The sequence below is a fragment of the Marmota marmota genome, unplaced genomic scaffold, assembly GCF_001458135.2.
Source record: "Marmota marmota marmota unplaced genomic scaffold, marMar, whole genome shotgun sequence".
NCBI lineage: Eukaryota > Metazoa > Chordata > Mammalia > Rodentia > Sciuridae > Marmota > Marmota marmota.
In genome coordinates this window covers 25,244,765-25,316,853 of record NW_025999900.1, presented here as the reverse complement: position 1 = coordinate 25,316,853, position 72,089 = coordinate 25,244,765, and positions in this window count along the sequence as shown.

Sequence of the window (72,089 nt, the reverse complement as noted above, 5' to 3'; positions counted from 1 at the left end):
TGAGTTATCCCATTTTGAGTGCAAGTTTTAAGGTAGAATGATTTGGTCTCCTTTTTTGTGCAAGTATTTAATCACAAGATGCTGGACACACAGAACTTATCAAAAGGAACTACCATCAGGCTGGGGTTGTGGCTCAGAGGTAGAGTGCTCGCCTAGCATATATGAGGCACTGGGTTCGATCCTCAGCACCACATAAAAATAAAGATATTGTGTACACCTATAATTAAAAAATAAATAATAAAAAAGGAACCACCATCAAGTTCATGGCACAATTATAAAGCACAGAGTGACAAATAATTTATTTATGCTAATAAAAAAATTACCACTTGTGATTTTTTTTTCTTTTGGCATAGGGAATTGAATCCAGGGGTACTTAACCACTGAGACTCATCCCCAGCCCCCCCCCTTTTTTTAAAAATAGGGTCTCACTAAGTTGCTTAGGGTCTCGCTAAGTTGCAGATGCTCGCTTTGAACTTGCAATCCTCCTGCCTCAGCCTCCCAATCTGCTGGGACTACAGGCACACGCCATCATGCCTGGCTACCTCTTGTGAACTTTTCAAATTAAATCAGGGGCACATAAACTTAGGAATTTATTAGACAAACCTGGCAAATGAGCTTATCAGAAACATAAGACCAATACATGGTGGAATCATCTGACCCATAAAAGGAGGGACACATGAGACTATGGCATGGCAAAAAATGACCCTTCACTTTATCACAGACCACCTGGTATAGGCATCGTGGCTCTGAACAGGAGATTGTCACAGTGATGAACTTCCAATTGTCCCCCAAATTTAGATTAACATGATTTTTTCCTGCCACTTTGCCCACTGCTATCTGAACACTTTCACCTTAACAGCTCAGTGTTTCGATTTGTTAACCCCTTTTCTGATCACCAGCAATGATTCTTTGCATTTGTATGGACTCTTTGCCCTTGTTTTTCATACTGCCTCTTTAAATTCTGTGACTGATATAACCCATGAGATACATATGGATATCCCCGAGTTAGGCATCTCTTCCTTTCCTACATAAAAAGTCAAAGCCTGTGAGGAAACAGCTTTTGCTCCTTATTCTCCCCCACCCCTCTTCCTGCCTTGTGGTACACTACAATGTTATGACCATGATAATAAAAAATGCATGCTAAGAATAACAGAGCAATAGATAGAGGGAATTCAGCTCTTGATATCATCCTTTATCACATCTGATGCTTATCAATGGGCAGTCTGCCTACAGATTTATGATTAAAAAAGGAGAAATATCTACTTGTCACAGTTGAATATGCAGTTGGTCCTCCATATCTTGGGTTCCACATTGGCAGATACAATCAACTACAGGTGGAAAATAGGGGGAAAAATACATCTAGACTGAATATGTTGATTTTTTCTCACCATTATTCCCAAAACAATACAGTAAAATTATTTACATGGAATTTACATTGTATTTAGTATCATAAGTAATCAGAGATGATTTAAAGTGTATAGAATGTGCTAAGGTTATGTGCAAACACAACATCATTTTATTTAAGGGAAAGAAATAAGTACATTATTTGATTGCCCTAAACTTTTCTAAGCCTTTCTGTAACCTAATACCACTATTTAAAGTGTTATGTTTGATTTGAGTGTTACAGATATTAATAGTTAAGGTTGGACTGGAATAAAGAACTTGGCAATTTCCATGGTCATGACTTCCAAGTTAAATTCTGAATGCTCAGTGAATTAAAGCTGATGAAACTGACATAGCTTGTGAATTTGTTTACGTTCAATAAATTCCACCATTGTGGAAAGACACATGTCAGACACTGTAAATGGCATAGTTCATTCATGACGGAATAATTTTTATTTATTGGAAAGAACATCTTGTGTGGTCAAATGATAAGGAAAAAGGATAGGACAAAATTGAAGGTTTGGGCAAGTCGTAGAAGATCTGAGCAAGTAAGTGTACAAGGTTTGTGGAAGGTGAATCTCACAGAAGCGATTTTATGTGATCCAATTGGCTAAAAAGGGATTTATAGATTAAGTTTTTATATTAAAGATACACTAATGCAAAACAAAAATACAGTCCTCTGTATTAAAATAAGGTTCTTAGAGTACTGATATTTTTGCAGGGGAGGGGTTATTGGGGACTGAACCCAGGGGCACTGAACTATATCTCTAGTTTCTTTTTTGCTTTTTGTTTTAAGAGTGGGTCTTGTTGCTGAGGTTGACCTCAAACTTGCAATTCTCCTATCTCAGACTCCTGGAGTCACTGGGATTAAAGACATGTACCACCACTCCCAGCCTGATTTGCTATTAATAGGAAATAGTAAAAGGTTTTGGTTTCTTTTTAGATAACTAGCCTAGGAAACAAAGAGTCTGTGTTTTACGCTTGTGTGTTGTGCTGTTTTTATGAGATCCTGATTACTTACGAAAAGTGAGTCTTCTCAATCTTAAAAGAGATAAGTTTTTGTTAAAACTGAATAACTTTCTGTATTCGCCTCTATGTTCTTATTGTCACTTTGATTAAATAAAGAATCAAGATCATGCTAGGAACAGTGGTACATACCTGTAATACCAACAACTTGGGAGGCTGAGGCAGGAGGACTGAAAATTCTAAACCAACCTTAGCAACTTAGTGAGGCCACAAGGATTTAGTGGGACCCTATTTCAAAATAAAACATAAAAAAGGCTTAGGATGCATCTCAATGGTTAAGTGACCCTGGGTTCAATTCCCAGCACACACACACACACAAATCAAGATTACGCTGGATTTACTGTCTTTTGACATTTTTAATAAACTTCTCAAAATCAAATTCTGAAGTTTTCTTGTTTTGGTTTTTCTTGGTACTGGGGATTGAACCCAGGGCCTCACGCATACTAACCAAGCACTCTTATAACTGAGCTACACCTCCAACCCTGAAATTCTTTTTGATCTAGAATTAACTTTGGGATTTTCAGAGGGCCTGTGGAAGTTCCAAAGACATATATTTGACTTGTACTACTTATACTTGCACTCTATCCCTGAGCTATATCCCCAGATCCTGAAATATAATATTTAATATGACATCTTCAGGAGTAGGGACATTCTTGAAATCAGTATTTCCAATTGTTCACTTGATGATTATCATTGGCTGCTTTTGTCCAGGTTAAATTACTTATCTTTTGTGTATCCCAGTGTTTCAAAACTGTAGGAAAAACTAAAACTATAATGGCCCAATAACTGGACATGACTTAGCAACTTATAGAGGTGCCATGCACTCATGAGACCCTGTAATTTATGATTTGCCCTAGCCTCATAATTATAACCTTTTTTTTCCATTCTGCTTGGACATGACTATGTAAGAATGAGCCTTCTTAGCAACCTGGGACCTTCTGTTCTTAACTCTTGAGAACCATCAGTCAATCACAATGTTTTCCATGGAAAGATTTTGATAAAAAGAGAGAAATGAGAAAATATTTTAAATGTTACAAGAATGAAGTCACAAAATTCTTTAGCCTAGGAAAAACATAAGGCATGAGAATTCAGTCATCTACATTATTCTTGTTGTATGATTGTGACAAAGTGAGAAGGGACACTTAAGGCTTTCAGCCAGGGGGCAGTGTTTATAAAGTGACGGCAATGACCCAGTGGATTTGCATCCAAAGGCTGAGCTCGGAGCACAGCCGGGCATTGCCTTACATATCCTCTGTTAGTTTTCACTTTACAATTAGCCCTTTTGTTCCCCCCGTACGATGACATACATTCTGATTGGCTATTCTATTTTATAGAGTTGAGACAGAGTTGCTCATATACACATAGGTACTGAGTATGCCACTTCACCTTCACTTTGTTCTGGAAAATCTATAACCACATTCTCCCCTTTGATGCGTGGATCCTTTCAGGGTCAACAAGCATCATCCTGATTCAATGATTCATATTTCCATAACATCATAGCATGTGTTGCCATTTTCCTTTCAACCATAGTCTCCACGAGACTAAAGACAGACCTTATAATCGGGAGTAGCAGGTAGGGTAGAAGTAGGCAGGCCCCCAGAATTAAAACCACAACTATTATGAGATTTTTGAATCCCCCAAAAGTTGAAAACCATCTTCCCAATAATTCTCTGGGGTCCAACTTTTTCAGGTCTGAACCAGGATGTGGTCGATTTTTCTCATATTATCTGTGATTTTTTCTATGACCTTGCTTTCATCATTAATTTGTAAGCAACAGTTGCTCAGGTTAAATTTCCCATATACCCCACTTTCAGAAGCAAGCAAGTAGTCTAAGACTAAATGGTTTTGATAGATAGCACTGTGCATTTTAGTGCTTTGGCCAGTAAATTGAGGTCTCTTGCAGTTTCACTAGTTATAGTTTGAACAACAGCCTATAGCCTGATAATACAGTTTAACAAGTAGATGGGAGTATAGTACTCATAGGACTTGTTCTGCCCAGGTGGCAGGGACATAAAGTGGGTTATCTGTTCAGTAGGTCATTCATCATCTTTCCAGTTACCAATTGCCAGGGCTCACAGTTCCCTTTGGACCCCTCAGTCTTCATTTATGAGGACTTCCAATTGTTCCTCTCTGGCTAATGGAAGGAGGGAAAAGGAGGGGTGAATTGTCCCCAGTACATAAGATCTGAACCAGAATCGGGGTAGTTTAGCATATGTGGCCCTTCCACATATCCACTATAGTCCACCTGGGGCTGGCCATTCGATTTCTGTGACTGCATTGTCCCAGGCCTGTTTGAGATTAGAGAAATTTGACAGGGACTGGGGATTTGGTTCTGTGTGATTTGGTGATCCCTACCACTGGTTTTCCTGGGTAGTTATATTATAGAATTTTGGCCCATACATATTAAAGTACTGACTGAGATGTTAAAAGTTTTTTTTTCTCTTGAACAAGACAATGTTTTCCAATAATTGAGATTTTGAGAAACTAAACACCAGTAGTTGAATGGGGAGATGTTGTTTGACTATAGGGCTCATGAGGGTCTAGCTCTTTAGCCTGCCATGGCCATGATCTCCCATTTTAGTTTCTCCACACACATAGCAAGAAGGGGCATTCAGAGATTGAACTATAGTTTCTGCCAAGGTTAGGAATAGGTTTCTGGTTGTGGTAGAGAGGGGGAATTCGGTCTTCTTCTCTTTTTGAAAGGAGTGAAAAACTTGGTGGGAGGAAAACTCAAGGGGAGTTGTGACCCTTTTGATGTGTATTGGAGTCCAGGAGTCTGCCCATTCATATATGCCAATTTTGTGACCATTTTTCAATCTAGAATCTTCTGGGTTAAAGATAGTAAAATTAATGGGAGTACAGGCCCCTAACCTACAGCTGGATGCGGCAACACCCTTTTGGAGGAGTGCCCTTTTATCTTTCCCTTGCCAGGTGGCCCATGGTACACAGCTCCAGGAGGGGTAGTAACCATTGTGATTGGTGAATCTGGGTTGAGTTGAGGGTTGCTCACATGTATTTATCATTACGTCTGTATTCCCATTCTGGGGATAGCTCTCCACAAGTGTCTGTAAACCACTAGGACCATTACTTATCTACAGCTTCACACATGTCCACATGTCAAAGAGGACTGACATTGGCTGCTTGGGGTCAATCGTTTGGATTTGGGTAATTATTTGACCCATATTTTTGCCTCTGTGGGCCTCTAACCATTCCTCAGTTGGGGAGTACTATGGGTCGAAATGTGTATTTGTTCTCTTGCTGGCAGATAGAATAGGTAGTCTGTTTATAGACCCCTAAAATTGTTTCTTGACAAGATAAATGGGTATGATAAAGTAGGGTAATGGCAATGCCTTTGCCTGATTGGGTCACTGAAGGCATGGGTCACAGGATAAGAGACTTAAGTCGATAAAAAGAGAGCCAAATCAGACACATCCTATCAAAAGGAGGTAAAAGACTGCTAATAGAAGCTTTTAAACCCAGTGCCAGTTGGCCAGAGCAGTCTTAGCTAATCCTACTGCAAAACTTAAACCTAAGACCACGCAGCAGAGATAGGTAAGCGGTAGCAGTGCCAACGCATTACAGGAAAGAGGCCAATATTGGAAATAAGAACAGTCCATTTATCCCAGCAGATGCCCAATTCCTCAAGCTTCCCCTATGCGTAGATTAGCTGCCAGGGTGACTATAGCAGGGCTATTGTCCTTGGGAATATCTTAGGGTACAGCTTGTTTCAGATGGTCAGGGAATGCACTTCCAATCATGAGAAGCTGGTTTTTCTCTGTTGTGATGAATCCAGGGTACCACCTCAGCCACCTTCACTGCAGTAGGGCTGGATAAAATGACAGTGAACAGAACCCTCCAAAGAGGCTTTAGGGGTTGGATATTTCATTCTTTTACCCATAAAGCATCTCTTGGCTTAAAAGGGTGGACATCTGTGGTCAGACTCACAGGTTCCCTAACCCAGTGGTATATAGTGGTCAGAGTTGATCCAAGAGCTGCATCTGCTGCCTCAGAATGATGTTGCCCAATTCTTTTAGATCTCCTTGTTAACCCCTTATAATGGGAGGAGGATGTCCATAAAGAATAGCATAAGGGGAGAACTTTGTCTGTCTAGTAGGACCAGACCTAATTCTCAACAAAGCAATTGGCAACTCCTGGCTCCGGTGTAGATAGGTTTCCTGTCCCAGTTTGCTTAGTTGTCATTTTAGAGTTCAGTTCATTTGTTCCACCTTTCTGGAGGTCTGGGGAGGGTATGTGGTGTGTAATTTCCAGGTGATCTTCAATTCCTTTGCCATAAATTGCACCACCTTAGCCACAAACTCTGGCCCATCATTTGATCCTATGGTGACTGGAATTCCAAACCGAGGAATGATTTCCTTTGGGAGAAATCAGGCCACTTCGTGGTGTCTTGTCTGTGCCAGTAGGAAAGGCCTCTACCTAGCCTGAGAAAGTACACACAAAGACTAGCAAATATTTATAGCCCTGGACCCGGGAGGAGCTCAATGAAGTTCATAACTATATTTTCAAATGGGGCCCCACCAACACTTTGCACCTCAGGGGAGACCTTAGGTCCCTGACACAGGTTATTTCAAGCACTTGTTTTACACTGTTTGCACACCACTCAGGCTATACTGGAGAGCCAAGGAATATAGAAATGTCTGCTCGATATGACCTCAAGAGCCATCTGGTCAATGTGGGTTTCGTGGTAGAACTGCTTGACAAAGGCTTGGAACCTCAGGAATTGCTATTCGATTGTCTTCAATTCTCCATCATTCACCTGGAAGGCGGCTTCTATTTTCAGTTTGAAACCAGGTATTCTCATGTTGTGAGTAATTAGGGTTCCATTGTTTCTACCTGTGGACTAGGGGAAAGGGCAGCAGTCAGAGCCATTGGTTCTGTTGTCCCCTTTGAGGCTGAGAGTTTTGTCTATCTGCTTTATCGAGGCTGAGAGTTTTGTCTCTCTGTCTGCTTTATGGTTTCCCTGAGTGACAGTGGCATTCCCCCTTTGATGTCCCTGACAATGCATAACTTCCACCTTTTTTAGTAGATCATACAGCATCTAAAAGTTCAAGGATTTCTTTGCCATACTTTGTGTCTTTTCCTCCTGAGTTGATTAGGCCCTTTTCTTTAAACAAATCTCCATGTACATTGAGGATGGTGAAGGCATATTTAGAGTCTGTGTATATATTGGCCTGTATCTCTGCTGCCATCTGAAGGGCTTGGGTCAGTACAATAAATTCTGATTTTTGTGCTGAGGTTCCTTTTTGCAGAGGTTTCACCTCAATTGTGGAATCTAGGGTCACTGAAGAGTCCCCAGTGAGGTGTTCTCCTTCTTTCACAAAATTTTTATGGGTGAAATACTCAGGATAAGAATCCTTGAGAGACTGGTCTGTTAAGTCCAGTTGGCTGAAAAATACTTCATCTTTGACTTCTATGCAGTCATGATCTGGTTGACCTGGCCTGACAGGCAGTAGGGTGATGGGATTTAAGTTTCATACAATTTCCAGGTGGATGCATATTTTTTTTTAAGAGAGAGAGAAAGAATTTTATTTATTTTTTAGTTTTCGGCAGACATAACATCTTTGTTTGTATATGGTGCTGAGGATCAAACTGGGGCTGTACGCAGGCCAGGCAAGCGCGCTACCGCTTGAGCCACATCCCCAGCCCAAATGCATATGTTTTTGCACACCATTTCCTGATATTTCACCATCTGGGTAATAGTCAGTCAATATTTCCCCTTATGCTTCATTAATGTCAATATTGAGTGTAGCACTCAGACTATTAATTATTGTCCCATAGTCAGTTTGTTAGCCTCTGACACTAAGACTGTGGCTCCAAGTCCTCACAGGAAGGATGGCCATCCCCGGGTGACAGAGTCAAGATATTTAAAGAGATATGCCACTGGATGATGCATGACCCCAGCATTTGGGTCAGGAACCCCATTGCAGTGCCAGTATGCTCTTCTATGTGCAAGAAGAAAGGTTTGTACATGTCTGGGAGTCCCAAGCTGGGCTCATTGGTGAGGGCCCACTTAATCTCCTCAAAGGCCTTTTATTGGGCTCATTTCCACAACAAAGGTTCTTATTCTTCCCCCTTTGTAGACTCATAAAGAGGTTTTGCCAAGATAGAGAAGATGGGTATCCAGATTCTACAGAAACCTGTGGCTCTGAGGAACTCTCAAACCTGGTGTTGGGTTGACAGAAACAGGATTGAGCAGATGGTCTGTTTCCTCCCCAGGGTGAGTTGACACTATCCTCATGATAGGTGAAAACTGAGGTATTTGTCTTTTTCTTGACAAATTTGAGTCTTTTTCTTTGAAACCTTGTAGCCAACTTCCCACAGAAGGGTGAGAAGTTGCTGTGTTCCTTCCATATAATCCTCCTGTGTCTGCCTGGCCAGCAGTAGGTCATCCACATACTGGAGCACTATACAGCTATGCTGGTCTACAAGGAAAGCTTTTAAATCAGAGGCTAATGTGGTGCTGAAAATGGTTGGAGAATTTTTAGATCCTTGAGGCAGTCTAGTCCATGTCAGAAGGCCTTTGTCTCCAGTTTCAGAATTTTCCCACTGGAAGATTGGCTGACTTCTGAGGAGCCAGGCAGATACAGAAAAAGGCATCTTTGGATCCAGACATGTAAAGAAGGCAGCTTCAAGGGGGATGAGACCTAGGAGAGTATAGAGGTTAGGGACAACTGGGTGTAGAGTTACAGTGGCCTGGTTTTCTGCTTATAAGTCCTGAACCAGCCAATAATCATCTTTTCCTGGCTTCTGAATTGGCAGGAGAGGTGTGTCCCAGGACAACTGGCAGGGTCGGAGGATTCCACATATGATGACCCTAAACACTTTGCTAAACTCTATTCTCTGCCGCAGTCTGGCTGGGCACAAATCACGAGCCACTCAAGCAGGAACAAACTTTATTTCCAAACTCCACCAGCACACTCCCCGGGAACTCTCCCAAACGCCACCCACGCGGCTCCTCCAGGAACACACCACACACCAACGGGAACTCCCACCACCGAAACTTCACCAACCAACGCAAACTCTTCAGGAATCCCTGCAAGAGCTCAACCGGAACTCAACGGGAACTCCGCGAGAACTCAAAAGTCATCATCTTAATGGCTTGCTGGCGTCACCTCTCAACCACTACTTCTGGCAAAAATGCCATGCGTCATCCCAACTCGGCTGTGGCCCTCAACAATTCTCATATTCTATCTAGTGACCCTTTGGTGGGCCAACCTACTCTCAATGACATTAGAAGGGTCTCCACATGCTTCTGGATCCCAATTTGTGCCTTGCAAGGAAAGAAATGTTATTTTTGGTGGACAGGCTCAGCCCCTGGCTTTTAGTTCTACCACCAGTTCAGGAGGATTGTCTTTAGCCCACACCCAAGGCACCTGAAAAGGAAGCTCAGTTCGCTGTGGTGGCCTTTCTAAGAGACTTTAGAGGTACCACCCTTCTCCTTGGGGGACAGTGAGAGTCAGAATTTCCACTTCTGGTTTTCCTAGGGTCACAGCAGCTTGGCCATGAGAGTTGAAAGTTATCTGGGCCTGCAGTTTTCCCAATAGGTCCTGATCCATTAAAGGCACAGGAAGTCAGAAAGGTATAGGAATTTGTGAATAACTTCATGGCCACCTAATTGCATCCATCGAGGCCCTAAGAAGGGCAATGAGATTGGCTGCCTGTGGCTCCCACAATAATGTCTTGTTTCTGTAAGAGGGAGCCCACGGGTTAAGTCACCACAGAATGTTCTACCCCAGTATTGATAGTGAAATGCATGGGTCAGTCTCCCAGGATCATTCAGACCATAGTCTCCTGAGGCCCTAACAAAATGGAGCCTGGTCTATCCTAGTCTTTCTCATAGTTTCCCATGGCAGCAATCCAACACAGATGGCTGTCACATTGGTTGGTACCATCCTTGAATCAATCAGCCTCTCCCCCTTCATCTAGAGACTGGGTGATAATCCTCTGAAATGTTGAAGGCACTTTTCTTCCAGTGACCTTCTTGATATGAATGAGCCTACTGATTTCTTCCTAATATCATCTCTTGGAAGGTGATCCTTCTTGTCACCTCCTTCTCTGGCCTTAGCATCAGCCTGACAGGATACTTCTCAGGGATTGCCCTGACTGTTCCACTAGGGCTGCAGCAAGCAGATCTACCTTCTATTTCATTTTCCAGTTTGCCTCACACCAGGCCTCTTGGTCTTGGTTGACGAATACTTTCATGGCAATTTCCAGTAGTCGGCTGGCATTCATTCCAGTGAAGCCCTCTAACTTCAGTAGCCTATACCCTATGTCTCCCAGCGCCTGACTCACAAAGGCTGAGTTAACCATTAGCTGATTCTAGGTCAAAGGAATGTAAAGACGAAATGCTTCACATAGCTTCTCATAGAATTGACTTGGGCTCACTTCAGGTCCCCAGCTTGCTCATGTTGATGGCCTTCTTCCTTCCTTCATGCTGCCTGCCTCTTGATAATGCTCAAGCCTCTGAAATCCCTATTCAATGTTAGGGTCCCATTGGGGTTCTTCTTCAGGGAATTTGTTCTGGGTGTAAGCCTGGGCATTCACAGTTCCTGCCAGGGAATGTTCCTCCAACCACTTTAACGTGGCCTGGGTAATTCAGTGGTATTCTTCAGTGTTAAACAGTCAGAAACAGCTGGTGGCAATCAGTCCAAGTGGACTTGTGGGTCTGAATGATGGATTGCATTCAATCAATCATAGCCTGAGGTTTCTCAGAGAAGGAGGGGGTATGGTTTTTCCAGTTCAGGAGGTCAGTGGCAGTAAAAGGCTGATAAATGAAAGTGTGTTGTCCCCTTGCACCCGATTGTCTTAATCATAGTAGATGGGCCCCAAGGTTTCTCTCAGTGGCATCTGTAGGGCACCTCAGCCTCTACTGGGAGGGGGGCTGCCAGTAGGGTCTTCTTGATGCTTCTTGACTAGAGTATGCAGGGTTAAGACTGGTGGACCCAGGGTGGCTACTGCCAGGGGCATTTCAGATGGCCTTCTGGGAGGAATGGCCTTAGGGATGTGATCAGCTGCAGCAGGTACAGGGAGTACAGGTGACAGCCAAGAATACAGTGGTGCGTAAGGTTGGGGGAGCTCCTCTGGCTCCCCAGAGAGAATGGGCTTCTTAGGGTTCAGTCAGCATTTTGAGGGAGCCATCACCTGGGCCATGATAATTGTATAGTTCTCTTCCAGACAAGTGGCCAAGGGAGGACCATGTCTTGCCAGCAGTCAGGATGAATTGGTCAGGATAATCTGGGTCTCTTATGATGATCCTAAACACTTTGCTAACTAGTTTTTTTTTTTTTTTTTTTTTTTGTTCTCACAACATTACAATGATCTTGACATATCAAANAAATGCCATGCGTCATCCCAACTCGGCTGTGGCCCTCAACAATTCTCATATTCTATCTAGTGACCCTTTGGTGGGCCAACCTACTCTCAATGAAGACCAACCTATTTCATAGAAGGTCCAGAGTTTTCCAGGAGTCAACTCCATAGTCTCTGGAATATCTCTCTCTTCTTTTTTAAAAAATTTTTATCATACACTCTGGGGGGGGGGTAAGTTTACTCTGTTTGCCACCCATTTTCTCCCCCCAAAAGATGATAATAACACATACGAGAAGGGACAGGAGAATGGGGTGAGCATCCATCTCCAGTTGCTCTCCTTGTGGAGTTATTTCAGGCACCTCTTAGCCTTGGCGGAACAGTATAAATCCCAGCATTAGGGCCCCTCTGAGGAGGGCCACCCTAAGCAGTGTAAGGATTGCCATGGACCCATGGATCAGGACTTCACACTCACTGCAGCCCTTCCTCGGGTCAGAACTATCCCGTGTCCATCTTACTCACTCACACAACATCTCCAGCCCTCCACACAGTACTGTAGAGTTGCAGTTTTGTCTAGTGTAATTGAGACTACGCAGCAACTCTGGGAGTGATCAGGCTCCCTTTCTGCCACTTAGGGGCAGATCTACCTCTTGAACCTGGTCTCTACCTGTCTGACAGGTAGTGCTCCCCACTCTGGTTCCTGGAACCCACAGTGTTCCTTTGTGTTCCTAGGGTCCTTGCTCTGGCATGCCAGGAGAGCTTGTACCTATAGATCAATTGGTCCACTAGCACCAGGAGAAGTCACTTCTACCCACATCCCAGGGATTGCACCCTGGTAACAAAGGAAGTGAAGTTACTGTCTCCAAATCCCAGACACAAGCCCCCAGGAAACTTTGAAGGATTCTCACACAGAGAGAAAGGATACCAAGGCTTTCAGCCAGAAAGCAGCATTTATTAGTGCCAGCACTGACCCAGTGGATTCATCTCCAAAGACTAATCCTCAAGCACAGCAAAGCATTGCCTTATATATCCTCTGTTAATTTCTCCTTTACATTTTAGCCCTTTTGTCTTCCCTATATGGTGACATACATTCTGATTGGGTATCCTGTACTATAGAGTTGCAACAGAGTTGCAATAGAGTTGTGACAGAGTTGCACATGTGCATATTAGTACTGAGTGTTCCACTTCACCTTCCCTTTTGTTCCAGGAGATCTGTTACCACATTATCATCCAGCACAGCTGATTTCTGAAGATTCTCTGATTGGGGTAAAGATGATAATAATAATCCTAGCCAAATCTTTTTCCTGCTTATCACAATTCTTTCCTAACATGTATAAAACAGAAGGGACTGACAACCAATCAACAGCCTGAGCTATTATTATTGACCAATGCAATTGTAACACCTGGTTTGCTGTAACCTCCTTGTTGTTGTTTTCCTGTATGAAAACTCAGACCCCTCAGGTGCCATTTCAGGAGTGCTTATTCTGGATAACTAGAATTTGTGTCTTCCTTCCAGGCGGCCATCCTCATTTTGACTGAACTAAACTCTGTTCTTACACTCTATGTGCTTCAAAAGATCTTTTAGGTCGACACAACACACCTTTCATCCTAAACTTTCAAGAGACAGTTTTTCTCCTGGTCAGGAGAGCCTGGATTTTCCAGCTAGCATAAATTCAGAACAAATCTCAGGCCTACCATTTACTGATTGATCAAGCTAGTTGATCTTTCTGAACCATAGATCCCCCCTCTTCTGTAAAAATAAAACAAAAGCAAATTTAAAAACTCTTAAAGAGCAGTTGTGGGAATTAATGAGATAAAGCATACAACAATATGCCAGTTTAGTGTCTAATTCCTAGAAGAGGCTCAAATCATTTACCTTCTCAATACACACTAAATCCATAGTCTCTCATACATTTTTGTTTAGTTTTTACATGAAGTTGATTACAGTCAATTCAGTTTGACAAAAAGTATATGGAATGCCTGGCACTAAACTCTAGAATACACCAGGATCAGTCCTACTTGCTTCCTCCACCACAAAATTTGTGGCCTACAGGCTACAAAGGCCAATGGCATTTCATCTAGGAAAATGCAGAAGCTGTCAGAACACAGATAGCTCTCATATTATAAATTAAAACATATACGAGATTTACATCATTTATGCTCAAGTGTCAAGAATTAAGTACATCCACAATAAAAATCTATATAGACATCACAATGGAGTTGATATCAATTCCTGTTGGTGATAGTATTCAAAGTTGGCCTTTAACTGAAACCTACCTAAGCAATAACATTAAAAATAGAGCTTATACAGTTATACATATGTAAATATGAAATAGTTTACAGCAGTTTCATGTATTGTTATATATATGTAAATATTTAACAATGTACAACAATAAAGAATACTTAATAAGGAGTAAAGGTACAAATATAAACTTAGAGAGTCTATTATATGGAAGAGACCAAAAGTTGCATTGGGAAAAGTTCACAAAATCAATGTCTTTCATGTAAAAATTTCAGTGGAAGTGCATGTTTACTACTGGCAAACAGATTCTAAAGGGCCAGGATAGAGCACAATGCTGAGCACACTGGGCTTTTCTTTAAAGGTGTACATAAAACCATAAGCTTCTGGAAATCCCCCTTTGGTTCCCTTTGTCATTAGATTCCTTTAAGATCCTATCAATCTTATGGAGTAGTAGAGAGAAACCTTACTAACCTTATACCCTTGGAAAAGTTGTAGAATTACAAAATTTTAAGGATTAAAAGAAATTTGAAGATCACTAGAGCTAGGTGTGGTGGCACATACCTACGGACCCAGCTACCTAGGAGACTAAGAGAGGAGGCTTGCTAGAGACCAGAGTTCAGGCCAGCCAGGGCAACAAAATAAGACCCCAAATTCAAAACTTAATAAGTAAGTAAAGATCACTAGTACAACCTCTCATCAGATGTTTTAATTCCTCCCAAGGGATCAAAAAGCCTTGACTTAAATAATTCCAATGGCTATAAATCATTCATTCCACCTCAGAACACCTTTAGCAATGAGTAATTTAAATACACGATTATTTCAAAAACTGAATGCATCAAAATAACATGTTGCATGAGGATTTTCTTGACACTGCTACACTGCTGAGGGTGTAGTTGGAGTGGGAGAGCACATGATTAGCATGCACAAGGACCCAGCACCAAAATAAATAAAAAATAAATAATTTACTCTGCAATAGTCTTAATGTATGAATAGGTCATACTGAGTGATAAAAAAATCACTAAGACCTCTATAGATACATAAGTCAAAATATAATAATCACAGTTATATTAAAAAATCCAATCCAAGAATGTAGCTCAGCAGAATGGGATGGTTTGACACCCAGCACTAGAAAAAAAAAAAAAGAAAGAAAAAAACTCCAATCCAGTTCATTAAATAGGCAAAAAATGATCCCTCATTTTAATTCATTAAATAACAAGGGTCATCAAGATGATCATTTGCAATATTGGCAAAGGAACACTAAGACACTTATAAACTCGTGGTAGAACTGTAGATTGCTGGAAATTTATATATTTCATTTTGGCAATCCTCATTTGTCAAAGAATAAGGTCAAGATAACCAAAGGCATTAAAACAAATAATCACAACTCAGTCTACTAATTCACCAAGCAATGGTATACACACCAATGGAGAAACTACCGGGTACTTCCCAGAAAAAGGAAAGGTCAGGGTTTTGACTTTTTCCCCCCCAAGTTCTAGAAAGGGGAATGCCTATTGGTTATTCTAATTAAGCATTGTAAACTAGCTCTCTGGATAGGCAGTTATTTTTAACAAGACCCATTGTCATGGATCAGGAAGAAGTCTTCAGATAGGTCCTGTGGGGTCCCTGAAAGTTCAGTGTCCTTTATCAGTTTCAGCTGGTTACAGCCAGTTGGGATGAAATGTCATCTTTAGTTTTAATATTTCCTGGGCAAATCTCCCTACAAGGGAATATTATTCCTTCCATCCTTCACTCATTCAGCAATGCACATTAAGAAGCAGCTCTATACTGTATACCTCTGAACTCATGGAAATTGCACATAGCAATGTGATCTTGTCATGAAGATGTTTATGTCATTTGACTGAAAATCCCATGCTAAGAATATCATCATTTAAATATTTACATAAAGTACTGATGAGAGTATTGCTTAGCCAAAAACACAGAACCAACCTAAACTTCCTATAAGGGAACTGTTGAAAAAAAAATTATAATACATTCATAAAATGACTACAAAAGGTTTAAAAACATGGGAAAATGTGTATGCTATAATATTAAGTAAATACCATAGCAAAACTGAGTACAGTCTCAATTATGTTAAAATGAACTTTAAAAATACCTGAAAAGAAATATACTTGAAATACTAATATTCTGGGTGTGAGAGTGTGTGATTATTAGGGGTTTTTCTTTTTTTGTGTTTTAGTTTATTCTTTTTTATAAGGGCATATATCTTATAGTTTAGAAAATAGTTTGGAAAGTCCCCATCTCAAAAAAAGGAAAGAAAGAAAGAAATGAAACAGAAATCAGAACAAAAACACCCCAAGTCAGCAAAACTAAAAAGTGCTCTACAAATGTCTTATGTCTATGCACACAGTCAACATCCTGTAACCTATGACTCCTAGGATTCTGTCTAAAGGCAGAATTTCCACACGACTTTAACTCATTTTTGTTTCTACTGACTCCATAGAAACTTCCTTCTCCATGGCTTCCCCAACATGTGCAAACAGGAGTGTCACAGACTTTTCTGAAGTAGACAATGTCTTGCACTCCTCCCCCCCGTCCCCCCCCCCCAGGATCCTAGACCTACGGAAAGAATCTCATCTCTCATTTCTTTGAGCCTCAGTAGTTAAGAAAATTCCATTTTTGTGTGGAGCCTCACAGCAACCCTGAGAAGTAGTAAAGTCCAGATAGTGTGAAGCTCCGAGGTGTCACCCGCCCTAAGTGGAGTCAATTGCCAAGCAGGCTGCCTCAGGACTGTCATGCAAGCCTGGAAACCCATGGCACCCAAGGACTCACTTGGCGGTTTTAGGACTGGTCAGTTACTTACTGAACACTGGTTTTACTATAAATGCAGCTGTGTCCATGTAAATCTAGCAGAAAGTACAGAGCTACGCAGACCCTGGGACAATTTCACACCTATCAATTCAAACTCTCCCCCTCCCCCTTTATCTTACACTGGAGAAGGGGACAAGGCTAAAACAGATAATTTCAGTATGAAAACTGATTAAGCTCAGTTCTTAAAAGTTATGGCACAACCATCTCTTCATCATTGTCAACAGATGAAATACCTAAATTTAAGCTCTGACTTCCTGTCACATAGATAGAAAGATGCCCGCCCTTTCCCCATCCCAGGGTTGTTTAGGGATCAACTGAGGTAAAAACAGCAGTGACACGAAATGGCTCTTCACTTTGGTGACAAGCTATAAAATGCAAACCCAGAGGCTGGGCCTCAGGCCATCATGGACTCCCCCGGGGGCCCAGGAGATGCTAAAGCTAGAGCCAGTGCGCCTAGCTATCCGTGGCTCTCCTGTTCCTCCCTCGTAGAAATGGCCTCGTGCCACGGCTTCGAATCAAAGATCACAGCCCCACTGCAAGCAGAAAGCTGTAAAGGCATCAAAATGGCCAGTAGAGCAGCCGGCGGGCGATTGAGCAGCCAGGCCCGGGGTAAAGTCCCGCCTGGGCGCGCCGCGGCTGGGCCCGATCGCCAGGCGCGCGGCGGGAGGCGCTCCCGGGCTGCACAGCCCGGCCCGGCCCGCCTGGCTCGAGGCTCACGTAGCCAGAGCGTGAGTCAGCGCGTTCCTCTGCACCCCGGGCGGGCCAGCTCCTCCGGTCGCGCCGCGCGGCTCCGCCCAGCCAGCGATCCGCAGAGCCGCCTCAGAGGGACCACCTCGCTTATCCCGCTGCGTGTGCCCCCCGCCCTGCGGAATCACAGCGCCCCAAGGTGTCCCCCTCGAAAGCCACCTGGGCATGAGGCTCGCCCTTCCCAGGCTCTGACCAGTCAGCGCTGGCTGCCCTGGAGGGGCGGGAAGGTGAGCAGCAGGATGAGGCCCCATAGTGGTCCTTCCTCCGCTGACCTTCTCCTTGAACCCTGTGTGTTTTCCTTCTTTGAGCCGCACACTAGCTCGGCAAAAGTGACTGCTTGGAGGCCCAGCTGCAAGGGGTTAAAGGGAGTCTGTGGAGGCCAATAAATGAAAGTGGGGGTGGGGAGTGGGGGTGGGGAGTGGGGGTGGGTCCCTCATCAACCGCATCTCACGTGGTGTGGGGACTGGGGTTTGCATTTCCTCGAATCTGCACCTGTTTCATTACAACCACCAACTTTATAAAAGGAAGTTGCCTACGTGCCTGACGGCTGAAAGACAGAATTAGAAGTACTTTACTGAATGTGTGAACATAGCAGAACCTTCTGTTAAGTTGTAGGCCTACGGAGTTGCAAGTCTGGGCCTCCTAACGGCAGAAAACATCCCAAGTCCTCCCTTGCCCTTTGGTGAAATATTTTTCCCCCAAATTAGGCCACATTATAAAACTTCCCTGGTCATGCAAATGTCACTCTGTAAAAGCCTGTGGGAAGGGTTGGAATGTTATGGGAGGGAGACAGGAGAAGGGGGCTTACAAAGGGCAGTAAACATATGAGGATGGGAAAGAGGGAAAGTTGATTAGAAAAGAAACAAAGCAGTGAGGAAAGTGATCCACGGAACAACAGAGATCCCTTAATGGAGGCCAGACACTGTGGGGCACTGGTGCAGCAAAAAAGAGGAGCTCCCCATGATTCCTGCTGTTGGCACAGCTGAGTGGGAGACGTTTACTAAGTGGAGAGTTAAACATAAGGGAGACTTGGTATAATGGTCCAGCACCCAGACACAGGGGCCAGACTGTCTAGGTTCTGATTCTGGGTTTGCAGCTTACAGACTGGCCTTAGCCAAGTAATCCCCCTTCATTTTCCTCCTTTGAAAAATGAGAATGATGAAAATAGTACTTTTTAGAACTTTTCTAAGGTAAATAGATTAATACAAGGAAAACACTTGGAACAATGCCCTGCTTTCAGCAGGCATTCAATGAACGTTGTTGAAAGAATGAATGGGGAAACCCAGGAAAGACCACCAAGCACAGTAGAACATTTTGTGTGTGCACAACGCTGGAAGGCACATCCATACAGATATGAATCAAGCTTTCCAGAGCTGTGCAGGGTGCTAGTCCTGAGTTCAAGTGTACCTATTTTAGCATTGTTCACACTAGCAAAAAACTGGAAATTGAAATGTATTTATTATTAAAATGGAGTACAATTGGGCTGGGGTTGTGGCTCAGTGGTAGATCGCTTGCCTAGCACAGGCAAGGCCCTGGGTTCGATCCTCAGCACCTTATAAAAATAAATAAGTAAAATAAAGGCATTGTGTTCAACCATAAATATTTTTAAAAAATGAGTACCATTAGAAATATTAAAAGTGGTAAACTGCACCTATGTGCATCAAAATGTTTAAATCTCAAAAATATATTGAATAAAAATAGCAAGTTGCAAAATGATAGATGCAGCATGATGCCGTTTAAAGAAAACAAAAGTTCCATATTTTTATACATATATATTACTTTTATTTTATTAATAATAATATTTATTATTATTTTTAATGCTGGAAAAATACACGCCAAACTTAAAGCTATCCCTGAATGGAAGGGCAGGAATTCCGATTTTATGATGGCCGGAGGGATTTGGCTTATTTTACATTGTAATGATTGTATCAAAGAACAATGTACTTTTAAATCAGGTAGTTTGGGTGCCTCTGGAACACCTAGGCTGGCCAGAGGTTTTGGGCTAGGGCCCAAAGTGTTCCCAGGGCCTGTACTTTGCAGCTTCTTTCAGTCCTTGGCCTCCCTAAAAGAAGGTATGCTGGTTGGGGCCTGCTGAGGAGACCACTGGTGTCAGTAGAGCCCCTGAGACAGGGCACCATTCTACAAGCATGTCATGCACAACATTGAAAAGTGAGTTATTTTAACATCACACAGAAAATAGTGAAAAAGGGAATTTGAAACCATGTTCAACTGATAGCTATGAACTCACCCCATGCAGAGGACACTTCAATGGGTGTTGCCCTCTTTGGGAGCAGTTTAAGGTAGTGTGAAGATTCCAGGCTTTGTGGTCATTCAGACCTAGAGACTCAAGATGCCAGAGACTAAGATTTGAATTAAGTTACTCAATTTCTCGGAGTCTCCGTTTCCTTTCTTGTGAAAGGTGATAACAGTGGTCTAGGAGGACAAAATGGGACAATATATACAAGCATGCAGAGCAGTGGTCCCCCAGGAACCCCTGGGTAAAGGGCACTTTCACATGGTGAAGCAGGAAGAAGTGTCTTCTGATAAGAAATAGAGCCCATTTTAAAGAGGAGGGAGCCAGGCACACTGGCACACACCTGTAATCCCAGAGACCCAGGAGCCTGAGGCAGGAGGATCACAAGTTCGAGGCCCCTTAGCAATTAAGCAAGGCCCTAAGCAATTTGGTGAGACCCTGTCTCAAAAATAAATAAATAAATAAAAAGGAGTGGAGATGTGGCTCCGTGGTTAAACACCCCTTGGTTCAATCTTGGGTATAGGAAGGAAGGAAGAAGAGGGAATTTTTTGTTGTTGTTTATTTTTAATCTTTTGGCTATCCTTTATCCTGATAAAGGGTTAAGTAGCTATGTAGACAAAGTATGAAAGCCTGGACCTCAGTTAGGACTGAACTTGATATTGACATTCTACAAGAGTTTCAGGCTTAGGAACGGTTGTTTAAAGAACGCCCATCCCCTTTAGAGAATCATTTGTGTTTTTGTTTCTTAATGGCCAAAACTATCCACTGAAAGTCTCAATCTCTGAACAGGATGCTATTATAGTAACAAAAACCATTCTGACATCAGGGCCTTCTGAAAGAAGCAGATGGAACTTTTGATTAAGTGAAACACACTAAGGAGTCCTTCTTTCTCCCTGTTTGCTTTCTGTCTCTGGCACCCATAAACAAAAATGTCTAAAGGATTTCTAACTCAGTCGTGCTGAAAATCCAAGACTTAAACCTGATTCCCTGATTCCCAGCTGCTCCTTTAGAACGTGTTGCACGAGATGTTGTTCAGTCCAAGTAGCCCTAGGGAGGGGTAAGCACGCACTGCTGGATGGTGGGACGTGCAGAACATCAGGGGAACAGAACCAAGCAGAGTTAAGCATGTGCTGTGACTAATAAAGGACGGCCTGGGGTGTGGCTGTCATGAAAGAAATCACCACCCCATGGGCCTGGTACCTGAGAGAGGCTGGGAAAACAAGGTCTGACTCCCAGGGAGTGTTTACGGAGCCAGGGGGAATGTGTCTTCAGTTATCACATTCATGCTTGTCCAAGCTGCCGCCCTGTGTTTGTTCAGAAACACTGCTGCAGAGAGCCTAAGCAGTCCCCCAAAGAAGCCCCACATCTAGGAAACCCGCAGCCCCTCCTACAGCAAGACAGAATGTTCCTCCACCCTCTGCCCTGGCCTAAGGAGAAATGCCCAGATATTTCCCCAGGCACCCCAGCTAGCCCTCCTCACTGTCTTTCCAACAGGGTTTGGCGGGGTGTGTAGGGAGATTCCTAGCACAAGACACCATGATTGGCATGAGTAACTTTTCCCATATGTTTTAGGACAGCACTGGCCCCTTCACTAGATGTAATTTGTTGTGTTTTTCAAAGAAAAACATTATTGGTGGTGGTCTATTGCTTTTTACTGGTATAGAAGTAATGTATATAAGTTGCAAAAAGAAACTTAAATAAAATAGAAATGTAATGAAGAAGAAAATATCCCCACCCCTGTACGAGTTTCAATAATGTTCTTCCAAAATGCATATCCTCTCAGAACCAGTGGACAGAAATAGGGCTGTTAAGATATAATCAAGTTAAGATGAGGTCAGACTACAGTAGAATGGGCCCTAAATCCAACCTAAGATCCTTATAAGAAAAGGGAAATTTGAATGCAAACACACAGGCAGAACACCATGAGATGACGGAGACAAGACTGGGATGCTGCAGTTGCAAACCAAGGATCACCAAGGATTGTTGCTAGCCACTAGAGGCTAGGAAGAGGCAAGGAAGGCTCCACCTCCACAGTGTTCAGGAGGAACATGGTGCTGCCAACATCTTGATTTCAGACTTGTAGCCTCCAGTATCCTGGGACAATAAATTTCTGTTCTTCTAAGCTACCTAGTTTGTGGCACTTTATTACAGCAGCCTGGGGAGACGAATACAACCTCTAAATTCACTACCCAGAGTGAAACACTGTTAACATTTTAATGTATGTCCTTCAATTCTTTCTAGAGCCAAATGCTTCTTTTGAAATGGATGTTTAGCTCTCTTCCTCTGGGAAAACTTCAGAGTCTATTCTAATAGACCTCAGACACGGCTTATACAAATGACTAAGTAACTTGGAGAACACTGAGGAATGCCTTTCAATCCCTTCCACCATATCTGCAAACTCAGAGCCCAAGGTTCTAGAAAGACCCTGCTGTCTCCTCCAGGTGACTGTAAAAGTTGTGCTAGGGGAATTCTCCCAGGTGATCTGAGTGGTAGACACAGTCATCAGGTATGTGCCAATCACACCCCTCTGTCCCTGTGATTCAGCTCAGCCAGAGCCCGTCAGAATCTCAGCCAGGACAACCTCACCCATGGAACTTTTTTTGCCCTAACCCTTCTCTTGCTCCAAAGGAGAACACTTATGGCAGATTAGATTTCTTTACCTGGACAGATCGCATCTCAGCTATATAGGCATATACTAGCTATGTGCCAAGTCACTGGTGTTAGAAATCTTGCCTCTCCTTGCTCTGACCAGTCTACCCAAATCCAAGTAAATGACAAATTTCTGAAAACCTTCCCTTTGTAACATTTCACAAATCCATCCTCCTTTCATGGTCACTCTAGTTTAGGCTCAGGTCAAGATCAACATCAACAGTGATAAATCATGTTAACAGTATGTACCTTTAATATTATATGATTCACATGGCAGTTTACCTCTGCCCCCAAACCATAACCCTAGTCTAATCACAAGGAAAACATCAGGCAGATCCAAGTTGAGGGATATTCTATAAAATACCCAACTAGTACTCATATCTGCCAAAGTCATCAAAAACAATAAAGTTTGAGAAACTGCCACAACAAAAAATATAATGACTACATATAATATGGAGTCCTAGATGGATATTGGAATAGAAAAAGGGACATTAGATAAACAATAGGAAAATCTGAATAAAGTGTGAACTTTAATAATAATGTTTTGTGGTTGTTTTGTTTTGTTTTGCAGTACTAGCAATTGAACTAACCTAGGGGCATGCTACCACTGAGCTACATCCCCAAACCATTTTGTTTGTTTTTTATTTTGAGACAGGGTCTGGCTAATTGCTGAGGCTAGCCTCAAACTTGCAATCCTCCTGCCTCAACCTCCTATAGGAATGTACCACCCTGCCCAGTTCAATATTGTTTTATTAGGTGTACCATACCATTGTAAGACGTTAATTGCAGGGAAATCTTCGTACTGTCTTTGTAATTTTTCTGTAAATCAAAAACTATGCTTAAAATCAAGTTTATTCTTAAAAACTGTTAAAGCAAGGAGGCGCTTGTGACTAAGGGTGAGAATAGAGGTATCTGGGTATGTCAGGGTGGTACATTTCTTCTTGGCCTAAAAAATTGAATACCATCAATTCCACTCACTCCTGTCTCTCTCAACCACCAGTAAGGTGTCCAGAATTCAAAGAACTAATAGCTCTTCCAAAAAGAGAGGAGGACAAACTACATTTTCTTCCTTTTATTGATTGTGTTTTAGAGATAGAAAGCCAAACCCATAATACATAGAGTAAATCACTACAGTAATTTCTTTTATTTGTGTGTGTGGTGTTTAGGATTGAACTCAGGGCCTCACACAGAGCAGGAAACTGCTCTACCACTGAGCTACATTACCAGTTCTAAAATTTTAATGTATTACCCAAGCACAATATTATAATCCTGAATTTCCCTACCATTTTACCTATCACTACCTTCTTGGTCTAAATCCCATGTTTTAATCTAGAGCAGTGATTCTCAACCTCTCCTGAGCATCAAAATCACCTGGCAGTTTTGGTAAACAAAAATTGCCGAGTTTATTCCCAGAGTTTGTGATACACTAGGTCTTGAGTAGGGGGCCAAAAATTTGTGTATCTAATTCTTAGGTGATCTGAGAATGACTGGTCTAGAATTCTTTTTTATGTCCCGCCCCCACCCCCCCAGTCCTTATCTCCATGCATTTCCACACTTGAAGTCTTATCTGAAATGTAAGCAATATTTATTGGGTTCATACTATGTACCAGACAGACTACAGCACTAAGCAAAAGAAATAAGGTTCTTATTCTCATGGAACTTACATTTTAGTAGTCAGAAAATAATAAATAAGAGAATTACAGATTATGGCAAGAGCTCTGGAGGGAATAAACAGGATGATTCATAACAAGTAATTCAGGTAGGAGGTATACGAACATTTTTTGGGTGCCTGGTCACCATACATTCTTCACATTTCCCATTTTTACAGTACCATGAATTTCTCAGCAGTGTTGGTTGGGTGGGATTGACCCTGACTTAGTCCATTCAGGCTGCTTTAATGAAGTACCTTCTTAGACTGGGTAATCTACGAACAAAAGAAACTTGTTGCTCAAGTCTGGAGACTAGAAAGTCCAAGATCAAGTCACAAATAGATTCAGTGCCTCATAAAGGCTTCATTGATGTGGCATCCTCATGTGGCGGAAGGGGTAAGGAAGGGCACTAATCCCATTTATGAGGATGTAGCTTTCATAACAATCATTTTCAAAGGCTTCTACTTCTTAGTACTATTACTTTGGGAATTAGGTTCCAGCATATGAATTTTGGGGGGACACCAACATTCAGACCACAGTAAAACCCATAGTTCCAAAGGTGAACTCTGACTGGCTTAAGTCCATTAGAACAGCACTCTTTCTGGCCCCAGTGGTGGGCTAGGTGTCGTGTGTCTTTAAAAAAAAGTTCAGATGGCTGGGCACAGTGTCACACACCTGTAATTCCAGCTACTGGGGAGGCTGAGGCAGAAGCATCTCAAATTCAAGGCCAGCCTAAGCAACTTAGTGAGACCCTGTCTCAAAATAAAACTCAGTATGGGCTGGGCTGTAGTTCAGTGGTAGAGCACCCCTGGGTTCATTCGCCAGTACTGCAAAAAATAAAAATAAAGAAATAAAAGATTGGATGCTCTTCACCGGGTACATCCCCTAGCTGCTCTGAGTTTTGACAGATAAGTCTCCTGGCTGCCCATTTTTGACAGAGAATTGCTCCTACAGATAGGAGCGCCTCACCTGAAAGCTGACCTCAGCATGTGACTGACTAATGTGGATGCCAATGGCTATGCTGCCTCAAAGAAGGACAACTCCACCTAGTCACTCATGCTCCTGCTGTAGTTTGGATGTTGAGTGTCCCCGCTGGGCCATGTGTTAAAGGCTTGGCCCTCGGGGTGGTGCTATTGGAAGGCAGGCGCTTAGTGGGAGGACTTTAGGACTTTAGGTCATCCTCTAAGGAAACTGTGGGATCCTGGCTCCTTCCCCTTTCTCTTTTGTTTACTCATCGTGAAGTAGTTGGTGGTGCTCCACCATGATGTGTTGCCTCCTCTAGGTACAAAAGAGCAGGTCTGATCAATCATGGACTCGACCCTTCAAAACTTTGAACCAAAATATATCTTTTCTTTTTTTGTTTGTCTTTTTGTCTTGAGACAGGTCTATGTTGCCCAGACTGATTTTATGTTATGTTGCCCAGACTGATTTTAACTTGTGGACTCATGTGATCCTCCCACTTCAGTCTCTGGAGTAGCTAGAATTATAGGCATGCACCACCACACCCAGCTAACCCTTTCTTTTATAAGTTTATTATCTCAGGTATTTTGTTATAGTGATGGCAAGCCAACACACTTCCTTTATGGGTCAGAACAAGGCTAGAGTTGACATGAGATTTTGTATCTGCTCAGTGTCTTAGTCCATTGAGGCTGCTACAACAAAATGCCACAAACTGTATGTCTGACAAACAGCAGAAATTTATTCCTCACAGTTAGCAGGCTAGGAAGTCCAAGATCATGGCACCAGCAGATTCAGTATCTAGTGGGCACCTACTTCCTGGTTCATAGTAACCTCACATAGTGGTGAGGAATATCTGTGGCAGGTGTCTCTGAAGAAGTGACATTTAAAGCATGAGAAAAGAGCCAACTATGCAATGAGGCTGAGAAGGGAAGCAGAGAAGACCATGAAGTGGGAAAGAGCTTAGTAAGCCGGAGCAGTAGAGGCCAGGTGGAAAGAACAGACAAGGTTGAGAAGGTGAGCAGAGAGTGTAGGTGTGGCTTCTGGAAGAAAGGTGAGTCAAAGCCAAGTCAGCAACCCTCATTAGAAGAAGAATTTTGTCTTAGCGTCGGAAGAAGGATGAATCTTTCTACATTTAGATAGTTTAGGTCAAATATTATGTTTAAACTGCCTCATATTTTGTGATTCCCCATTTTAATAAAGTCTTCAAGTGAGCAACTGCCCATTGCAGTTCTCATCAGGTCAGAGAACCTATAGATATATTATAATCTATTTAATTTAGAGTTTGTTACCAGTCTTTCACAAAACTAACAGTGCTGTAATGAATAACTTTGTACAGTTATTTGAGTAGACCTGTAATTTTACAAAACTTCTGAATCAGAGGGAATTCACGTTTCCATTTTGAATAAATGTTGCCAGGTTATTCCTGAAAGCATTTACTAACTATACTCTACTTGCAGCAAATCTCACTGAGTACTTTATTAATCAAAAATACATCTTCCAGTCAACAGGGAGGAAAAAAAGTGCTATCATTATGAAGAGGATTTTTATTTGCCTATTGGCCATTTATATATCTTCTTTTATGAATTTCTAACATGTCCTTTTTCTAATCCTTCTATAGAGGGATTTTTCTTTTCATTTGTAAGAGTTCTTTGGATATTATGGATCTGAGCCTTTTATCCATCTTATGTGAGCTAAATATGATCCCATTGACCTTAGATTTTAAGGTATGTTTTAGATTTTTTAGGTACAAAAATCACCTATTTAGAAAGGCTTCTAAGTTTTGTTTCATGTCTGGAAAAGCCCATATACTGAAGATTAGAATGCTTCTTGCCTGTTATTAAATAATTTGCATTTTCCCTATCAATTTTAAATGAGAATTCTATCAAATATTATGTTTATATACTTGGATCTATTCCTATGCTCACAATTCCATTTTATTAATATATCTGTCTTTATACCAGTAGCAAATTGTTTTAATTATTACAACAAAAAATGCTTTTTTTATACTGCCTTTCCTTGGCTATTCTCAATGCCAAATTTTTGGTTGTTTGTTTTTGGGGACAGGGTCTCACTGAGTTGCTGATGTTGGCCTGGAACTCGCACTGCTCCTGCCTCAGCTTCCCAATTCTCTGGAATCGTAGGCATGCACCACAGCATCCAGCTTCTCAAATTTTAATGGTTATTTATTTGTTTTATTACCCAAGTGGTCTTGAGTTTCTTTACAGCAGGAACTGTTGCATAAGCATTTTTATAGCCTTTACAACTTGGCTGAGGATTTATTTTTCTTAGTAGCTTTCCATTCTGCTTCTCCACCCCACAATGCCTTGCACAAAGTAATCACTCATTTATTACGTTTTAAGTGTTAAAGATGAAAAATCAAAAGGGTGAGTATGTAAGAGGCTGAAACAGACAGCCTTGCTGGTAGTAGTGGAGAGCAATCAGGATGGTAAGTGGCCCCAAGTGAGACATCATCTAGAATAGCACTTGTGTTGTTGGTGTCATTGTACCAGCCATGGCACTGGTCACGTGCTCTGGTCTTCAGATCTTGATAGCTGAGGAATGATGTGTTGGTCATCTAACTCTAATAGTGGTGTTAACAAAAGACCACCATTGCCTCCCCCATTTCCAGAATAATGGCTGTCACTCTAAAGTTCTCTGACTGATTTGGCATACACACACCTTATCATTCTGAAGAGCTGGTCTCGCTTTCAAACTAGCCACCAGAGTGTTGATGGATTGCCTGTGCTAGGAAGCTGTACCTTTGTTCCAGTGACTCTGCCATAGACCAACAAGTTTTATTGGCATTGCTCTCAGAGCCTGGGGATGATCCACATATAAGAGGATTTGGGGAGAAGCTGCCAGCTGAGGGTTAAATTAAAACTAACACAGACTCATGATTTCCCCAAAATCTGTGTTTAATTGTTAAAATTGTGCATTTCTAAGTTTTACAGAGATTCTGATTCTGGAGGTGGGTTTGAGTGTGTGTCTAACAAGTACCCTAGTAGTTATGAGTTTGGGAAACACTGACATAATTGATTGGATGAATCTAGGTAGAAATGGATTATCTGGAAGACTCAGGAAACTCAGGAGTCCAATTAAGTTAATTTGAGTATATCCTTAAAACTAGAATGTAACTAAAGAAAACAAACTTAATTGTTTATATTGAGAGCTATTTAAAAACAGAACAAACCAAAACAAAAAACTTCCCTCACAGTTCAAAGAGCATCTATCAGAAAATTAAAAGAACAACAAAATCAGGAAAAAAAATGTCAGTTTTATTAAAATAAATGAATGAAAATAAAAGCTAACCAAGCAAGGTTTTCGCTCCCCTTTGATAAGAGAGTTTCAGAAAAGTTCTGGCCACAGCAATTGCTAGAATTAAGCATACAGCTGACCAGAATAGCAACTTTAAAATATAAAATTCATCTCAAGGTAGATTTCCAATATGGGTTACTTTTGAAAAAGCATATTAGCTATAAGTATTCATTTTAAGTATCTAAGTATTCAGTATTAGTTTTCAAGCTATATAGCTCTGAGTATCATGAAGTCTGTGACTCTGAGCAAGCTGCTGAACTCTCTGGGCCTCTGTCTGCTGCGTGTAAACCCAGGAGATTACATTGCATTTGAATCCAGATAATCTGTCAGCTTTCCTGTAAATTGCAAATTCTTTGGTTATATAACTTAACTGTCCCCTAATGCACACATGGGAGTCCTGGCTGCTTCTGCTGGCCTAGAATCTCATGGCCTCACCTCTTCCAGCCCTTCCCTAAAGTGAGCTAAAACCTTGTCACAAAGTGTACATAGAACATACACTGCTGCAGAACTTCAGGGCTCCTCCATAGGTCACTGCCTGGTCTCTGAAGGGTTTTCTGGTCTGCATTACAGTTCTATGCTTTGACTTCAAATTATTCCTTTCTTTCCCATAGGTAGTGTCCCTTAACCGTCTGTTGGACAAGCAGTATATCAGAAAGTCTCCAAGGTCAATGGTGAATGTGATTTTCTATCATCTTTCAAAGGTCTCTCTGTTCACCAATAATAACCATGCAAAGACATTTATCATTAAGAGCCTCTAAAACAATGTACTATAAAAATGTGTCAAAAAAGTTGAGAGAGAGAAAAGGAGATAGAGACCATGATAGAGTAATCTTTATTTATTCATGATATTTACCCAATATATCTAATGTACATAGAACTATAAAAAACAGGAATAAATGACTAAATATCTGTTATCAAATAATATAAGATTTTATAGAAAATATATAAAACAATTCATGTAGAAATGTGTTCAACTCCAAAATAATAAAATAAATACAAATTAAAACAATACTGATATAGTTTATTTTCCCTATCAAATTTTTAAGAGTTAAAAGCCTTGATAAAAGAGTACATTGGCAAGGCTGTGGGAAAATAGCCATCTTTTTTTTTTTTTCCTGGAAGAGGAAAAAAAGGTTTAGGGAAATTTGGCAGTATCTAAATATACACTTAATTTATCTTCTGGCTAGGAATCTCCCTTTTATGACTTTACCCTCAAACTATTCCTCTACCATTATGAAAAGACATATTGACAGTTATTCATACTAGCAATATTTATAATTGCAAGATTTTTGTAGCAACATTCTCATATGTAGGAGAGTAGTTGAATAAACTTTGACAGGCCCACTCAATGGAGTACTATACAGCTGTTAAAAAAGAATGAGGAAGATGTCTGTGGACTCATTTCCAGAACATAGAGTTAAAAAATAAAATGCGAAGAGTATAGATGGCATGCTACCTTTTGTGGAAGGAAATTAAGGTCAAAGAAGAAAATCTGCATGTGTCTGCTTATTTTTGCAAAAAGAAACACAGAGAAAATTAATAAGACACTAACTTTGATTATCCACAGGAGTTGGGTAAAAATAGGGCTTAATAGAGAAGGCAGTGAAAGAACTTGGAAGGTGCTTTTATGGTATCCTTTTGCTTTTGGAAGTATGTTACTGGTTCTATTTACTGAAAAAAAAAATCATGATGTTAAACCAGTAAAGATGGAGGTAGATGAGAAACCTAAAATGGAATTTTAAAAAATGTATAAATGAGGGGCTGGGGATGTGGCTCAAGTGGTAGCGCGCTCGCCTGGCATGCGCGGGGTGCTAGGTTCGATCCTCAGCACCACATAAAAATAAAATAAAGATGTTGTGTCCACTGCAAACTAAAAACTAAATATTAAAAAAATCCTCCCTCTGTCTCTCTCTCTTTCTCTCTAAAAAAATGAATAAATGAATAAGCTTCATCACATTTTCAAATGAAAAACATAAATGCACTGAGAAAAGAACCTAAATAATTTTTTTATATATATATTGTATTAAACCCAGGGGTGCTATACCAGTAAGTTACTTCCCAAGTCCTTTTTTTAAAAATTCTGAGACAGGATCTCCCTAAATTGCTGAAAGTCTTGCTAAGTTGCCCAGGCTGATCTCAAATTTGAGATCCTCCTGCCTTAGCATCCTGTATCACTGGGATGTTAGGCGTGCACCACCACATCAAGCCTAAATAACTATATAACACTTTGCCTACATAATCTTGATTTAAAGACATAAAATCATAAGCAAACATTAAACTCTATTATGGATCTTTTTAACAGTTATATGGATGAATAATTCTGAAATTATTATCTTGTTGTTGAGGGATTGAGCAAATAAGTATTTTATGGATGTTAGGAACCAGGTTTTTCACTGCTAGAGGAGGGATATGCAAAATGAAGGGGATAGGCTGTGGAGAATCATGTGTTGTTGGACTGGAATTGGGTATAAGACAAATTTTTGGATTTTAACATATGTAGACAGAGAAATCAATGTGTCTGTTTCTGGCTCTGTTTGCTGAAAGGGTCTAGAAGCTTTGATATTCCAATAGCAGTAAGAATATCTAGCACCCAAACCTTGGCTTCTAAATATAATTCCACACTAAGAGGAAACCCACAGTTTTCCTGGAGAAGTGACTGATTCTGGGACATAGAGAAAAGAAAAGATGAGTCTGGGCTATCTTGTATCAGAAAGGAAGCACGTGCTTTAAGAAATGATGGAGAAATATCAAAAGAATGCAAGAACCAAAACTGAAAGTGTTTCTATAGGTCGGATCTGAGACAATTTGAGCATGAAGAATAGTAAGTGTCGAGGCTGGGGATGTGGCTCAAGCGGTAGCGCGCTCGCCTGGCATGCATGCAGCCCAGGTTCGAGCCTCAGCACCACATACAAAGATGTTGTGTCCTTCCGAAAATGGACACTGCGTGGTAGTGCACGTCTGTAATCCCAGTAGCTCAGGAGGCTGAGGCAAGCGGATCAAGAGTTCAAGACCAGTCTCAGCAACTAAGTGAGGCCCTATGCAACTTAGTGGGACCCTGTCTCAAACTTTTTTAAAAGGTGGGGAGGTGCTGAGGATGTGGCCTTGTGGTTAAGCACCTCTGGGTTTAATCCCTGTTACGAGAGAGAGAGAGAGAGAGAGAGAGAGAGAGAGAGAGAGAATGGTAACTGAGGTAAAGGATAATAACTCACTGCATAAAAATAAGAATCTATGCTAAGGGTGTACCTCAGTGCTAGAGGATATTCTTAGCATACATAAGGCACTGGATTTAATTCCATGCACACACTCATACACACACTCACACACACACACACACGAATCTATGTGTCTATACCCATAATTAACAACACAGGGAAGTGTTCCCTTATAATAGAATGCCAACTAGTAATGTAGAAAAAATTATGGTGTTAGGAAATCATTATTTCACAACCATCATAGTAATAATTGATTCAAGTAAGAATCATTAATGAGCAATAGAACTAGTGCTTAAAAGTTTAATGAGGAATGGCTTATTTACATAGTCTCAAAATATATTACTGCAAAGTATTTATTAATTACAAAGGGAAACTTCGTAAATTTGCAATAAAGAAATCTGGAAGACACCACCTTAGCCAACTAACCAGAGTTAACATCATCAATATGGGTCAAACTGGCATCTAGCATCTCCTGTTGGGATGTGCTAATAAGGACAGGGTGTCACTTGTGTAGAATTTCTGCCCAAAGTGAACCAATAGTGAAAAAACATCAGACATATCCAAAATAAGGGCTATTCTGGAAAATAAACAGTCTATACTCTTAGAAAAAAAATAATATCAATGACACAAAAGGCAGAGAAAGTTCAGGAATTGTTTGATTATGCAAATTAAGACACTACATAAATAAATGGCAGACAAAAGCTGTCTACTTAATTCTGTATTGGATTCTGGACCAGAGAAGTAAAACAGCCAAAAAAGATATAACTGGTAAAAATTGAATAAGGTCTGTAGATGAGATAATAGTATTGTGTCCATTTCAAAATTTCCTGATCTGATAAATACACTGTAGTGTGGAAGTTAATATCTATGTTCTTAGGGACACACTGAAGTGTTTAGGGGTAAACAGGCACCATGTGTACAACACACTCAAATAATGATCATTCTTGATGAGAAAATGATAAAGCAACTTAGGCAAAATATTAAATTTACTTTTTAATTTACTATTTAATATTAAATTTAATACTTAATATTAAAATTTACACATCTCAATGAAGGGTATATATGGGGGCCTTTGAACTATTTTTACAGCATTTCTATAAGAGGATGGAAGGGAGGGAGGAAGGGAGGTCAGAAAGGACATCACCCAGGCATCTCCTTAGCTAACAGTTGAACCTGCTGGGTATCATTCTGAGGATTACCAACTGGGCAACAGGAAAACCTGGCACATGAGCACTGTGTCAGGCAAAAGGCTGACACAAAGAATAAAACTCTCCTACCCCAAGCCCTCAGTCTCTTAGGTCACCAGTTGCCCTCAAGAAAGGGAAGAGAACGTGTCAGATTTCCAACTTGTCATGACCCCAGACTGCTCATAACTTTGCTTTACTGCAAAAAGATAGGAAAAATATATTTTTTAAAAGACAATCCCAAGAGTTTTTGTGTATGTGGCCAAGCTTGCTTTCCAACTAGAAATCTCAGAGGTCTTACATGTTCCACATCAGGTACGGATTGTATATTATAGATACTGTACTAGGCTTATCCTGGCTCTGCAACTTAATAGCTACTTAACTTTCTGAGCCTTAGTTTTTTCATCTGTTAAATGGACATAGATATGCCTACTTATTGTAACTGTGAAAATATCAAATAAAATATATACATACAAATAATGCCACATATACAACATCTAAATCAGGCTAAATACATATTCTTTCTTTTTCCCTCCCACAAATGACAAGCATGTGTTTTAAGATTGTGGCCAGTAGTTAAACATGAAAAATAAAGCTTAAAAAGTTCCAAATCAATCAACGATAGATTAATCAACTCCAATCAAGAGATAAACAAGGTGGACTCGGGCTGTAGCTCGGAGGTGGAGTGCTTGCCTAGCACATGTGAGGCACTGGGTTTGAACCTCAGTACCACATACAAATAAATAAATAAAATCAAGGTATTGTGTTTATCTATGACTAAAAATAAATTCAATTAAAAAATAAAAGAGAAAAATGAGGGATGCACACAAGTCTTTGGGTACGATTCCCAGCACTGCAAAAGGAAAAAGGGAAAGGTAAAGCAGTCAGTGCTGCATGCTCAAACAGGAAGAAAGAATTAAGTAATGGTCCAATTTGAAACCAGAAGTTCAGTTGTGAAAATAGCCCACTTGTAGGACACAAACAAGGCGTCCCTTGTTGTCACTGTTACTATTGAAAAGATGCTCAGCATCTTCAGTGCACAGGCCAGTCACCCAGCATCTAGATCTTGCAACAGTATCCCAGCTAAAACCCCTGGCCAAAAGCAACCCCAACTTGCTTGAGACAACAAAAGCCATCTGCCAATGCTGGAATGTTTAGCATCACATAGACAATTAAGTGAACAGAATCATGCTCCTAATAGTTTGCCCATATGATTATAAATGATCTGTATACGTTTTATATTTTTTCAGAGTCTTTAAGAGATGTTAGGGAATTTTATAGCTTTGGCCTTTGCCTCTGATCAAAAATATACAACACTAATATCAGACTTAGATTTTAAGTTGAAAGAGAATGATAAAATATGTAAACAAAATTGGAGACCATATGATTAACTCAAGATGGATAAAATTAATCGATTTAATTAGATTTATTAGAATGGGAAGGTTTTAGTAGGTAGATTAGACATAAGTGTTTTTTTAAACTTATTTATTTATTCTAATTTGTTATACATGACAACAGAATGCAATTCATAGTACACATATAGACCACAATTTTTCATGTCTCTGGTTGTACATAATATAGAGTCATACCATTTGTGTCTTCATACATGTACTTAGGGTAATGATGTCCATCTCACTCTATCTTTCCATCAGAAGTATGTTTTTAAAAAATCAGACATCTTCCCCTTTAAAATCTGGTCTTAAATGTCCAAGGGAATTTAATGTAAATTTTACATAAATAGGAAATTTGGGTACAATCTTTTTTTCAAAAAGAATTTCCATCAAGTCAATCAAACTATATCATCAAATAATTGCCTGAATATATTACATTTATTTATAAAACAAGAATAGTAATTTATATACTTATTTAAGAAAAATTAGGTTTATTTTTAACCTTTCTAAATTAAGTCTCAATTTTAAAATTTTGAGGTTTAGGGGCTGGGGATGTGGCTCAAGTGGTAGCGCGCTCACCTGGCATGCACGGGTCGCTGGGTTGGATCCTCAGCACCACAGAAAAATAAAGATGTTGTACCCACTGAAAACTAAAAAATAAATATTAAAAATTCTCTCTCTCTCTCTCTTTAAAAAAAGAAATATATAAAAAAATTTAAAAAATAAAATTTTGAGGTTTAAATTGTATTTCGTGTCTACAAAAACATATTGAGCAGACACTAAAGAACTCACACCAACAATGCCAATAGTTAAGTTGATAGCTGCTTAGGTTTCTCTTGTATTTTGTTTGTGTGACACTGGAGATGGAACTCAGGGCCTCACACATGGTTAGGTGAGTGTTCTACCACTTAGTCCCACCCTTAGTCCTTTTATTATATTTTGTTTCCTAGGAATTCTAGATATAGAAAACAAAATTTAATCAATTTTGAATTAAATGTTCTTAAGCTATTTTAACTATTGGGAGCTGGGAAAAGGAAATAGGAGCAAGAAATCTGTGAAAGAATAATGATGAGGAAGATAACTAAAAATATTTTGTACTTAGTATGTACCTAGTATTACTCTAATGCTTTACATATACTACTCATTTAAAACTCTTAAGAACCTGATGAAATTTTGCAAGTAGAAAAACAGCAAAGAAGAAAAAAAGGGGAAGGTTTATTTTTAGATTTATTGTTACCACAATCTAGGAAAAAATCAGATTTTTGTGCACTTTTTAAAATGAAGTAGTTCAGTCAAAATATAGTGCCCTGTGATATACTTATTTATTTACTTACACTTGCAACTAGTATTTATTCCATTCTTATTATATACCAGGCTACAAAGTGGCAAATAGCTTGTAGGAGACCAAGCATGGATGTAGCAACTCAATAGAAATGATAGTGCTTGTGTTAGGGTGGTGGCAATCAGATGCTAGGAAAAGGACAGATTCAAGAATTCTCTAGAAGTTAGAATTGATAATGACTTGGTAGTTGATTGGAAGCAGGATACTTTTTGCTGCTGTGACTAAAGGACCCGACCAGCACAATTATAGAGGAGGAAAGGTTGATTTAAGGGCTCATGATTTCAGAGGTCTCCATCCATAAACAGCAGGCTCCATTCCTCCAGTCTCCAGGTGAGGCTCAACATCATGGTGGAAGGGTGTGGCAGAGGGAAGCAATTCACATGATGATCAGGAAGCAGAGAGAGACCTCACTCTCCAGATACAAAATATAGACCCCAAAGCCACGTTCCCAGTGACCCACTTCCTCCAACCACACCTCACCTGCCCCAAGTTACCACTCAGTTAATCACATCAGGGATTAATCCACTGATTAGGTTAAGGCTATAACTCAATCATTTCTTCTCCAAACCTTCTTGCATCGTCTCACTGTGAGCTTTTGGAGGACACCTCACATTCAAACCATAATACAGGGAATAAGGGAAAAGGTGGCAGCTGAGGTCAGAGTTAAGGGGCTAAGAATTTATTTGGCAGATACAAACCCACGATAGTGAGAAAGGGGTAAAGGGGAAATCAGGCAAAGAAAGTCCTGGAAAAGTGCACTGTGTCATGTTCCCGCTCTGGCTCTTACTTTACAATAGGATGTGAACTAAAACAGTGGGTAGCTCATTAGGAAAATGTTGGTACAGCACACAAGAGCCTCAGAAAGGCTGAAAATAAACCACAAATAGACCCTAAGGTAATGCACAAGAGAGAGAAAGGAGGGGAACTTTATCTGCCGAGTAATCTCTTATCTTCCACATAGAGAGACAGAGAACCCTAAGGAAGGAGTGGCTAGAGTTGGAGAAGGTAAAGAAAGTTTAAGTTTTGAGAATCTCCACTCCACATTGAATGTAAATAAAATCTGGAGCTCAGGATCTGTCCCCTTTGCCTCAACCCAGGTCACCTCCCAATGCTACCCCAGATAGTCAGAGTTCCCTGGAATTGGACGATGCCACTATTGCATCTACATTGCTACTTGCCCCTCTGCCAATCTTGTCTCCTTCATCCCACTCCTGGGGTTGTTTCTAATAGCACTCCCAAATAAACTGCCTGCATTCAAATCTCCCACAGCCTCCCAGGAAACCTAAGGAAGTGGGAGTTCTAGGTAGACAATCCATCTAACAAAGTTGTCATTGGCAAGGAAGGAAGATTCCTGAAGAGGGTTACTGTTGACAGAGTTTTGTTTATTGAGAGGGGAAAAATGGTGATTCTTGGTGGAAAAAGAACTCTGGGGAAGAAATGAGCTCTAAATCATATGTAAAGGATTATCCATTTTAAGAGAAAAGAACTCTCCTATAATGAGAATATGAGAGAAGGAGAGGATGAGTGTGAATGTGGATAAATTTATTTTCACTGTCGGGAAGGTCAGATTATCCACTGAGATTAAGAAGAATTGGAGGCAGAAACTTGAAGAAGGTGTAGAATGTTAAAAGTAAGCTTTGAGGGCAATGACCGGGAGAGTCACCAGTGGAATGTATCATGATTGCTGAGTAGTGATGGAGGCCAGGTTGAGAATGAGGTCAACGGAAACTTATGATGGCAATCATCATAGCACTAAACACGGTGTTCTATTATTCACAGGTGTGTCTCAGCACTGTACCTGACAAAGTATCCACTAAATGCTGAATGAATGAATGTCCCCGGTTAAAGGGTCCCATCTTATCCACCACCATACTTACGTCAACTAAAAACCATATGACATCTGTCTTGAGGCTCTCTCTCTCTCTGATATTTTGAGCCTGAAGAAATGCTGAGGGCTGGGCATGGCAGTGCACTCCTAGAATACCAGCTACTAGGGAGGATTTCAAGTTGGAGCCAGTCTGGGCAACTTAGCAAAGTTCTGTCTCAAAATGAAAAAAAGGGGGCTGGGAATAAAGCTCAGTGGTAGAGCATTAGCCTAGCATGTGTGAGGCCCTGATTCTATTCCCGGTTTTAGAAAAAAGGAAAGAAGAAACATTGAGAATGTTGAGGTGGAAAATATGCTTCCCCTGTTTCAGTACAAGTTTATCATATGTTATACATGCATGCTTTGGTAACGCATAGATGCATTAAGCAGTATTTCAAAGATCATTGGCTAGGCAGATCAGAGCTGGGGCTCTCAGGTCACCTAACTCCCATATCCCATGCTGTATACTGTGAGATATTCTATGTGAAATGGCCAAGAAGTTCCAGATGATTCAGCAGGCCTTTCTGCTTGCTTTTCTTCTTCCCTCTCTCCCTTCTACCTTCCTTCTCGGTGTCTTTCTTCCCTCAGCATGGTAGACCTCTTGGAATCTTTTCTGACCTCCCTACTAAGCTGTCCCCCAGCTTCATTATGTTCAGCCCTCATTTGCACATGCTCTTGACACCTGGTGTTCGGTGGCAGAAATGGCTGATAAAATTCCACGCTGATTAATTTCATGTTTAATCTAACTGATACTTCTGTAGCCTTTGCAAATAACCTTTTTGAACAAAAACTGCAATGGCTCATTCCAAACCCGATCAAAGAGGTATGCATGACTCACAGCCACTAAATAAACATTGATGCCTGATGGCAGTAATATGGCTATTTATATTCAGAGCCTGATTTAACCAGTGGCATTCCTGTAATAAGATAATAAGCATGAGCTGTTTACTAGAAAAAAAGGAGAGTCTGTGGTGCTGGTGTTCAATAAAATCTCTTAACAGGCAAATGAGTCTCTGAAATTGGTTGGCAAATACATCCAGAATGAGATGTGCTAATTAGCTGCTGTTACTGATTTTCTAAAATAAAGAGTTTAAACTTAGATTAGCCTTGAAATTCAGTACAATAAAAAACACTGGATGTATGATATTATGTCGAGAGTCTTATAGATTATGTTTAATATATGTCCAGCAATACAATTAAAAAAAGAACTCTGCACCTAAATCATTTAATTATTAAAGGAGACTGTCTAAGAAGAAGTTTTAAATGTGGAGAATTATAAGCATAGCTATAAGAATCCCAGGTTCACATTTTTTCTATTCAGAGTACTTTTAGGTGATCATCTTGGCCATACTTGCAAAGACATATGTTACTATCAGCACTTTTAATTTTTTAAGTAGTAAGAGGAAAGGAATATTAAGAATTAGCTCAGAAGCATTTGAGTGTCCTTTAAAAATAGAGTAAGCCATTCAGAACCAAGATCACAGAGGTTCTAGGTAAATATGCAGGTGACAGTTGTTCCAGATTCAGAAATCAATGATCAAGCCATCAAGATGGTAAAGCCCGCCCCAACACCTTCCAGCACCACTTTTCTGTTTTCTTTTTTCTCCCTGGTGTGAGAGTGGCAAGATCACTGCAGGAATTTCCCTTCTTCTGCATCACCCTGTGTGGTGATGGCAGCTGCTAAGCACACCTCTCAAACTTCCCTTTCAACTGCTTCCTTTACCAAGGTGGAATGGATTGTCTCTTTCAAAACTTGCAACTTCAAAGAATGACATGATCTCAAGAAACATCTAAATTTTTTTTTTTTTGAAAAGTCATGTTCTTCAATATGGCCATGTCAGAAGAGAATTCAAGTTGTGTCTCCATTGTGTTTTCCCCAAGAAAATTTGAATTCATCAACTTGTTTGAGTTTAAGCTGGTTGCGATGGTATTTGTTTTTCTAGAGCAATGGTTCTTATCAAGCCAGAAAGTGGACAGATGTCAGTGCTGTAGCCCTCAAAGGGCTAATGTTCCTAATACTAGCCATGAGTTAATTCATTCCTTTGGGTTCTATTTGTCTACAGTTAAGCAAACAAGGCTGTTATCTATATTAGCTAAGATATTCAGTCTTTATAAGAGTATTTAGCAATCAGAATTAATTCACTATGTATATCTTTATATTCATTTTATAGCCTCTCCCACCCCACTCTTTCTAGCTATTACCGGGACCTAGAATTGTGGGCAACACCCTCCCATAGGCTAGCAAATAATTGAAATTATAAACAGAATCCTGAGTCAGAAACACGTGGCATTCCTACGTTTTTCAATAGTATTAATTAAGGTTCTTTTGAAACCAACCCTAGCTAGCTTAGTACAAAAGGGAATTTACTTGGAAGGATAACAGTAATCTCACAAAATCTAAGGAAGAGTTGAACAGTCACACCTCAAAAGTGCAGCAACTATAGCATTTCCACAGACATGGAAACAAGGGTTTCTAGGCTTACTTTCTCTCCAATTTTTTTAATTTTTCCTTTTCTGTGCCATAGGGGATCAAACCCAGAGCCTCACACATGCTCTCCAGCTGTAGGTTTACTCTATTTTTGTAGCTCAGCTATTAACATTTCTTAGTTCTTGTGCTTTTCTGAGATTCCATGTTTTTAGACAAGTAAATCTGGTTTATCCAGCTTGGCTCAAACAAATGACCTGAACCAATCAGAAGGGGTCAGGATCTCATGGTATAGATATGCCTTCTGTAGAAGTTTCCAAAAAGTGCAGGATGGTTGTCAGCTAGACAGCAAACTCAAGGATCCTCTGTACCAGGGCTCCAATCAATAAAACTGACCTGGGTCCAGGAGGAGATAAGCATCGAGCACCAGAATCTAATCAACGTACTGCTTACTTCATCAAAAGAGTCTTACTATTATACATTCTGGCTTCATAAAGAAATAAATTCCAGTTTTTGCTTAAACGGTTAGGTTGAACCATATGAAAACACCTTCTTTACAGGTTGAATGTCACAACCTCAAATGAACTAAAGAATGTGCTTAGTGTGTCTTACCTTCCCACCAACTAGGAGCAGTTTGCTGACAAGCAACGTCCTATGGGACCCCAACTGAGTAGCAATCTCCTCTGTTTGGTTTTTGTCTAACTTCACTCATCCCAGAGTAATCAAGAACATGGGTGTTGAAGTCACTAGAATTTTGGTTCTTGCTACGGCTGAATAGCCTTGAGTGAATAAACACTCCTTGCCTCATTTTCCTAATCTCAGTGGGAGATAACAGTACTACCATATTGGTCAGGACTTTTGATTACCGGCAGCAGGAATTCAAACTATTAAGTTAAACCACATGAAATTGTGACATTCAACCTGCAAAAATGGCAATTTCATGTGGTCCACCCTAATAGTTTAAGCAAAAAGAGGAATTTATTGTTTTATGAAGCCAGAAAGCATAATCGTGAAGGAGGTGCCATATACAACTGAGTCTAGGGCGCAAATGAATGACAAAAAGCCATTCCTTTCCCAGCAAACAGAATTGGAGCACGTGGCATATGAGAACTGGTCCTGCCCTCGTCATGCTCCTAACCCCTGACCCCATCACTTTCCAAAAGGACATGAAGTTTCATGATTGGCCAGGCTTGGGTCATGTGCTTGAGAATAGCTAGGGTACTATGATTAACAGATTGACAGCCTGTCAGTTAAAACATGTTTGTCTCATTCAGTTATGTCCCTAGCACATAATAGATGCCCAATAAATATTGACTAAAGAGCTGGGGGCGGATATTGTACAACTTCCTCCAATAATTTATTTAGCTAATGTTTTTATACTACTAAAAAAGTGGGACAGACAAAAGCAAGAGAACTCCATGATAAATGCCTAGGTCATATGGGGTTTTTAAATATTAATTAAGAATGTGATGCACATGGGGGAGAGACTGGAATATAGTAGCACATTTACCAGCAATATGGATCAGGTCAGTTTGGGAGTTCATTTTTTTCCACATAGTGACTTGCATATAACAGGCACCCACTTTACTTGATTGACTGAATGAGTTAATAAATGAACTCATGAAAATATAATAAGCAATCTGGATCTCATTTCTTCCTTTGGAAAATGTTCTTCATCTTATTGCAGTTTTGATTTTGTCTCAACTTTGCTCATGAAGAACTAGACAAGAACCATATAATCAACAGAACAAGAGGAAACAGGCATTAAATTACAACTGGAGGCATTTTGGTTAAAGACCTACAGTAGGAAAACCTTCTAGAGTCTGGAAAACAAATCTTCACTAGTAAAACTTAAAGGAAACAGGTTGATTTTTATTACAATCCTTCCTGGTGTAAGAAAGTGGGCAGATGACTTTTAAGAGCCCTTGCCTGGTGATCTGGCAGCATCTGTACCTCACATTCCAATCTAAGGGAGGGGATGGGAACAAGAGATGCAGTATCAGAGTGTTTGATTTGCAAGTGGCCATAGAGTACATCTAGTTTAATCTCCTTGTTTTACTGAAAAGCAAACAAAGCCTGGAGAAATAAATGACTTGTCTGAGGGTCACAGAGCTGGCAAGAGGCATAACAAAGCCAGATTGTGTGTGTGTGTGTGTGTGTGTTTTGATAGGGATTGAGTTCAGGGCTTCATATATGCTTGGCAAGTGCTCTACTACTGAGCTGCATCCCTAGCCCCAGATCTTTTAAATCCACATCCAGTCTTCATCTACCACATCACACCATAGGCATTGGTGTCTCATAGTGTACCTGTGTGCCCCAACACCCTCATAAGATGGCCAGGAAAGGATGTGGGGAGATATAGGGAATGCCCTCTATGAGAAACTAGGAAAGACCCTTGTGTGATAAGGATCCAAGTTTGGGATCCCCTTTTGGTCATGGACCCCCACATATTGCTGACCAAATTTATTAGCTGCCACTCCTTCATAGAGTAAGATTATGATCTGAAGAAAGTCTAAAACATGTACAACGTCTAGAGAGAGCATTACATTTGTCAAACAACTTGAACAAATGATAAATTAGGTTACTTTATGGACACCTTGTTTCCTAAAATAAAATTCAAGACACATGAATCTGACAAAGGATTTTTAAGCCTCTTCTGAATAAGAAAACAATTGGGGGAAAAAAACCAGATATTTATTTTTGTGGTTTACAAGGAGAAGAGGCAGATTATTTATAATTAGGGTAAGTCCAGGACACGTTCTTAGAGGCTATGGACATCATATTTGTGTCAAACTGTTAGTTAAAAACCAATATTGATTCTGCTCTTCCTCACTGGGACAGCTCCTACATGGCTGTAAAGGGAAGTCTTACATATATCAGATGTAAATATAAGTCATTTCCAGAAAACTTGCTTTACAGAGAATGACTCCTCTGGTAGCCTTTTCCTCCCTCTTTCTACGTTATCCCAGTGGTCATCAGCTGGCTGGAGCTCCAGACAGCATACCTATACATGGAATGAAGTTCCATCCCAGAGACCATGGAAGGGTAAACTGCAAGTTGCCTGGGTCCCCCAAGGATCTCACAGAACCACCATATAATCTCCCACTGTCCACTTCTGTGCATCTTATTAGATAAGAGGAAAATCAAGCCCTGCCTTATTTAAAACAATTTTTGGGTCAGCCAAGCATAATTCTTGACTGATACAACTCAAAACATGGTCTTGGCAAAGTAAGTTCTTTAGCCCCTTTATGCCTCAGTTTTTCTCCTTTTCAAATTAGGTAGAAATACTAACTAGCACTAAAGAACACATATTATAGTGATTTTAAGTTCTGTTTATTGAAGCCACAGAAATTTTGCAGAGGCAGTTCAAAGGACCAAGGGGATCCTTTATGTGGGTGTCTGAAATGCCACTGAAATTGAATCAAAATAGCTCCTCTTTTATTTAATTTTTATATTGAGTTTCCAAGTAAAGTTTGGTTTGGATGGGGCCAAAAAGGAGGAGGAGAAGGATGAGGAGAAGAGTTTAAAGGTAGACATAATTTTGAAAATCACTGACACAGAAAACTATTTAGTCCTTCCTATGTGAGGACAGGTGGAGAACGCCATTGATCCTGAGATTATATTTTTCCAACGTTGCCAATGGATCCAATGAGGCTAGCTAGTTCCCCTCAGGATCAATACCCCACACTTGCAGACCATCTTGAGGAAATTGTCTAGGGCCACCAAGCACTACAAAATGTCCTGACCCATACAGGAATAAAATCACTCACTTATGTCTTTGACACTTGTGTCCTAAAGAATAACTAAAGAGCCTGAGAGCAGCATGGTATGGCAGCTGCACTCTGAGGTGTTGAGACCAGAAAAGTATCTTGTCATTTGGTGGTTTTTGTCACATCCCATGGCTCTGACCTCTCTGCCCATCAGATCCAGTGTCTACCTAAGGTTTCCCCTCATGGAAAAAATTTACCATCTGAGATAAGAAAGGGGAAAATTCCTGGGTCTTTTGTGTTTTGTCATCTAATGAAGCAATCTCTTAGCAGAACATTTCACCTGGGCTCTGAAGGAGGGCAAGACCACAAAGACCTTAGGACCTTGACAGTCAGCCTTTGACTGAACCCCTTAACCATCTACAGGATGCATCTTCAAATGCCAAGAAAATGACCCAAACAGGGCCCTTTGATATAGAAGGCTCCCTTGTGCACTATGCCACTTCACATAGAAACAGCTGAGGGCTAAAGGCTTGTGCCCAATGCAAGCCCCTAGAGTAATCCCAGATGACCCTGGCTCCAAATTCTTTCCCAACCAACTTAATCTCAAGTTTGACTTGCTAATCCAGTTGTACGTTGTCTTGCTCAAGTCCTTGTCTCTGTTCTCTGAGTGTGATGTCTGCCCTTCTCACTTTGCAGGGTCATGTCCCATTGCTGAGCCTGAGATCCCTCCTGAGCCTCTGTCTTTGACTCACACTCACTCTTCTCACTATATCCACTCCCAGCTGCCAAAATCCAGACTCTGTTGGGCATGCTCAGACTCTGCCTGCCTTCCTTTTCATGCTTTCAAACATCTACCTGTAAATGCTCTTCATAACAACAGATCATTAAACTGGAATATATTTTATTTGCATCACATCTTTCTTTTTCTACTCTATTCTCCCACCCCAACTCTACCCCTGTATATATTTTTTTATGAGTGGGTATCTGAATGATCATGAAAGAGATAAGAGGAAAGGTAACATTAAAATTTAGGAGATGGTATTTAAAGCATAATTGAAAAGAGAAAATGTAAGATCTCTGGTTCCTATTACATTCAGTGAGGCTGATAATGGCTCCCAGAACCTATTTACACATCCTTCTTTGCTCCCCTCAGGGTCACAGGGGTTAGAAGGCTTCAAACCATATTTTCCCAACTCCCTTCCTGCTAAGATTATAGATGTGACTTAGCTTCTGTCAAGAAAATACTCTTGGGTGCTATCTGGAATGCAAATTCTTTCTGGGACAGGGGTGACTGCTGAGCATGTCCCCACAAACAAGAGCTTTTGTCATGACTGAACTCCATGTTATATTGATGACCCATCTCAATGGTCATCAGTGATACTGGCACAAGTTTCCTGACCCATGAGTAGTGACAGAAGATTGAAGAAAGGAAGTCTTATTATAAGATTCAATCAGGGGAATGAAGCCACATGCCCTTATCTGAAAGCTTATTTCTCACTGTTCACCTGCTTCCTTTGCCTCCCAAAATAGGACCTTATAACTGAGACACTATTCCTCGTAATGAACTTTGAAATTAGATAACATCAAAATGACCACTGTTCACAGAATGCAAGACTGGTTCAATGTTCAAAAATCAATCAAAGAGGCTGGGCACGGTGGCACACATCTATAATCCCAGAAACTTGGGAGCCTGAGGCAAGAGGATCCCAAGTTTGAAATTGCCAGCCTCAGCGATTAAACAAAACCCTAAGCAACTTAGTGACACCTTATCTCAAAATAAAAAATAAAAAAGGGCTGGGATGTGGCTCAGTGGTTAAGTACCCTCTGGGTTCAATCCCCAGTACTGGGAAAAAAAGAAGGAATAATATTCAAAATCATAACATTAAAAAAAATCAATGTAATCTACACTATTAATCAATTAAGGAGGGAAAAACACATGATCATATCAATTGATGCAGAAATGGCATTTATTTGATAAAAGGAAACACCCACTCATTAAAAAAAAAAACTTTCAGAAAACTAGGATTAGGGAGAACTTCCTCAAAGTGATAAAGAACATCTACAAAAAAACCTACAACTAACATTATATTCAGTTGTAGAATACTGAGTGCTTTTCTCCAAAGACCAAGTTGAAGGGAAGAATACCTACAAGAATGTCTTCTCCTACCACCGTGATTCAACCATGATCTAGCCAGCTTGATAAAGCAAGAAAAGGAAATAAAAGATCAGAAAGGAAGAAAAATGAAAGGATTAAAACTGTCTCTGTTTGTGATGATGGTTTGCATAGAAAATCTCCAGGAATCTACTATGAGATTCCTCAAACTGATAAGTAAGTTCATCAGGGTCAGGATAGAAACTCAACATACAAAACCAATTGTGTTTCTACATTCTAGAAGTGAATATATGAAAATAATTATAAACACAATGCCATTCATTGTCACTCAAAAATAAAAAAGAACTGCATGCTGTAGATGAAAAATGAAATAGCAGTGGAGTGTCTGCTGTTCACAAATCTCTCAGCTGCTGGAGTCCCATTCTGATATAAGCCACCTCTCCACCTTGACACTAGTAAAGAGGTCAGGAAAGCTTGAGTAAGGTTGGAGGTATTAATTTCGGGCAGTTAATTACATTCTTTCAGCATCCATCTCCCTGAAGTTTTCACTGGGAAAATCCTTCAGGAGGACATCCCTATTAGCTATTCATTTTTCTTTTGCACTGACTAGAGAATGAAGTGACTGTTGGATGTGTCACACAACTCGTCGAAATTCACCTCTGGGTGAAGTGATCCTCAAATAATTACCAAATGTAGTTCAGGTAACTGAATTAGTGAATTACATTGGCTCCTTTGAGATGAAAGACTCTTTAGGAATGTGAAATACTTTGGCTCTTTGTTATTAATAACCTGAACAATGAAAGAACCCAAAGTACTATTCAATATGCTCCAGGAAGGGGATGACTAAAATTAAAGAACGCAACTGATTTTCATTTTCCATACTTTTCATTTTCTATCCTTTTCATTTCAATAGTCAGGACTGAATGTGACAAGTCATCAAATCCCCTCTGATGTTAATAAGGCATCAACTACAAAGCTCTAGAAGAGAAAAATTCAGCTGAAGTGTGGCAAGTAGGTGGTTCTCCCGCCCTCTCTGATTTATTATCATGTCTTCTTACTATCCCATTACAATACTCCACAAGTGAAAACCTCCTACCACGACCTGCTTCATTGTCTTTTGCCTTAGTCTAATTTTCCAAAATTAAGGGTCTCAACTACTCTTACCACCCTTCAGATAAACAACCACACCCATCAGTTGTTCCCAGCAGAGAAATGTAGGATGCCCTTAGGTTGGTTCTCTGCCACCAGTCATCCCTGAAGGGTGTAAAGAAGACAGTAGCATAGAGGTGAATCCCTGCTAGACAGGCTGGACCTCAAAGCATAGGATTGGGAAGTGGTGGGGAGGGGCCAAGGGTAGATGAATCAAGTCCTTGGGATTGGTAGAAGGACACAGACATCAATGGGCATGCTAGATGCTGCTCGTGCTGGATATCCGTGTGCTACATTTACAGAATCAGATTCTCAGTTCCTTTGTTTGTTTTGCTTTTTGACATGGGCTCCACTATGTTGCCCAGGCTGGCCTTGAACTCAGGATCCTCCTGCCTCAGCCTTCAGAATAGCTGGGACTATAGGAGTATACCACCATGTCCAACTACTTTTTTATTTTTAAAGTGTTAAGAGCTTTCTACTTATTGTGTGCTCTTTTAAAATATTATTTTAAATGTAACTTATTTGGGTGGGATTGGAATAGGTAATACATTCACATATTTTCTAATTCAAAAGGTATGTACTTACATACAGTGAAGCATTCTTACCACCCACATCCTCCAGTCACCCAATTCCTCCTCTGGGGGAGTCACTGCTGCAGACTTCTACTTTTCTCTCCAGAAATATATAAGTGAATTTATATAAGATATCACCCATCATCTTTGATTTACACAAATAGTGATTCAGTATTATGTTCTGAACCTTGAATTTTTCATTTACTGTCTTTTGGAGATCAATGCACACCAGTGTTCAAAGAGCTCTTCAATCTTCCATGATGAATAATAAGTAATCCATTATTTGAACACAGCCCCATTTGTATAACCACTCTCCCTTTGATGATCACTTTCATATTTCAAATATTTTGGTACTATAAACAATACTGTAAAGATTAACCTTATCTGTAAGTGATTTCCACATGTAGGAGTATTTCTGTAACTTAACAAAATTTTTATAAATATTATTATAGCTATAATATTATAAATATTTACCAAAAGTAAAATTGCTTCATCAAAGAGCATGTATACTTGTATGATATTGCCAAATTGCCAACCCATGTCACCTGATATGATATCCTGTGCCCATATTGTAATGGGTTGTTGTTCTTTCTTTCAGATTATGTAGCAATGAGTTATAAGTAGGTTTCCTAGTTTGCTATCAAATTTGACTTTGCCTATGGTCATTTTTGCATGCAGAAATTTTTTTAAAAAGTGGTTGGATTTCTTATCTTTTATTTTATGACCACTGTGATTTGTGTTGGATTTCAAAGGATTTTCTTCAGCCATAAGGAACAATAAAAATTTTCATGATTTCTTTTTGTATTTTTATGGTTTCACATTTTTACATTTAAAAATCTCTGACCCACCCATCTGGAATCTACTGGGCAAGGTGTGAAGTACAGCTCCAACTCTATTGTTATGGCCAGCTACCCTGCTGTCCAAACATCATTAATAAAGAAAAAAATGCAGTTTTTATCCCACTGATTTAAATGAGTTCTTTATCATGTGCTAAATCCCTATATAGTCATCCCTCCATATCCAACAGGGATTGGTTGCCAAACCCTTTCCCACCCGCTATGATCCCAAATTCCTTCTATGACATGGTGTAGTGTTTGTGTAAAACTACACAATCCTCCCATTTACTTTAATCATCTCTAGATTACTTATAATACCCAACAATGTAAATGTTATGTAAATAGCTGTTACACTGTATTGTTTAGGGAAAGATGACAAGAAAAAGAAGTCTGTACCTGTTGAATACAGACACACCCTTTTTTCCTGTTAAAGTATTTTCCATATGTGTTTGGTGGAATCAGCAGATATGAAATACACAGATATGGAGGTTCACATTTCAATTTTCTACTCTATTTTACTTCACTATTTGAATGCCAAGGTACCCTGTTTTAATTTTAAAAAACTGAAACTAATCATACTTTAATTTTTAAAACTTCATATATTTCCCCAAAGTGACTACCTCAGAGATCCAGTAGAAACAAGTTTTCCTGTCTGTTCCTTATGACTTTATTTTATTTCATATAGCTTGTGACCAGATTTTTCTTAACCACCTGGGAAAAGAAATCTAGCCTCTACCATCTGAGTGGTATAGTTAAATAAATAAGCTTGAGCTTACTTATAAGGAAATGGCCATAGGTATACCATATTTTACTTTTCCAAATCCTAGCACATGAAGGATTCACAGGGGACATGTTCTTTCATTTCTGACACTGCCACTTTAAAATCAAATTATATTTACTGGATGTTGTCGGTGAATAACTATAATCCAAACTACTCAGGAGCCTGAAGTAGGAGGATTGCAAGTTCAAGGCTAGCCTGGGCAACTTAGTAAGACCCTGTAGCAAAATAAAATTCAAAAGGACTGAGGATGTAGCTAAGTGGTAGAGTGCTTGCCTAGCATACTCAAGATCCTGGGTTTAATCCTCAGTATGCAATCAACCAATCAAAATCAAGTTATATTTAATAAACGTTTACTATGTGGCAAGCTATTTTAGTTAGAATGCTTTTGGCCTCAAGTCACAGAACCCAGATTCAAGCAGACTTAAATAAAAAGGAAAAACATTGATGAGCAGTAGTGTAACTCTCCAGGGAAGAGGGCTGGGTAAGCAGATTCAGTGGCCAGCCATGCCATTATCACCAATTCAGCCTCTTACCATCTCTCTGCTCTGCCATCCTAGGCATTGGCTCCCTTTTGCCAGTGATTGATGGCAAGATGGCTTCAGTATTTCCAGGTGTGCTCCCCACACCTGACAACACTCTGAGGAAGAAGATAAAGCCTCTCTTTCTTAGGAACTAGGTAACATTTCTTAGATGTTTCTCATTTCTCATGGACAAAATTGGATGACATGTCCATACCTGAATCAATCACTGGCAAGAAAATGAGACTTCCCTTAGATCAGTCAGACTCAGCCCTGGGCTGGGTAAGGGTGCGCTGACCCAAAGGCACATGGCTGTTTGGAAGATAGTGGATACCCGCACAAATCTGGATTCTAGCAGCAATGGGGGTGGGTACTGCATGATGATAATAAGTCTACTCCATCCCTCTCTCTTATTCTCTCTCCTGGATGGTTTCGTTTCCTAGATATCCATCAACCCTCTGCCCCCTGAACCCCCATGTACTTTGAATTTGAAAGTATTTATAGAAAACCCATTTATTCAAATTTTTGGCATTTTTGATAATGGGGGAAGGAAACCAAAGCCTCACGCTCTACTATGGAGCTACACCCCCAGCCCCTCAAAACATTTTTAATGCATGTTTAATTTTTAATTGACACATAGTAATTGTACAAATTTATGGGGTATAGTGTGATATTTCATTACATGTATACAATGTGCAATCATCAGATCAGAACAAATGGCATAACCATCACCTCAGACATTTATTATTTCTTTCTGTTGGAAATTTTTAGAACTTCCCTACTAGCTATTTTGAAATATTCAATATTCAGTTAATTGTTGTCAACTATAGTTATCCTCCTGTGCTATAGAACATCAGAAGTTATTCCTCCTATCTAACTGTACCCTGGTATATTTAACCATCTTTTCTTTATCCCTCCCTCCCCCCCTCCCCACTCTTCCCAAGCCTTTGTTTTACAGTATACTTACATGAGATCAACTTTTTAGCTTCCATATATCAATAAGAATATGTGGTGTTTCTCTTTCTGTGCCTGGCTTATTTCACTTAACACAATATCCTCCAGTTCCGTTCACACATTTCAAATGACAGAATTTCACCTTTTTTTTTTTTAAGTGGCTGAATAGTATCCTGCTGTATATATATAGAACACATTTTCTTTATCCATTCATCCATTGTTGAACATTTAGGTTGATTCTATACCTTGGCTATTGTGAATAATGTTGCAATAAATATTCAAGCACAGATGTCTCTTCATATAATTTAATTTCATATATATACATACATACATACATACATACACACACGCACAGAAGTGGGATTATTGGATCATACAGTGGCTGTATTTTTAGTTTTTGGTTTTGATTTGTTTGTGGTACAAGAGATTTAGCCAAGAGTTGCTCTATCACTGAGCTATACCCCCAGCCTTTAATTTTTACTTTGAGACAGAATGCCCAGCTTTCATTTCTAGTTTTCTGAGGAACCTCTGAAGTGTTTTCTATAATGGTTATACCAATTTACATTTCAACTAACAGTATATTAGAGCTCTCCTTTCTTCACATCCTCACCAACATATGTTATTTTTGTTGTTTTAATAATAGCCATTCTATCTAGGGTGACATGGAATCTCATTGCAGTTTTGATTGACAACCCCCTGATGATTAGTGATGAATAAAATTTATTGATCTCATCATAGTATATGCCCAATCTATGTGAGGACTGAAAGAAGGGAAAGCAGGGATCCTAAACTCCATAATATACTGTGAGAGGCAGAAAATTAAGAAATTTAATACAGTGATAAGAGCTATGTGCTTTTAGTATAAGAGTGCTTTGAGATTCCAAAGAATTAGCAACTTCATGAGGCAGGGTAGAACAAACAAGAATATTCCAGCTGGGTTTTGAAAAATGAATAGATAAACAATAACAACAACAACAAAAGACATCCCATGCACGAAAAATAGCTCATATAAAGAACTAAGAGGACGTTAGCATGCATGCTCAGGTTACTTTGAGATATCTGCCTATTGCCGGGCACCATGGCACATTCCTATAATCCCACCCACTCAGGAGTCTGAGACAGGAGGATCCCAAGTTCAAAGCCAGCCTCAACTACTTAGCAAGGCCTTAAGTAACTTAGCAAGACCCTGTGTCAAAACAAAAAATAAAATGAAAAGGGCTCTGGATGTGACTCAGTGGTTCAATGTGCTTGGGTTCAATTCCTGGTACAAAAAAAAAAAAAAATCTGCCTGTAAACTTAGGAGGTTAACATGGTGGGTGATGTGCTGTTTTACCCAGAGCATGAGGATGCCTGGGGGAAAGCTATACACCTGGCTAGGAATCTTGGTTCACACTATTGGAGAGACATCATCAGTGGTTACCATCCCTAAGAAATTCTAACAGCAATTAGAGCCATTTGTAGCATTTGAACACACACAGCAGATTACTAATCAAAATTTTAAGATTGAAGACTATATTTCACCTCACAATCAAGTTTTTTCATATAATTCATACTTAGAATTGTCCTACCTCATTTAATCTTCAAGCCCAACTTACCAATGTTGATAATATGGAGATCATTCCCAATAAAATCACCAGTGGCTTTAATAATCGTCAAATACAAAACAAAACCAATAACAACAACAAAAAAGACTCTCCTGCATTCTACCTTCCAACCACACTGAACTATTGCATTTTGCTAATTAATGCCTCTAGTGATTCCAGATACTCAAACTCATATGGTTTCTTTCTCCCATTAAATCAGAAATGTTTTAAATCCTAAGTAGTATTTTTTTTCTACAAGAACTTCATTGTTTTTGAAATATCAATTTCTTTCAATATGATGATGATAATAATAATAATATACAGCCTCACTCTCTCTCCCCCTCCTCCAAGTACCCTTTCCTTGTTGGTTGTTTGAACATATACATGGTCTACCAGTTCAGTAATCTAGCAATGATCACATTCATAACTTGTTTGTAATGAGTGCAAAGGTATCCTACCAAAAGATATGCCTACCTCAAATCTCAAAATGTGAACTTAATGAGAATTATGGTCTTTGCAGATGTACTTAAGGCAAGAATTTCTAGATGAGTTCATTCAGGATTACAGTGGGCTCTAAATCCAATGACAATTGTCTTATAAGACATGAAAGAAAGAGAAGAGACACATGGAGAGAGGCTATGTTGAGATAGAGGTAGGAATTGATGCAATGCATCTATAAGCCAAAGAATACCAAGGATTACTAGCAAAAACAAAGTTATGAGAAAGGCATGGAACAGTTTCCCCCTCACAGTCCTCAGAAGGAATCAACTCTGCTGACACTTTAACTTGAACTTCTGGCCTCCAGAACTATCAGAGAATATATTTCTGTTTAGAATGCTGCTCCTTTCATGGGTTGTGGGACAGGATTTCCTAGCAAAGGTCACAGATGACAGGCCAAGCTTGGCCCCTGTTAAGGTATGAATATGAGGTATCCCCTAAAATCTCCTATTAATGCAGGAATATTCAGAGTTAAAATGATTAGGTTATAAGAGCTATAACCTAATCAGTTCATTCTAGTTTGAATGGACCAATGGGGTAGTACCTATAGGTAAGTGGGGCATGACTGGAGGAGGCGGGTCCCTGGGGACATGTCACGGAAGAGTTCATCTTCCCAGTGGTCTCTCTCTCTCTCTCTCTCCCCTTACTACCCCACCATCATCTGAGCAGTTTTCCTCTACTGGGCTCTTCCATGGAGTCATTCATCTATGGACCTCTGAAACTGTGATCCCCAAATAAATTTTTCCTCTCTAAATTGCCACCAGGTATTTTGGTCACAGTTACACAAAAGTTGACTAAAACAGCCACTCTGCTCCAGTGTGGTCATTTGTCTGATCCCTCACTATACTGTCAACCCCCTGAAGGCAAAAATTCTATGGAGTTTTGTCTTTGTTATCATAGTCTCTCCAGTGATTGCAGTTCTGATGTATAAGAGCCAGTAGATATTCAAGATAAATTTGTTTAATAAAAAGCAATTAGGTAAGCTTTGTAGAATTGTGCCTATTCATGAGACCAAGGAGAAGGTAAATATTTATAGTGCTTACTCTATTCTTTCTTTACAAAATGGAATTTTATAGCTGGCTTCCTCCCCTTAGCTCATTCTTAAATACAGCAAAGAGACTATCAATGAATTTGATAAAATGGCACTCAGAGATGCACACAACCGCCCCTTGGTCCATGCTTCCTGTATCTACAGTAAAAGCTTCCCTGACTGACCTCATCTCTTTGATGTCCAAACCCCATAATCTTTTGGCCTTCACTTAGATCCTCCTTGACAGAGAGCTCAGGCAAAGATGTTTGTTTGGGTCATTTTTTGCCTCTAGTTATAGGTTTTCTTTTCTTCCTTTAAAAAGAAAAAGAAAAACAAGACTCTTTTCCAACCCCAGAAGATTTTATTATGGCAAAAACAATCTGATGGGAAAATCCAATAGAAGCTTCTTTCAGGAGCCTGCTTAGCTTTCAGAAATTTTCCTTGCCTTTAGCTACTGCTGGTTTGTTGAAGCCCTTCCTGGGAGCTACCCTTCCCCAAATACACAGTGCTGTGCCAGGACCTGTTGGAGATCTGAAATGAAGAAAGATTGGAAGTGGACATACCTATGTCACCAAATGACTCACAAAGTGTGGGGGAACCTGCTCGGCCATGCTCAGAGAGGACCCAGGAATCATCACAACCTCATCAGTGTGAGGTTTGTTAACTAAAGGATCATATCCCAAGAAACCCTACTGCCTCAGACAGGGAAAGATGATTATTATGGTGCTAGTCAGATGGATAGACATAACCGTGGGCAGGAAAGGAAAAAAAAACAGGACAAATCCTAAAACCATTCTCTTTCTTCTATGTCAGGCAGCCTCCCCCCATTTCCCACAAATTGCCATTAAAGCAGCCCCAAGGGGGAAAATACTGGGAGGGGAACAGGTAGAAAGGCCCTGTTCTATCCTGCATGGCATGAACATCATAAGACCTGTCAAGACAAACTAGAAGTGCAGAAACCTAAGTAAAATAACTCCTGTCTTCAAACTACAGCTTTTCCTAAATCCAAACATCAATCATCTCTTCTCTCTCTTGCAAGCACCAGAAAGAAGCACTGAGTAATTCCAAAAGGTTGTATAAATAGCAAATTCCCCCATGTAATAGCGAGGCATTACTGTAACCCACATTCATACTTACACCATAGACACGGGGCATATATACCTATGTTGCCTGCACTTATTCAGAAAGATAAATAGCCCAATTGCCCAGCAACCTGTGCTTCAGCACAGTTCTATGCTGTCTGGACTTTCAGAGAGCCAAAGCCCCCACCAGTAATAGCAATATGCTTACTTCCTCCAGCATTTCCATTACCAGTTCACCAAGCAATAGCTAAGGGAGGTTGGGATCCTCTGTGTGGGAATGATGAATGATGGCCAGGGTCTCCATCATGGATTCAATAAATGTGAATGAATGGATAAATGTATGAAGGAATGGAGTATTCAAACTGAGCAATTTGACCATCATCAGGACCAAACCAACGCATTCTGTTCTGTATCCTTGGGCATTCATGGCAAAGGCCTCAGGTAGAGACAACTCAGATGGAACATGGGATCTCTTCTCACTGGGAAATTATCCTTCTATCCCAACCTGCCCCTTTCCCTGTGTTCTTCTCACTCTGGTGAAAGCTCCCGGCCAACCCATGAAGTCTCCCACCTACCCCTCCAGCTCTCTTTCAAGTCATTCATTCCCTCGCTCCATGGAACATCTGCAGGGCCCTGGAGGTACTGGGATACCAGACACAGCCTATGTGTCAGGCCCTGCTGGGGAGAGGGTAGGGACTGTATCCCATGCTCTGGTCCCTGGTTCATTGTACATAAGACCCTCTATTCAGAGAACCATGAACCTTCATTTCTTCTTTCTTAAACCTGACCCTAGCATAGGAGCAGGGACTCAGTGACTCTGTCCTTTTATTTGCATTATAGGACTTTTAAAAAGCAGCAATAGTGGCAGTGGCAGCAACAGCAGCAGCAACAGCAACAACAACCTCTCTTGGTTTAGGCTAATATTTACATGTATTTGCATTTCCTTTGTACACACTGATGGGGGATGGGTGAGGAAGAGCGCTTTGCCAGGGAATGAAAATGCTTCCTGGACAATTGCCAATTTAAAATCAAGAAGCAACCTGTTCAGCTTAAATTCAGGTAATTTCTACCCATCCCGGTTCTTGCCCACCCCGCTACCCTCCATCTCATAACTCCTTCTCTGACCTGTGCCTCTATTCAAGTCAAGAGTGGACAAGCCCTACCCGTCTTGGTCTTAAATGCACTGGAAATTTTTTCTCCTCTACTTCTTGAGGTTTTGGTCATTTTCAGAGAACTCTGTGGGCACCCTCTGGTGGCTGACAGAAAATTTCACCTGCAAAAATCAGAGTTTTACAAAGACAGTTTTATTTTGCAGTCAGGTTCTTTGTTTGGATGTTGGAAATGGTAAGTTTATTTGCTATAGTTCTTAACACACCTTCATCACACGATGCATGAGATTAAGAATGGGACAGTGGCTTTGAAACCTTCTGAGGAAGAATGGCACCTTGTAGAAAGGGATGAGCTAAGAAACAGGGCATGACCCATGGGGTGCAGTTTTTCCAGGGCAGCCTGAGTAGACAGAATGAGGGCTGCCCTTCTGTGAGCTCTCAAAAGACTGGCCTCCAGAGAAAAACCAAAAAAATACCCTACATACCAGGAGCAGGCCAGGCTCCCTGGACAGTTGCTGTGGTGAATTCATATTAGGAGCCTTCCCCGACTCTGTGCAAAACAAATGATCTAAGTTAGTCTAAAGAAAAATCTAAGAGGTGGGGGGTTAATGAGGTCCAGGGTCTGAAGAGAGGGTAAAATTTGCAGGACTAATGCCTGACCTTCCCAGAATTCCTGCTCCTGCACTTGCCCAAGGAAGTAACCATTCCTGACAATCTAGTTGATCTCTGGAAAAGCACAGGGGCCAGTAGGAGAGAGGGAGAAAGAAAGGACGCAGAAGTGGCAAGAAGGAGAACTATCCACCTGAGGATAGAGATTCATCTTGTCGCTCTCTCCATGATGCCACCCTCCAGACCACCCATACCCCCCCCCCAAACACACTCTTGTGTCCTTAATTAACAGCTCTGACAATAATACCCCTACCTAATTTTCCTTAGCTCTTCACTCTCTTTCTAAGGATTTAATTAGTCTCAAGATACTCCCCAAAGTCAGTTAATGTTGCCTTTATTTTGTGAGAAGAGGCACAAGGAGATCAAATACGAATGCGACTTCGCCCAGCCTGCAGTAGCCTCCCAGCCTGTGGTGCTCTGGAATCCCCACCAGCAGCTTCTGGGACTCTCCACCACATCCCACCCCTGCACTTTGCCTCTTGGAGCCAACCAAGTTCCAACAAGCAAACTGTAGCAAGCACTCTGAAAGGCAAGGTCTTAAGGAAGGTCACACCGGAGGCACAGGGGAGGAGCCCTGTCACCCTGAGTTCCAGAAGCTAGAAAAACAAACAGGTTGCTCAGATTCCAGGCTCCACAGTCTTAGGCCTTAGCTGTATTATTTACTGGGAAACAAAGAGGCATTGTTACCAGGAGCAGCCTTCCTATTGAAATTATTTCTCCTGCGCATTCTTCCATGGCCAGGTCCCAAGGCAGAAGGGAAGCCCCATTTCCAGTGAACTATTAGTCCTATTCTACCCAAATGGCTCTAAGAGTGTCACCTCGAAGACAATGTCCTTGGTGGGCAGCTCTGGAGCTGAGATATGACTAGGGCAGAGAGGAAGAAAAGAGTCTAGTGACCACACCTGTGGGAATAGACTACCCACAGAGCAACCCAGAGAGCAGTGCTGGGATTTGTTTGAATCTGAACTGGGCAGAACTCCTTCTCAGGGACATGGGCTTCTTTCTGCCTCTACTCTGCTTCCAGCAGAATGAAAGTATCATTGCAGAGACATTACAAGCCACATACAGGGGGAGGTACAAGGTGTTATGCTAATCACAGCTAACTGAGTGCTCGATAAGTACAGGCACCACATAGATTAACAACTAAATAAAGGTGGTACTACTATGATCCCCATAAAAGAAGACACCAAGGCAGGTAAATGAAATAACTTGCTCCACATCATGGAAACAGCAAGTGCTGAAGTCAGGTTTCAAACCCTGGCTGTCTGGCTCTTCATCCTGCTGTTTCTCTAAATAAGCAGTATGAGCTCATCTATTCTTCACGAAAGCAGCACAGAGGATGTGCTATCATTATTCCCATTTTACTGATGAAAAAATTAAGACATAGAGAAAAGTAAACATAGCAAGAGGCAGGGCCCTAGAAAGGACAGTCTTTCTGTCCATCTTGGCAGTACTGTGGATTCAACTCAGCCTCACATGAGGGGTAAGTGCTCTACCACTGAGCTCCATCCTCGGTGCTCAAGAACACTCTTTTTAATTAAGAGTTCTGGGAAAATTGGGTATCCACATATAAAAGAATGAAACTAGATCCCATCCTTCACCAGTTAAAAAATCAACTGGACAGTCTGGGTGTGCATCCCAGGGGTGATGCAACGGCTTAATATGTTCTCTCTATTCACAGCACCCAAGCAGGGTGGGGAGATGAAGAATGAATTAGAGACTTAAATGTAAGACCTGAAACAAAGAAACTACTAGAAGAAAACATAGGGTAAAAGCTTCAGGATATTGAAATGGGTAAAGATTTTTTAGACAAGACCCTAACATCTCAGAAAGGGGGGAGGGAAAATAAAACTAGACAATTGGATTATATCAAACAAAAAAACTTCTGCACAGTAAAGGAAACAACTATCAGAGTGAAAAGACAACCTACAGAATGAGAGAAAAATGTAATTAAACTACTCATCTGACAAAGAGCTAATACCCAGGATTAAGGAGCTTAAAAACTCAACTTAAAATTACCCAAATAAAAAATGGGCAATAGACCTAAACAGGATATTTTTCAAAAGAAGACATACAAATGGCTGATATATGAAAAATTCTCAATATCACCAATTATCAGAGAAATGAAAATAAAAAAATAATAAGGTCATCTCATTTCAATAAGAATGTTGATTATCAAAAAGGCAAAAGATAACAAGTGCTAATGAGATTGTAGAGAAAAGGGAATTCTTGTACACTTTTGGTGGGAATGTAAATTAGTACAGCTATTATGGAAAATACTATGGATTTTCCCAAAAAAATAAAAAACAGAATTGCTGTATGATCCACAATCCCTCTTCTGGGTATATATCCAGAGGAAATGAAATCAGTACATCAAAGAGACATCTGCACTTGAATGTTTATGGCAGCATTATTCACAATAGCCAAGATATGGAATCGACCTAAATGTCCATCAGCTGATAAATGTACAAAGAAAATGTGGTGCCTATACACTATGAAATACTATTTAGGCATAAAAAAAGAATGAAATTCTGTCATTTTTGACAGCATGAATGGAAATGGAGATCATTATGTTAAATTAAATAAGCCAGGCACAGAAAGACAAATGCCACAAAATCCCACTCATATGTGGAATAAAAAAAAAAAAAACTTGATCATGTAGAAGTTGAAAGTGATGGTTATCAGATGCTAGAGAGAGTAGAGGGGAGGGAAAAATGACTAAAGGTTAATCCACAAGTTTAAAGTTGCAGTTAGATAGAAGGAAGCTCTGGTGTGGCATTGTTCAGTAGGGTGACTATAGATGACAATTAAGCACTGTACATCTCAAAAAGTTGGAAGAAAAGATATTGAATGTTTCACCTTGAAGAAATGATAAATGTTTGAGGAGATAGGTTAACTTGATTTTAAAAGTACGTATGTATTAAAACATCACATGGTACCCCATTAATATGTATAATTTTTTTGTTTATATATATCAACTTAAAATTCATTTAATTTAAAAAGAGCAGAGCCAGAATCATATCCAGGTAGATTTCTTGAATCCCAGCTCTAATCATCATACTCTACCACCTCTTTTTAAGCCAAGGAAGTTTTCCAAAGTTCTCACTTACTAGGTTTTGCCAATTCCTCCTGGACATTGGTAAGCACTACTCTGGTTTCACGGATGGCTCCAGAGCTCAGGAAATGGCCTGCCTGCCCTCCAACTGGCAGATCTGAAGGGGCTGCTGTCTCTGGCACTGTGTCAGAGACCTCTTTCAGGTGTTGGTGGGCCCATTGCCACGAGCATCTGACTAACAATATAATACCAGTCTTGATTCTGCCCCAGTCATCTGGGTTTGTCAATCTGGAGTTTCTCTCCCCAGGAAAGTGTTTTTCTGTTCCTTCTCTGGGTTATTCCAATCTCCCTAAGAGCACAAATATTTGTTTTATGGGCCACAAAGCAAGAGCCAGTTCTTCTATTTTATATGAGGCTCTCCAGGGTTCCACTCAGACTAGCAGCCAAAGATATCAGGGATTGGGTGACCTAGTCACAGCAGCTGTTCCTGAGGGGTTGGCAGTCACAGGGGATGATCACATTCTATGTTTTATAGTTTACCTATTTGACTAAGAAATGACTCCCGCTAATTTTTCTCCATTCTGGTTTATTGATCATATACTGATAACTTTCCAAAATAGACTCTGGTCCTTGTATTTAAAAAAAAAAAAAACAACTTTGAGGTCCTGACAATTGAGTTTAGGGCCTTATACATGCTAGGCAAGTGCTCTGCCTCTGAGCTATGCCCCCAGATGGCCTTCAACTTTTAAAAGTTGTGTTAATGTTGTACAGATGAGTTGAGTTTTATCAAATGGGATCAACTCCTTGAGATCAGCTTCAAATTGCCTGGTGTGAAATCCAGTGAGTGGAAGCTTTTGGAAGTTGCCTGGCTTAAAGGAAGGTGGTAGAGTATGACCAGTAGAGCTGGGATTCAGGGTCTTGCTACCCGGATGCACATTCCACCTCTGCCTCTTGCTAGCTGTATAATCTGTTGCCAGTTGCCTTCTATTTGCTCTTCCACATCTCTTCTTCATGCTCAATGTGTCGTGTCCCAGGGGGGCTGACTTACAAGGATGGCATCATTAGGTTCCTTTCCTTTGATTTTCAATAGATCCATCCACAGAAGGTCACTGGCAGGAAATAAGGAAGCAAGAGGAGAGAGAAATCAGGCTGCTTGTCCCCCTGGCTGTCTTCTTGCTAAGTTATCACATGTTATCTGTGTATCTCTACCAAGTCCACAATTTTGACATTCCAGTACCTATTAGAAGGGGATAAAAACCCTATGCAGCACTGACTAGCTTGAAACAATCGTTCGTTTTATTGATCAACCTACAATTTGGGCAGGATTTGCTTGGGCAATTCATCTCAGCTTCATGTGACAACTGGAGATAGGGGTGGAGAATCCTCACTTCCAAGATGGCTTAGACACACAGCTAGCAAGCCGATGCTGGCTGTCATCTGGGAGCTTAGTCATAATAGCAAAGCATTCAGTTCTCCAGGTAGATTTCTCCTGGGGGCAGCTCGGGCAAGGCAGCTGGGTTCCAAGAACAAGCAGTCTGCCTAAAGAAAGGAAATGGAAGCTGCAGATCTCTTAAGGCCTGGGCTAGAAGCTACAGCATCATCACTTCTGCCAGATTCTGTTGGTCAAAGCAGTCACAGAGGCCCCTCTGATTCAAGGGGTGAGGACACAGACCTCACTCTTGATGAAAGGAGTATCAAAGAGATTCAGAGTATCTTTAACATACCACATTTTATAAATGTCCTCTCCTATATCTGCCCTCTCCATCCAACCTTGCTGCCTCAGACCTGGGGGGAGTGCCTCCGTGTCAATATTTGTCTCAGGGTGCTATACTGGCCCTTGTTTGATTTCTCTAAATGTTGACCACATGTTTATAATAGTTTCTTCATTAAACGCCCCTCAAAATATCTAAACCTGGACATACCTGGGTATTTGCTGAGACCTTGGTAACATTCCCCTACCAAGTTCCTGCTTGCTCCCACAGAAATATTCCATGAGTCACCCCCTAGAGACCTCTCTCCCAACTCCCACCTGCCCTGAAATTTCCCACAATGCAATTCTCCACTCAGCTTTCCCCATCACCTTCCTTCTGGCCCTTGGGACACTTCTGCTGCCATGTTTCCAGGGTACTCGAGACTTAACATTCATCTCCCTCAGAAAACAGTTATATTGTTATGAAGGAGTTTTCAAGAGTCAAAAATCTCAACTCAAAAAGCAATTCCCAAAGCAGGACTCCAAGTAGGCTAATAAAGGAGTATTTGGGGGTCATACTGGACTTTCAAATTGCTTCAAACCCATAGATCTTTTTGCTCTCAGCTTCCCCAAGAGTTTTGCCTTGACCTTGCACCCCATGTAGAACTGAAAGAAACATTTTCAATACTTTGGCTTGTCCCTAATCACCTTCCAGCCTTAAGTGGGGGAATTACACCTGAAAAATCCAAGGCCAGAGCCAAAGGGCATATTTACACCCTGGTGCCTCGTTTCATCTAAAGATGAATGCATTTCCAGCAAGTTTAGGGGAGCAAAGTTTGTATTGTGTGACACTGTAAAAGATAGCATTTTCTGGATTCTTATCTAGAACTCTGATAATTACAGTAGCTGTCAAATACTTAATCAGCAGAGCCAGGAAAGGTAATAGTAAAAACTTGTTGTTTTTTAACTTCTAGCACTTCCAGAAATTTTTATTTGACCAGGTGTGGTGGTACACGCCTGCAATCCCTAGGAAGCTGAGGCAGGAGGATCATAAGTTCAAGGCCAGCCTCAGCAATTTAGCAAGGCCTTCGGCAACTTTGTGAGACCTTGTCTCAAAATTAAAAATAAAAAGAACTGGGAAGGTAGGTAGCTCAGTGGTAAAGTGTCTCTGGATTCAATCCCCAGTACCAAAAGAAAAAAAAAAGGAGGGAGAGAGAAAGAAATATTTATTTGAACATCTCATATATTCAGCAGGCTCTGTACAAGGCACAGTGGAAATGATGAGCAAAAATAGACATCAATAGACATAGACATCAATCAAAGAATCACAATACATGTGAAATTATAAAGTATGATATGAGTTACCTTATTCTTCTGGTTGTTATGATCATGTATAACTGAGGAAACTGTCATAATCAGGGAGATCAAGGATAGATGCCTGCTAAGTCCCACTGAAGTTCCTGCCCTTTATCTAGTTTATCCCTGCCCTAGGATAACCATGAAACAGTTGAAATGAAAGCATGAGTCTCTATTGTCCGTACCCTAAGCAGCTGAGTACTAGGAGCTCCCACCTGTAGCAGTCCTGTCGGCTCCCTATCCAACCTACCCACCCAATCAGGTATCAGGAGCTCTGGGACACCATCCCCAATAGTGGGAGGGGACTGGCATGGGTCTCTTTAGATGGCTTTTTCTAAAGCAGCATGAGCCTTGTTTTCTGATGGCATGGTCAGGTCTTCTAAAACACTTCTCTGTTGCCATGTCAAGCTGCCCAAGGACTCCACCAAGCAGTCTCGAGCTGCTTCTCAAAGGGATACAGGAGCCCTGCCACATTGGGGCTGTTCCAGCCCTTTTTACCAGGATGTGCAAAGACAACGTTGCTGAAGATGTCAATGGAGCACCCAACTTGGCTATTCTTACATCTAGGTTTTTAAAGAGCTGGATATCACGACTTCTCAAAGTCCATGTACTACAGGTTCAATTGAAATTTCTCTGCCCATGTCTTTGGGCATGACCCTGATATTTACTTTTAGTTGTTTCTCCTAAATGCTGAATTTTGTTGTTGTTGTTATTGCTTTTGTTTTATTATTTTTTTTTATTTCTTACAATTAGTTACACATGACAGTAGAATGTTTTTTGACACATCATACATAAATGTAGTATAATTTCTCATTCTTCTGGTTATGCATGATGTAGAGTTACACAGGTCATATAATCATATATGCACATGGTAGAATGACTGGAACATCATTATCCTATCTTTCCTATCCCCATACCCACTCCCATCCCTTCACTCCCTTCTGATCCAAAGTACCTCCATTCTTCCCTGGCCTCCACCCTTATTGTGAATTAGCATCCACATATCTGAGAAAACATTTGGACTTTGATTCTTTGAGGTTGGTTTATTTCACTTAGCATGATATTCTCCAGTTCCATCCATTTACCAACAAATGCCATAATTTCATTCTTCTTTAAGACAGAGTAATATTCCATTATATGCCGCAGTCCGGCTGCAGCAAAATAACCAGGGGGTGACGAACAACTTGTGTACGTTGATACAGCAGGAGTAGGAGCCGTTTATTGTAGGACAGGAGCAGTATTTATACATTCCACACAGCTTATCTTAATTAGCATAAACTGGATACATCAGTCAACCAATAAGAAATCTCCACACTTAATGGCTCGATGGCGTTACTTCACAAACCACTCCCTCTGGCATTTTGCCAGGCTCCATCCAGACTTGTTTACAGATTCTAACATTTCTCTGGCAAAATGCCAGGCACCATCCTGACTTGTTTACAGACTCTAACAATTATATATATAATATATTATATAATATATATATATCACAATTTCTTTATCCATTCATCTATTGAAGGGCATCTAGGTTGGTTCCATAGTTTAGCTATTGTGAATTGAGCTGCTATGAAATTGATGTGGCTGCATCACTATAGTAGATTTTAATTCCTTTGGGTATAAACTGAGGAGTGGGATAACTGGGTCAAATCATCTATTTCAAGTTTTCTGAGGAATCTCCATACTGCTTTTCATACTGGTTGCACCAATTTTCAGTCCTACCAGCAATGTATCTTTTCTCCCACATCCTTGCCAACATTAAATGCTGGTTTTGTTCCTTTCTAGCTATGTGCATTTGACTAACATCTTACAATAGCCTTAGTTTCTTCATCAGGAAAGAAAACAGCTTTCAATTTCTAAGAACAAATAAGGTAAAAAAGACAACAGCAACCCCCATATAGGACCAGGAATGATAAAGTTGCTCAACCTTAGCCTCTGTGTTTTGTCAAATCTAGAGCCAACGATCCTTCAACTAAGTCTACACGCAGGCATCTGCTCAAAGACTAAAGCAAAGGTGCAGAGAATTTAACAACATGCTCTGTTTGCTGAAATAGGACATTCTTCCCTGGAGAGAAGGGCTACTCCCTGAACCATCTGGAGGCAGAGAAGTCAAATCCATAGAGTGGGGCCGAGTTGCCCCTCTACATGTGGTGAAGTTTGGAGCACTGGAGGTGATTTTCCAGATCTAAGTGACTTCTTCAATCCTGAGGAGGGAAGTGTGGCTATTAGAAAGGTTCCAAATAAAGAGCAGGGCTATTGCCCTAAAACACTGCTCTGAGCAGACTCGGGCCAGGGACTCCATCCCCAACCCCACTCCATGAGGCCAGAAGATGAAGCAAGAATGACAGGGACTCTACACTCCTTTAGAAAGAGCAAGCCAGAGCAGTGATTCGCGGAGGGTTCTGACGTTCCCAGCCATGCCAACAAACACATGGATCTTGCCAAGACCCCTCCAAGCTGAGTTCCCTGCACCTGACTTGGAAAGAGGTCTTCAGAGGAACACCACAGGGGGTTGCACACAGCAGCACAACCCTCCAGAGTGTCTGAATAAATACATGTGGTTCCGCAGGCCCAGAGGACAAGGCTGTTTCTCCTTGTGTCACCTTGCTGGCAGGAGCGGCTTTGTCAGTAGGTGGACTTTTATCACATTAAAAAGCTTCTGCATTTGAAAAGAGTTAAACTGTAGGAGTCAGGGAAGGCTACCAAGTAGCATTCACCTTTCACTGAGTTGTCACCCCAGGGCTGGAAGGGCTGGTATGCAGAGAGCCTTTCTCTCATATACACACTCTTCCAGAAGCAAGGGCTTCTCACAATATAGCAATAATGATCCCCATTTATTGAGAGCTGCCAATGTACCTGGACTCCACCGAGCATTTCACATACGTCATTTATTTTAATTCTCACAGCCATTTCATGAGTTAAGTGTCCGTTTTACAAACAAGGAAACTAAGGCACAGAGAGGACAAATGACCAGCCCTCAGTCATCATAGTTAATAAGTGGTAAAGCTGCAGTTCTTAATTTGTGCACAGAAGTAAAGAGCTGTGAGGCATTTTAGGATTAGAGTCCTTTCAGGAGAAGAGCTTTTAAGTTGCAGATCTGAGGAATACAAAGGGACTTGAAGGTGACTCAGTCATTCTCTCTGGGTCTCTCTATGTCCTCCTCACTGAGGGCTGGGCCCTGGATGAAGCAGCTCCTCTTCCCACTGAGTACTTGGAACAAGCTGTAATTCATCTCGGAATCAGGGTACTTCCCTTCTTACCCCATCTTCTTTCTATTTAAGGTCAAAGCCAGGGCTAGCTTACTGGATGTGTGAACTGTGAGTCACACCGGTCTCTTATTTAGAAGTATTTGATAAACTACTCTCTTGTCATCTTGAAACTCAAGTTTTTAAAAAAGTGGCCCTGCTTTTTATTTTGCAATGAGTTCCACTAATTATGTAATTCTGTAGGTGGTCCTAGACAGAGCTATAGGGTTAGGGCGGGAGGTGGTGGGGAGGCTCCCTGTAAACTACATTAGCATGGTTGTCTTGTGGCCTTTTCTCTTAAGTGGAGTGCCCTAGGTGATAGCACCGTACATCACAGAGCCCTGAGAGCAATGACAAGCCCCTTTCCAACAAATGTCAATCAGACAGTCCATTGAAATGGATCAGGATAGGTGTTCACTGATGAATGTGTTTTCTCAAAAATTGAACTGTACAGGAAGAAGTTCTAGTGTTCTACACACAGCAGGGTGACTGTAGCCTACAATAATTTATTATTTTTGGTAAAGAGCTAGAAGAAAGGAGTTCAAAGTTTCCCAACACAAAAAAATGACAAATATCTAAGGTGATAGAAATGCTAATTACCCTAATTTGATCATTACACCTTGTATACATGTATCAAATTATCACATTGCACCCCATAAATATGGACAATTATATGTCAGTTTTATAAAGTAAAGATATAATTAAATCCTTCCTCAAAAAAAAAATAATATCAAATGGCTTTCCTCACCATAAGCTTATGGATAAACAGCCTTTCTCAATTTGATCTTAGACTTATTTCTGTCTTTGACAAATAAATAAATCAGTTTGACCCTTTAGGTTTATCTACAGTTATGCAAGAACAATAAAATTCAAACTACAACAAGATAAAAAATTAACTGCATAGTACCTGGTACCAGCTGCTAAAACAGGCCACTCTATCTATGATCAAGGTTTTGTTCCAGTTCATAGAAACCACAAAGAAAAGGTTGCCACTTTCTATATCATTGCTGAGCTCAGGAATTTTAAGTGCCCAATCTTGCTCAGATTCCCACAGAAGTACAGGGGATCATAAGAGAAAAGGAGCATTGTTTGCTGTCCAATTACAAGGAGCATGCAGGACCAGGATTGTACATCCTGGTGGTAAAAACACTGGTGTTTATTACAGCTTACACTGGAGGGCATGCTTTAGTTTGCGGTATTCAGGAGCCAGATGCATGAACAACAACAACAAAAAAAAACCAAGCTTAACTGTTTTCCTCGGACCTTGATCATTGAAATAGCATTTGCTTTGGCCAAAAGACAAGAGGGAAAATGAAAGCAGGGATTCTATGTGCAGAATTAGAACCCTCCAAATCTTGATCTTGTATGTAGATAAGTCCAGATAGATATTAAGGACTAAATTAAATCAAAATTAAGAGTTTCTAGCTGGGCAGTGGTGGCACACGCCTATAATCCCAGCAGCTTGGGAGGCAAAGGCAGGAGGATCATGAGTTCTAAGCCAGCCTCAGCAACAGTGAGGCACTAAGCAACTAAATGAGACCCTGTCTCTAAATTCAAAATAGAGCTGGGGATGTGGCTCAGTGGTGGAGTGCCCCTGAGTTCAACCAGTATTGCCCCCACCCATCTACCCCCCCCCCAAAAAAAATTAAGAGTTTCCAAAATTTCTTTTAAAAAAAGATGTGCAGCCATGTGCAGTGGTGCACTCCTGTAATCCCAGCTACTCAGGAGGCTGAGGCAGGAAGATTGTAAGTTCGAGGTCAGCCTCGGCAATTTAGCAAGATCCTGTCTCAAAATAAAAACTAAAAAAGGGCTGGGGCGTATATATATTATTTACACATATGAAAGACATGTAAGAATGCTTTACCTCCTTAATTCAAAGACTAGAGATTTCCCCCTCAGGGTTTGGTGCTATAATAGCTAACACCAATGATGTCTATTCCAAGGCATCCTCATTCATTCATTCGCTCATTCATTCATTCATTCATAAATTCACAAGGTCAAGTCAAAATATATGGGTACTCCAAACAGGCTAATAGTTTAGAATATCTTCCACCGATATTCTTTTCCTATTTCTTCAAATTTATTTAGTGAGTGTAAATGATATTAATAAAACATGAATACCTCTTTGTTTCTAACTCACATGTCAACTATCCTCTCATCCTCTTCCATGACTATTTTCAAAGCAAAATTTCACCTGCCTAAGAGAATTGGTGAGCAGTGTCATTTACTGGGATGTTTGCAATGGTGAAAGGCATTTACACTGACGAGCAGACAGTGTTTTGTTTAAAACTCCCTATTAGACTTGCCTGTCCTAGCAAATGGCTTTCCTTCACCTTGCAGCTTCCAAACATTCCCTGTTTCTTGATCTCCTTTTCACTTCCCACTCCCTACAGCATTCCTGCAGTTTCTACCCACCTCTGAAGTTTTTCCACCCACATCAGATGAGTACTTAGTATTTTCTTTAATTATATATAAGGGTCCTATTACTAAAGATGAAGACTTTGCTTCTGCACATGTGCATTACCCTAACATATATAAGAATGTTCACAGCATTATATCTCATAAATGCATAAAACTGAACAGAAACCAACTGTCCATAGACAGGATAAATTATGGTGCAATTCACTGTATGGAGTATTATACAATAGTAAAAATGAGTAACTTCAGCTACAGGCAATAATGTGGGTGAATCAGAGGTAGCATGATGCTGAATGGCAAAACCAAGTCTTGGCTGGGGGTGTGGCTCAGTGGTAGAGCACATGATTCGCATAAGCAAGAGCTTGGGTTCAAACCGCAGCAATGAGAAGCAAGACTCAGAAGACCATATACAGCTTGATACTCTATCAACAAAGATCAAAACAACCAAATCCCAAAAATATATTTTGGAGGCATAGCTACAGATATGGGAAAACTTTTTACAAAGTAAAGGAGTGAGAGGAATGAAAAAAAACAAACTTCGTGTTAATTTTTACAGGATGGGGAAGACATAGAGGTAGAGCAAAGGGGAAGAACACCTGGGTAGATTTATGTTATTGTTAGTATTTTGGTTCTTGGGTTTTGAGAGGGTTGAAAGGTGCTTACTATGTAATAAATACATCAAATCAAAGAGGTCCATTTATGATCCAGTGATAAATCAGGAAGGATAATTATTCCAATTCTTGGCAGTTGGAGAATATTTTTTAAAAGACTATTTTTTGTGTTTGTTAAACAAAATATATTATAACTAACAGAATTCGCTCTTTTTAACATGTAGAGGAAGGTTAGAGAAAACAACCTTTATTTTCTATGAAATGCTCAAATTCTGCATACATCAAAGGCACCAAATGGAAGTACAACTACTGACATTTTGCCAGTGATGTAAGGAATCCTCTGTAAGAATTCTAAATTAACTGGTACCATATTTCTAATTTTAGATTAGTCTTATAGGCAACTACCAGAATGCCCCTCTGCTTAACCAGACTATTTGAACATTCACACACTCCTTCTTTCTTTTATTCATTCATTTGATAGACACAGATCACCATCTGTGTTCCTGGACTTGCATTAGACTTGAGGGCTACAAAGCTGATTTAAAAAGAACCTCTGTCCTCAGCAGTTCATGGTAGGGTTAAGAAGCATATACACACAAACAATTTGGTAAACTTGTGAGTTATGGAAGAAGAGTTATGGGAGCCCCAAAGATGGAAGGAAAGGAGAGAGGAGGAAACTTTGGTTGAATGCCATCCAAGACTAAGATCTGCCAGGAGCTCAACACATGTTGATCCAGGTCTAATCTTCACAATAATCCTCTGAAGGAGATACCATTACCTCTATTTTCTTGCTAGGAAAACTGATGTTTAAATACAAAGTGGCCATCACTGAAGAGATGGGGGCATTTCATCTAAGTCCTAACAGGAGATGAGATTCTTAAGTGCAGAGATGGAGGGTGGGCATTCCAGGAAGATGAAACAGGTACAAAGGTACAGAGCCACACAAGAGTTTGTTAAATCAAAGGAAAAACATAGAAGGCAGCTCTGGAAATCCAAAGATATATAACCAAGGACGCCTCATCTCAACATACCCTTGCTTCCTGGAACTCAAGGGCTTTGGCAGAGATGAATTACCCAGACCACATACATGTGCAAGATACCATTATAAACTCCAGAGAGACATAAAGCATCTCTGGGGAGAGAAAAAAAAATGTGTTTTAAAATAAACCTGCATCTCTGTCCCCACCTTTTTATTATTATCTTTCTTTCATTCATCTTCTTATCTTCAGAGTTTCCCACATATTAGCAAAATCAGTGAGTCCCATAGGTGTGACTAGAGAGCAGAAGAAAGGCAGCAAGCTCTCCCAGGACCTTGTCATGAGCAAAGATTGGGACACGTGCAAGTGCACGCGCACACACACACACACACACACACACACCAGGAGGGAGGGGCCTGAGGAGCCAGTACCTGCCCCACCTGTCCTGCATATCCATCCTTCCACCCCCAGCCCCTCCCACACAGACACACTCACACAAGCGTCAGGACAACTTGTCTCCCCAAACAGGCAAGTTCCCCAGAAAAGCCCAACTCTGACAGTTATTTAGTGTTAACGCCAGAGGAACATTTCTCACCCTGTAGTTGCCCATACCTCTTTCATCAGAGACTCAAGGCTCTAGGGTTCACTTTGAAACTGATTCTATAAACTAGAAGGAGGATCCTCTGACACCGCCTTTATCTAGGTTCCCTTCAGTAGAAGGGGCCTCCTGGGATAGAAGACTAGGAGTTCTGGAAACAGAAGATGGAGAGTAAGAACACTTATGGGGCTCTTTGGGCATCTGGTAGCAAAGCCCCCCACTTCCTGTAGGAAGTGGGTACAGAGAGGAGAGTGATGCATAAGAAGTAATTGGAAAACCCCCTGCCAACAGACACATGGCAAGTGAACACCAGAAGATGTTACAGTCAGCTACTACCCTCTCCTTTTGCCCCTTCCAGAACTCTCCTGACCTCATGGGATGTGCAGCATGTGGGTTTCTTGCTCTGATTTACTCCTGTATCATCTCTTCTCCTACCCACGGATAAGCTAATCCTTGAGAAACTTTGATTGTGAAGAAACTGTGATGATTTTTTTTTTAAATCACAAACAGCCTTAAAAGGAAGGCACATTATAAGAACATTTAAATATCCTCAGAATGAGACCCACAAAACATTCCCTGGCATCATTTATGTGGAACAGATGTTACCCCTAGACTTCAAACTATTCTAGATTTTAATATTTTTTTGTTGTAGATGGACACAATACCTTTATTTTATTTATTTTTATGTGGTGCTGAGGGTCAAACCCAGTGCCTCACATGTGCAAGGCAAGTGCTTTACCACTGAGCTGCCACAGTCCGGCTGGGCAAAATAACCAGGAGGTGACAAGCAACTTGAAGGTTGAAGCGGGAACTGCTTTATTGCGGAGCAGCAGAGGTATATATACCTAACTGATTACACAAAGCTTGACTCAATTAGCATCATCCAGATACAGCAATCAGCCAATAAGGAATCCCTACCATCTTAATGGCCCGGTGGTGTTGCCCTACAAACCACTCCTCCTGGAAAACTGCCAGGCGCCATCTTGACTTGATCGCAGCCCCCAACATTGACCACAACCCCAGCCCCCAAACTATTTTAATATGCCTTTCAAGTCAACTTTCCTGTTTGCTTAGGCCCTGTTGAACCACCCTCATGTGTCATTACTGATAGCCCTCAATAGTACCCTCTCCTCCTACCTTCACATTCTAGTTGAAAGTACAGGGAATAGAGCAAATCAACAACAGCAATCCACAAAATAAAGGGTATAAATATCTGAAGAGTGCTGATAATAGAAAGAACTAGAAGAGTGGAGAGAATTAAAGAGAACTTTAACCAGAGGCAAAGAAAATAGGAGTGACATCAGAGGTAGAAGTGAGTAGCAAAGATTGTGAGGCAAAATCCAGTTTACTTTCAGGGAAAAGTAAATCCCTCAGTCCAAATGACTCTGCCCATACAAACCAATAATAACCTGGCACAAAGCAGGCCAATGGAACAGTAGAGGGGACCCAGAAATAAGCCCACACATCCACAGCAAACTCACTTTCAACAAAGATACCAAGAACACACAGTGGGGAAAAGACAGTGTCTTTAATAAATGGTGCTGGGAAAACTGGAGAATTTATATGCAGAGGAATTAAACTAGACCCCTATCACTCACCAGTTACAAAAAAAAATCAACTCAAAATAGATTAAAAACTTAAATGTAACACTTAAAACTATGAAAATACTAGAAGAAAACAGAGGAAATGCTTCAGACATCCATCTGGGCAAGAATTTTTGGATAGGATCTCAGAAGCACAGG